General features: G+C 38.1%; 4 protein-coding genes and 1 non-coding gene across 5 annotated transcripts; 3 read left to right on the top strand and 2 right to left on the bottom strand.

The window, feature by feature from the left end:
- Positions 1–758: 758 nt before the first annotated feature.
- On the top strand, positions 759–2,846 carry LOC114171142 (guanine nucleotide-binding protein-like NSN1). The gene is made up of 4 exons (XM_028056353.1): positions 759–777; positions 874–1,118; positions 1,461–1,510; positions 2,828–2,846. The coding sequence occupies exons 1-4, from the start codon at positions 759–761 to the stop codon at positions 2,844–2,846; spliced, it is 333 nt and encodes a 110-aa protein (XP_027912154.1).
- Positions 2,847–28,476: 25,630 nt separating this feature from the next.
- LOC114171140 (guanine nucleotide-binding protein-like NSN1) lies at positions 28,477–30,685 on the top strand. Its single transcript, XM_028056352.1, has 4 exons — positions 28,477–28,495; positions 28,593–28,837; positions 29,178–29,227; positions 30,601–30,685. The coding sequence occupies exons 1-4, from the start codon at positions 28,477–28,479 to the stop codon at positions 30,683–30,685; spliced, it is 399 nt and encodes a 132-aa protein (XP_027912153.1).
- A 5,370-nt stretch (positions 30,686–36,055) lies between these two features.
- On the bottom strand, positions 36,056–36,162 carry LOC114171144. Its single transcript, XR_003601358.1, has one exon. It is a non-coding gene; the product is annotated as a small nucleolar RNA R71 (small nucleolar RNA).
- A 12,330-nt stretch (positions 36,163–48,492) lies between these two features.
- On the bottom strand, positions 48,493–48,924 carry LOC114171139. The gene has a single exon (XM_028056351.1). The coding sequence runs from the start codon at positions 48,922–48,924 to the stop codon at positions 48,493–48,495; it is 432 nt and encodes a 143-aa protein (XP_027912152.1).
- A 17,082-nt stretch (positions 48,925–66,006) lies between these two features.
- LOC114171138 lies at positions 66,007–69,280 on the top strand. Its single transcript, XM_028056350.1, has 3 exons — positions 66,007–66,066; positions 68,636–68,983; positions 69,056–69,280. Exons 1-3 carry the CDS (start codon positions 66,007–66,009, stop codon positions 69,278–69,280), a joined length of 633 nt encoding a protein of 210 aa, XP_027912151.1.
- Positions 69,281–72,089: the final 2,809 nt, after the last annotated feature.

Raw genomic sequence — 72,089 nt, 5'->3', positions numbered from 1 at the left:
GTTCAGTTCATATTATAGTGCAGTTCAGTTTAATTCAGTTTATTAGAAAAAAAAACAGTGCAGTTTAGTTCGCCTTAACTGAGGGAGCAATTTGAAATTTGTGATTTTTCAAGCAGTGTAGTCAGAGAGGTCGGATATATACAATTTTTAGGTTTAAATACGCTTTTGGATTGCGCACACTTTTTACGCTAGTTTAGATATCTTAGTTTTGGATATATATTACTTTATATTTTAATAAAATTAAATTGCAAAAGCTAAATATGTACTAAACTATAAGAATAAAAACTTTATACATTGAAACCTTACTACTAACTAGTATTTATCAAAAAACACGTGTTATTGAATCTCAAAATATTAACAAATTCAGCTTAAGTTAGCCTAAGAAAACCCCTCCTAAATTTTTTGTTACAATATAATTTTTTTATAATATATTTAGGTAATTATATTTTCTTATAAAAAAAATCTAGGCATATTAAAATTCATTATTTTAGTATATCAAATTAAAAGATGAGGATATAAAAAATTTGTTTTAGAATACTAAAACAAATTTTATTGAATATCAAATTTAATATGTTGATTATCTAATTTTACCTTCTAAAATTTGATAACAATATACAACAAACTCCTTCACCCTCTTCTCTATTTGCTCCTTCCAGAGCCTCTTCAAATCTTTTCCCTTCTTCTCTCTGTTTTCTACTACTTTTGACGTGGATTATCGTTCTCATCTCTTTTTCTCTTGTGAAGGTAGAGAACACAAAATGGTGATGAAGAACAAGAGTAAGAAAACCCAATCCCTGTTCTTTGATATCAGTAGTGTGCAATGATTTTAATTGTTTATTTTTTTATTATTGTTGTGAACTTTTTGGGTTGCAGAGATTAAGAGTAAGAGGGTTTCGTTGAAGAAGAAGTACAAGGTGATACGGAAGGTGAAAGAGCACAATAGAAAAAAAGGGAAGGAAGCGAAGAAGCTTAGGCTGAGTGGGAAAAATAAGGTTGAGAAGGATCCTGCTATTCCCAACAATTGGCCTTTTAAGGAACATGAACTCAAAGCCCTTGAAGCTCGAAGGACGAAGGCCATTGAGGAATTGGAGCAAAAGAAAGCCGAACGCAAGGAGAGGGTAATTGTTTTATCATTATTCAACTCCCATTTCATAAATTATTTCCATCGTTGGTTGATTATGTTTATTATGATTTGTTATGTTACATGATCAGCTAAATGAATGAATAAATAAAAAATGTCGGTAGAAGTTTTATGTAAACCTTGTTCCTGTAGAAAGTTCTTCATGGACAGGAAGAAAGATATATGATAGAAGATAATGAGGGCGCTTGACTGTTGGTAAATTAAAATGTGTTTGTATTATTGTATAAGTGAAGATTGACTGTTGCTATGAAGAAAAACAGTCCTTTTTGATTTCTGTTTTCCTTGGAGTTAGGAACTTACTATTCATTACTTGTTTGAGGCTCGTAAAAGGAAATTGGGCTTGCTAGAGGAGGAATATGACTCTAAGTTGCTAGAGGATTCTAATAAAAATACTAATGATTTTTATAATGCTGCAAAGACCAGAGGTGTGCATTTGTGTTGTCTTTCTAATAACTCTAAAATATCATATACATATTTTCCTACCTTTCTTTTTCTATTTCTTAGGAAATCTTTTTAAATCTCATGTATATAACCATATTCACCCACATAAGAAATCGTATATCTTTTCATTAAATCCATTTAACAAATAATCCTCATATATAACTCATTTATAGTGCAATAATTACTTTATATATCCTTCAAACTAATCTCTTATCTTTCATATTCTAAAACATCATTTAAATAAAATAAATCTTTTAAAATAATAAACCATTACGTTTCTTATAATAACTTTCTAAATAAATACTTTTTAAATAATTAATGGTCACTTAAAAATATTTAACATCTTTTAACAATATCTCATAATATTTAATGACATATATCTAATATCTTTTTAATTAAATAATTTTTAAACCATCACTACAAGAAATCAAGAAATCCAAAATTTGCGTGCGAATAAGAGCGGACTCAAAAAAGAGACGGCCTATCCCATTGAAAAGTGACTCTTTCATTTTTTGACACATTTACCTATGTTGCCAGTAGCGTGGGTCTGGCTCTCACTTCCAATTTAATATTTAAATGCTTGTTTTGTCATTAGCGTGACTTCAAACCATTTTTTTTAATAACTTATTTGAACTTAGGTTGGACCCTCTCTTATTAAATTTATAATCATTCTAAATACAAATTAATAATAATAGAATCTCAAGTCATTTTAAACAATAATTAATAACCAACCAAATTATATTTTCATTTATAATTAAGATATATATTTAGGAAGTGCAATTCCAAGTTATAAACTAAAATATACTAGCAACATAGGAACCAAAAATAGAGCAATTGATTCAAAATCAGTGCAATTCGGTTCAAAAATAGTGCAATTCAGTTCAAAATTAGTGCAATTCAGTTCAAAATCAGTGCAATTTGGTTCAAAAACAATGTAGTTAAGTTCAAAAGTAGTGCAGTTCAGTTAAAAAATAGTGTAGTTCTGTTCAAAAATAGTGCAGCTCAGCTCAAATGTAGTGCAGTTTGTAACATCCCTAGGGAATATTACTTAAAAATAAATAATAAAAGAAATAAATTCATTAATGGTCAACTCGATAAGAATCCCAACGCGGGAAAATTTCAATTTATAAAGATAGCGCGCCAAAACTCAGAACTGAATTCATAAAATGTTTACAAGTTTCCAAAGTCTGTGTTTAAAACATAAAATACATATGATTAAAAACTCTAGTTCTAATCCTATGCTAGCCCTCACTCCGCCATCTGAACATCCTCAGCACCACCTATATCAACATCTGCTCCCGTGTAACGAATCACACGATCATCGCCAAACACAAACAGAAAGGGTGAGCTGAGAAAATAAAATAACAAGTATATATACACAAGGTAGATCATTTACCCATCTATTTTGTTCTAGTTAATTCTTGGCCAAGACCCTAACCCCAAGACTTATCAGTCTTCAATTCATACCATTTGTTAGCCTTGGACTCGGGAATCTGATGCTCACAGGAACCTGCCCGCTCGTGGTCCTGCCTCTACGAACCTCCCCGCTCGTAGTCCTCCTCTACGAACCTCCCCGCTCGTAGTCCTACTCTATGGACCTGCCCGCCCGTAGTCCAACACATGTGATCCACCAGCCCCCGTACCTTCCCGCACGTGGCATCTCTCAACGTGAGCACGGAACATACGAACCTACCTCGCTCGTATCCCCACGTGAGAGTAACTTGATATGGACCTCCCCGCCAATATCATCACATGTCAAATACCATCCATGAACCTACCCGCTCATGGCACAGCATCTCCCGATCCAAGCAAAGCGTCATTGTCAGTTGAAACAACACACTCAAAAGCAAAGAGCAACAGCATTTCCGCCTGGCTCGGCCCACATGCCGCTAGGCGAAACTATTCCAGACCGCCTGGCGGTATTCACTCACCGCCAGGCGCCAGCGTCCTCCCAAACCCACTGTTTTCTCGTCACCGCCTGGCGGAGCTCGACGTGCCGCTAGGCGCACCTCAGCGTAGCGCACTCTCCTGTTAAACCCATCACTCACAAAGTTCACAGGAGAACCCCAATATCCAGCCCACACATAGGTGGATTTACAACTAACCATATGTAACCAAATACATGTGCTTTTACCTCTATCAATCCACTCACTTAAGGCCTCTTTAATTTAACAAGATCTTAGACATAGAATGACCACTTCATCCATCCTAGGAACTGCTAGCATTACAATTACCTTTCATCACACCCCTAAATGTACAGCATGCTCTCGTCAACTCCCCAGTTCCTTACTTCTCTTATACCCTAAATCATATGCTCCTTCCCTCTTCTTGTCTTCTTCCATCTCCCTTTCATCCTTGACTAACATTCCAATCCCTAACATTTCTTGATCCCCACCCTTACTCATATTTTTTTTTCCTATTCGATCATCAACCACCCTACATTTCCTTTATAATTCTCTCATGTTTTATTTTCCACCCAACACTCTCCAGATTTCTCACACCACTCTGATAGGACATTGTCGCCTGGCGGATAATCATCCACCGCCAGGCGGTGCATCAGATCATGGGTATCATACCCAGATTTCTGCACACGCTCTCAACACCCAAAATTCCAGAATCTGATTTCCGCTTTTGTCTCTAACAATGATCATCAGTTTTGCATAGTTTTATTACCCCCGTCCTTCCTCATATTACTCATCACATCTTGTTAGGTTTCAAACATCGCATTACATACCCAATTCAATAATCAGCGAATTCCCTCCCTTATCCCACGATTCCTACACCAATGACAGTTTAACGCGTGCCAATACCAGAAACATCGAGGTCTTTTACAACGTCGCAACTATAGCCATTAATTGCAATCAACACCAAAACAACATACAACGCAGTTCAATCAAACAGTATCAATATAGCGTACATCGCCTGGCGGCTCAATCCCACCGCCAGGAAGTTCATAACAGAAACAACACATTTAGGTCAAACTGATGTGCCGCCTGGCGGCACCTACATGCCCGCCAGGCGGTTTCTGGGCAGATTCCCAGAATTTTTCGTGAAACAGCGTCCGAGAAAAAGGAAAACTCATACATTTTTACAAAACGACACATAACCAATCAAATACGAATTAAAACACAACAAGCAACTCCCCTAACCTGGATTCTTGGCCCAAATTCGAATAGGTGTGCTTATCCCTTCACCAAACCTCCCTAGCCCTTGCTTTCCACTCCAACCTTTGCGTTTCCAGCCTCACTGCCTTACTTTATCAGTCCCAATTCTTGGAAAAGCCTTTGCTTATGAGTACCACGAACCCTCAATGCTATTTTCTTCTCTTTTAACCCTTCCTCTCGCTATCTCTCTCCTTTAATTGCTCCTTTAGTGGCTTACACGAATTTTAAATAAAAAGTGATACCAAGGCTAACCAAATACTCAACTAACTCTCTGATTTCCAGCCCTTAGGTTACCCCTCCCTTGGCTGCTAAGTTTCTAATCCTTCCACATTCATGCACAAGAAAAATTTGGCAAAAAGGAATTATTTAGTTCTCAACAAGGTTTGAACCCACTCTCATGCACATACCAAGCCAAGGCCAAACCACTCAACCATACGCGTTCAATATATAAGCACACAAAACACATAATTTAAATAACATCCAAGTGGCACACATAGGACTCGAACCCAAGTCCTCACACACAATAAAGTACTCTCAACCACTTGAGCTAGTACTTTTCCATGTCATAGCTCCTCACATTTATTGCTTTAAATGTTCTTGCTACCCGTCCTAATTAAATAATTAATTAAATAACTATTTAATTTTCCCGGGTCTTACATTACACCCACCTTTTAAGATTTTCGTCCTCGAAAATAAAACTTACCAGGAAATAAGTACGGATAGGATTGCTTTATGCGATCCTCCATTTCCCAGGTCATTTCCTGAGTAGTCTCATCCCACAACACCTTCACAGTTTTAATCTCCTTCCCCCGCAGCTGCTTCACCTGTGAATCCAGAATTCGCATTGGCCCAATGCTCACCGTCAAATCCTCCCGAATCTGAATATCATCTGACTCCAGTACGTGTGACGGATCTGCAACATATTTCCTCAACTGGGAAATGTGGAACACGTTATGCAGATTCATCAGGTGTGGTGGTAGGGCGATCTCATAAGCTGCAACTCCAATTCTCCTCAGAATGTGATAAGGCCCAACAAATCTCGGGGTTAGCTTCCTCGATTTGATGGCCCTCCCAATACCAGCTGTCGGCGTTACCCTGAGGAATACATGATCCCCAACCTCGAACTCTAGAGGTCGTCTCCTCCTATCTGCATAGGACTTCTGTCTGCTCTGTGTAGCCCTCATTCTCTCCTGGATTGCCCTAACCTTCTCAGAGGTTTGCTGTAAAAACTCGGGACCCAACACTAATGATTCTCCATCCTGGTTCCAACACAGTGGCGTCCTACACCGCCGCCCAGACAATGCCTCATATGGAGCCATACCGATGCTGGTGTGATAACTGTTGTTGTATGTGAACTCCATTAAGGGAAGCATCACACTCCAACTACCCATGTGATCCAATACACAAGCCCTCAATAGATCCTCCAAGGACTGAATGGTACGCTCCGACTGCCCATCAGTCTGAGGATGATATGCAGAACTCATCCTCAACTGAGTTCCCAACGTTGCCTGTAATGACTGCCAAAAACGAGAAGTGAATCTCGGATCTCTATCTGACACTATACTGGCCGGCACACCGTGCAACCTGACCACTTCCCTCACGTACAACTCAGCCAATCTGTCCATTGACCACTTTTGATTAATAGCAAGGAAGTGAGCACACTTTGTCAACCTGTCCACTATTACCCAGATTGAGTCGTGCCCCTTCACAGACTTCGGCAAGTGAGTGACGAAATCCATAGCTACACTGTCCCATTTCCATTGAGGAATATCCAATGACTCCAGTGTACCCCCTGGTCGCTGGTGTTCAATCTTGGCCTTCTGACATACCAAGCACGATGCCACAAAGTCTGCAATGTCAGTCTTCATCCCGTTCCACTAGAAAGACTGTTTCAAGTCGTGATACATCTTAGTCATACCTGGATGTATGCTAAGACGACTTTTATGGCCTTCCTCTAGAATTTGTTTCCTCAACCTCCAATCTCCAGGCACACAGACTCGGTCTCTGAACCTTAGGATACCATCTGTCCCGATCCTGTAGTTTTTCCCCTTCTCAGTCCCTATCCAACTCACAAATTGCTGCAACTCAGCATCATCCCTCTGTTGATCTCGAATAACTCCCAATACATCACTAGTCAATGTAAGCACCCCACATTTGATGCAATCATCACTCAGTTGCATACCCAGATTCATATCCCTGAGCTTCTCAATTAACTCCAACTCCTTCACCATCATAGCTGAGATGTGCATCCGTTTCCGACTCAAAGCGTCCGCCACCACATTAGCTTTACCCGGGTGGTAGAGTAATTCAAAATCGTAATCCTTGAGATACTCCATCCAACGACGCTGTCTCATATTTAGCTCCTTCTGATCGAACAGATATTTCAGGCTTTTATGATCGCTAAACACCTGAAATTGAGAGCCGTACAAATAGTGTCTCCATGTTTTAAGAGCAAACACCACAGCAGCCAACTCCAGATCATGGGTAGGGTAGTTTTTCTCATGCACCTTTAACTGTCTAGAGGCATAAGCTACCGGCCTCTTCTCCTGCATTAGTACACAACCCAAACCCTGGTAGGATGCATCGCAGTATACCTCAAACATCTTACTGGTATCTGGAATAATTAAAATCGGAGCGGTAGTCAACCTCCTTTTCATCTCTTCAAAGCATTCCTCACATTTATCAGTCCATGAGAAGGGTTGATCCTTCCTAGTGAGTTGAGTTAATGGACTCACCATTTTAGAAAACCCTTCCACAAACCTCCTGTAGTATCCAGCCAATCCCAAGAAGCTTCTGACTTCTGTCATAGTTTGAGGTCTCTCCCATTTCAACACTGTCTCAATCTTACTTGGGTCCACTGATATACCGTGTGAAGAAATTACGTGCCCCAGAAATTGCACCTTGTCCAACCAAAATTCACATTTGGACAGTTTATCGTACAGCTGATGTTCCCTCAATACCTCCAGCACAATTCTCAGATGACCAGCATGCTCCTCTTTAGTCCGCGAGTAGATGAGAATATCATCTATAAACACTACCACGAATCTGTCCAGATACGGTCTGAAGATGCGGTTCATGTAATCCATGAAGACAACTGGGGCGTTTGTCACTCCAAAGGGCATCACGGCATATTCGTAATGTCCATATCTCGATCTAAAGGCTGTCTTCTGGACGTCCTCTGGCTTGACTAAGATCTGATGATAGCCAGACCTCAAGTCAATCTTGGAGAATACTCCTGCCCCTCTGAGCTGATCAAGCAAATCATCGATTCCAGGCAGTGGGTACTTGTTCTTTATCGTCAACTTGTTCAACTGACGATAATCGACGCACAGCCGAGAACTACCGTCTTTCTTCTTCACTAATAACACCGGGGCTCCCCACGGTGAAGCGCTGGGTCGGATGAATTTCTTCTCTAGCAGGTCTTCTATCTGATTCTTCAACTCTGCTAATTCAGCCGGTGCCATTCTGTATGGCGCTGCCGACACTGGACCCGCTCTAGGGATTAGATCAATTGAGAAATCTATATCCCGGCTGGGTGGTAACTCAGGTATCTCGTCTGGAAATACGTCGGCATATTCATCCACTACCGGTATCTTACTGATCTGCTCTTCTGTACTCATCTTTTTCTCTTGGGCCACTATCACGAAACAAGTCGACCCCCTCTTCATCTCTTTCACTGCCTCACCAGACGTCACCAACTCTATCCCTTCTGTTTCTAGGAACACAATTTTGCGTCGTCCACAATCAAGCACCACATGGTTGATAGACAGCCAGTCCATTCCCAATATGACCTCCAATCCCTCCAAGGGCAAACAGACTAGATTCACCTTGAAGCGTCTGCCCTCTACCTCCATCAAGCATCCAACACAGGCTACATTTGTTGAAACCTGCCCAGATGCGGGTGTCGAGACTACCAACTCGCATCCAAGGTCACGAGTAGACAACCCCAATTTCTTCACGCAATCATGAGATATGAAGGAGTGCGAAGCTCTTGAATCGAATAGCACTAACACACTGTTACCAAAAAGCAAGCAATGATCCAGAATAAGATTACCTGCCCGGGTGGCCTCTGTGCTAGTCATGGCAAAAACCCGGCCTGCAGCTCTCGGCCTGTCAGAAGAGGATGGCTGAGGTCGTGATGCTGGTGTAGTCTTCCTATTAGGACATCTGTTGGCGAAATGTCCTGGCTGATCACAGGCATAGCACTTACGAGCGCCCATGCCACTACCTCCGCTGCGTGCGGGTCTAGTACAATCTCGCTGCAGATGCTCACCCCCACAATTATAGCACCTCGGTCTCCATGAAGACGCGACTGGTCTACTATAGGGCTTCTTCTGGACTCTGCCCTCAGCACCATTTTTCTGTGTGCGGTTGACCCGGCTGGGTCCCATCTCCAGCTGCTCTACGCTCTTGGCTTGCTCAACCAAGGTTGGAAACTCTCGCACCCTCAGTGGTACAATAAAACGCCTCAGTTCATGTTTGAGGCCCCCCTCAAACTTTCTACAGCGCCACTCCTCCGTCACTGTCTGGGAGTAGAATCTCGAGAGGTACTCAAACCTCTCCACATAGTCTTGCACTGATAGACTTCCTTGCTGTAGAGTGAGAAACTCTGCCTCGCACTCATGTTTAGCGCTATCAGGGAAATATTTCTCCAGGAACCTCGTCCTGAAGTTAGCCCAAGTCACATCTTCAGCTCTATTTATCATCTGTTGCTGCATACTCATCCACCAATACTCAACTTCAGTCACTAATAGGAAGGTGGCAAAATTTAGCTTTTGCGCCTCTGTGCACTCTATCACTCTGAATATTTTCTCACATTCACGGAGCCATGCGTCCGCCTCATCTGGGGTGGCTTTCCCAGTGAATTTAGCCGGCTTGTGACGCATAAAGTCCTCCATGGTCACTGGCCTAACAGGTGGGATCATCGCCCTCGGTGGTGTTGCCACAGGCTGCATAGCATCCACCATCCTATGGATTGCGTTAGCAATCTCATCAGCGCCAGCGGTATTTCTACGCCTTTTGTTTGCCATTGCCTGTGCACGCCACATATTCGGCTGTTAAAATCGAACAGCTAAAGATTAAATTATACTCTATCATATTTAACATCCAGCACACATCAATCAATTTCACACAACAAACGTCAGCTCACTCCCCAGTTTGCCCCAAAAGCATCAAAACGTTTGCTCTGATACCAAATGTAACATCCCTAGGGAATATTACTTAAAAATAAATAATAAAAGAAATAAATTCATTAATGGTCATCTCGATAAGAATCCCAACGCGGGAAAATTTCAATTTATAAAGATAGCGCGCCAAAACTCATAACTGAATTCATAAAATGTTTACAAGTTTCCAAAGTCTGTGTTTAAAACATAAAATACATATGATTAAAAACTCTAGCTCTAATCCCATGCTAGCCCTCACTCCGCCATCTGAACATCCTCAGCACCACCTGTATCAACATCTACTCCCGTGTAACGAATCACACGATCATTGCCAAACACAAACAGAAAGGGTGAGCTGAGAAAATAAAATAACAAGTATATATACACAAGGTAGATCATTTACCCATCTATTTTGTTCTAGTTAATTTTTGGCCAAGAACCTAACCCCAAGACTTATCAGTCTTCAATTCATACAATTTGTTAGCCTTGGACTCGGGAATCTGATGCTCACACGAACCTGCCCGCTCGTGGTCCTGCCTCTACGAACCTCCCCGCTCGTAGCCCTGCTCTACGAACCTCCCCGCTCGTAGTCCTACTCTACGGACCTGCCCGCCCGTAGTCCAACACATGTGATCCACCAGCCCCCGTACCTCCCCGCACGTGGCATCTCTCAACGTGAGCACGGAACATACGAACCTACCTCACTCGTATCCCCACGTGAGAGTAACTTGATATGGACCTCCCCGCCCATATCATCACATGTCAAACACCATCCATGAACCTACCCGCTCATGGCACAGCATCTCCCGATCCAAGCAAAGCGTCATTGTCAGTTGAAACAACACACTCAAAAGCAAAGAGCAACAGCATTTCCGCCTGGCTCAGCCCACATGCCGCTAGGCGAAACTGTTCCAGACCGCCTGGCGGTATTCACTCACCGCCAGGCGCCAGCGTCCTCCCAAACCCACTGTTTTCTCGTCACCGCCTGGCAGAGCATGACGTGCCGCTAGGCGCACCTCAGCGTAGCGCACTCTCCTGTTAAACCCATCACCTGACGGGTATCAGCGTACCGCCAGGCACCATACCAGAACAGTACTTTTCTGGTTTATAACACTCCGTTACTTCAATTCTACTATTTAACTCACTCACAAAGTTCACAGGAGAACCCCAATATCCAGCCCACACATAGGTGGATTTACAACTAACCATATGTAACCAAATACATGTGCTTTTACCTCTATCAATCCACTCAGTTAAGTCCTCTTTAATTTAACAAGATCTTAGACATAGAATGACCACTTCATCCATCCTAGGAACTGCTAGCATTACAATTACCTTTCATCACACCCCTAAATGTACAACATGCTCTCGTCAACTCCCTAGTTCCTTACTTCTCTTATACCCTAAATCATATGCTCCTTCCCTCTTCTTGTCTTCTTCCATCTCTCTTTCATCCTTGACTAACATTCCAATCCCTAACATTTCTTGATCCCCACCCTTACTCATATTTTTTTTTCCTATTCGATCATCAACCACCCTACATTTCCTTTATAATTCTCTCATGTTTTATTTTCCACCCAACACTCTCCAGATTTCTCACACCACTCTGATAGGACACTGTCGCCTCGCGGATAATCATCCACCGCCAGGCGGTGCATCAGATCATGGGTATCATACCCAGATTTCTGCACACGCTCTCAACACCCAAACTTCCAGAATCTGATTTCCGCTTTTGTCTCTAACAATGATCATCAGTTTTGCATAGTTTTATTACCCCCGTCCTTCCTCATATTACTCATCACATCTCGTTAGGTTTCAAACATCGCATTACATACCCAATTCAATAATCAGCGAATTCCCTCCCTTATCCCGCGATTCCTACACCAATGACAGTTTAACGCGTGCCAATACCAGAAACATCAAGGTCTTTTACAACGTCGCAACTATAGCCATTAATTGCAATCAACACCAAAACAACATACAACGCAGTTCAATCAAACAGTATCAATATAGCGTACATCGCCTGGCGGCTCAATCCCACCGCCAGGAAGTTCATAACAGAAACAACACATTTAGGTCAAACTGATGTGCCGCCTGGCGGCACCTGCATGCCCGCCAGGCGGTTTCTGGGCAGATTCCCAGAATTTTTCGTGAAACAGCGTCCGAGAAAAAGGAAAACTCATACATTTTTACAAAACGACACATAACCAATCAAATATGAATTAAAACACAGCAAGCAACTCCCCTAACCTGGATTCTTGGCCCAAATTCGAATAGGTGTGCTTATCCCTTCACCAAACCTCCCTAGCCCTTGCTTTCCACTCCAACCTTTGCGTTTCCAGCCTCACTGCCTTACTTTATCAGTCCCAATTCTCGGAAAAGCCTTTGCTTATGAGTACCACGAACCCTCAATGCTATTTTCTTCTCTTTTAACCCTTCCTCTCGCTATCTCTATCCTTTAATTGCTCCTTTAGTGGCTTACACGAATTTTAAATAAAAAGTGATACCAAGGCTAACCAAATACTCAACTAACTCTCTGATTTCCAGCCCTTAGGTTACCCCTCCCTTGGCTGCTAAGTTTCTAATCCTTCCACATTCATGCACAAGAAAAATTTGGCAAAAAGGAATTATTTAGTTCTCAACAAGGTTTGAACCCACTCTCATGCACATACCAAGCCAAGGCCAAACCACTCAACGAACACATGTTTCATGATGACTCCCACAATTTTAAGGATTTATCATCATCCATACGCACACATGTTTCATGATGACTCCCACAATTTTAAGGATTTATCATCATCCATACGCGTTCAATATATAAGCACACAAAACACATAATTTAAATAACATCCAAGTGGCACACATAGGACTCGAACCCAAGTCCTCACACACAATAAAGTACTCTCAACCACTTGAGCTAGTACTTTTCCATGTCACAGCTCCTCGCATTTATTGCTTTAAATGTTCTCGCTACCCGTCCTAATTAAATAATTAAATAAATAACTATTTAATTTTCCCAGGTCTTACACAGTTCATAAAACAATTCAGTTCATATTATAGTGCAGTTCAGTTTAATTCAGTTTACTAGAAAAAAAAATAGTGCAGTTTAGTTCGCCTTAACTAAGGGAGCAATTTGAAATTTGTGATTTTTCAAGCAGTGTAGTCAGAGAGGTTGGATATATACAATTTTTAGGTTTAAATACGCTTTTGGATTGCGCACACTTTTTACGCTAGTTTAGATATCTTAGTTTTGAATATATATTACTTTATATTTTAATAAAATTAAATTGTAGAAGCTAAATATGTACTAAACTATAAGAATAAAAACTTCATAAATTGAAACCTTACTACTAACTAGTATTTATCAAAAAACACGTGTTATTTAATCTCTAAATATTAACAAATTCAGCTTAAGTTAGCCTAAGAAAACCCCTCCTAAATTTTTTGTTACAATATAGTTTTTTTATAATATATTTAAGTAATTATATTTTCTTATAAAAAAAATCTAGGCATATTAAAATTCATTATTTTAGTATATCAAATTAAAAGATGAGGATATAAAAAATTTCTTTTAGAATACTAAAACAAATTTTATTGAATATCAAATTTAATATGTTGATTATCTAATTCTACCTTCTAAAATTTGATAACAATATACAACAAACTCCTTCACCCTCTTCTCTATTTGCTCGCTCCAGAGCCTCTTCAAATCTTTTCCCTTCTTCTCTCCGTTTTCTACTACTTTTGACGTGGATTATCGTTCTCATCTATTTTTCTCTTGTGAAGGTAGAGAACACAAAATGGTGATGAAGAGCAAGAGTAAGAAAACCCAATCCCTGTTCTTTGATATCAGTAGTGTGCAATGATTTTAATTGTTTATTTTTTTATTATTGTTGTGAACTTTTTGGGTTGCAAAGATTAAGAGTAAGAGGGTTTCGTTGAAGAAGAAGTACAAGGTGATACGGAAGGTGAAAGAGCACAATAGAAAAAAAAGGAAGGAAGCGAAGAAGCTTAGGCTGAATGGGAAAAATAAGGTTGAGAAGGATCCTGGTATTCCCAACAATTGGCCTTTTAAGGAACATGAACTCAAAGCCCTTGAAGCTCGAAGGACGAAGGCCATTGAGGAATTGGAGCAAAAGAAAGCCGAACGCAAGGAGAGGGTAATTATTTTATCATTATTCAACTCCCATTTCATGAATTATTTCCATCGTTGGTTGATTATGTTTATTATGATTTGTTATGTTACATGATCAGCTAAATGAATGAATAAATAAAAAATGTCGGTAGAAGTTTTATGTAAACCTTGTTCCTGTAGAAAGTTCTTCATGGACAGGAAGAAAGATATATGATAGAAGATAATGAGGGCGCTTGACTGTTGGTAAATTAAAATGTGTTTGTATTATTGTATCAGTAAAGATTGACTGTTGCTATGAAGAAAAACAGTCCTTTGTGATTTCTGTTTTCCTTGGAGTTAGGAACTTACTATTCATTACTTGTTTGAGGCTCGTAAAAGGAAATTGGGCTTGCTAGAGGAGGAATATGACTCTAAGTTGCTAGAGGATTCTAATAAAAATACTAATGATTTTTATAATGCTGCAAAGACCAGAGGTGTGCATTTGTGTTGTCTTTCTAATAACTCTAAAATATCATATACATATTTTCCTACCTTTCTTTTTCTATTTCTTAGGAAATCTTTTTAAATCTCATGTATATAACCATATTCACCCACATAAGAAATCGTATAACTTTTCATTAAATCCATTTAACAAATAATCCTCATATATAACTCATTTATAGTGCAATAATTACTTTATATATCCTTCAAACTAATCTCTTATCTTTAATATTCTAAAACATCATTTAAATAAAATAAATCTTTTAAAATAATAAACCATTACGTTTCTTATAATAACTTTCTAAATAAATACTTTTTAAATAATTAATGGTCACTTAAAAATATTTAACATCTTTTAACAATATCTCATAATATTTAATGACATATATCTAATATCTTTTTAATTAAATAATTTTTAAACCATCACTACAAGAAATCAAGTTATTAGAGTCCCAATATAACCCTTCCAAAATCCAAAAACGGACGCTATCCAAAATTTGCGTGCGAATAAGAGCGGACTCAAAAAAGAGACGGCCTATCCCATTGAAAAGTGACTCTTTCATTTTTTGACACATTTACCTATGTTGCCAGTAGCGTGGGTCTGGCTCTCACTTCCAATTTAATATTTAAATGCTTGTGTTGTCATTAGCGTGAGTTCAAACAATTTTTTTAATAACTTATTTGAACTTAGGTTGGACCCTCTCTTATTAAATTTATAATCATTCTAAATACCAATTAATAATAATAGAATCTCAAGTCATTTTAAACAATAATTAATATCCAACCAAATTATATTTTCATTTATAATTAAGATATATATTTAGGAAGTGCAATTCCAAGTTATAAACTAAAATATACTAGCAACATAGGAACCAAAAATAGAGCAATTGATTCAAAATCAGTGCAATTCGGTTCAAAAATAGTGCAATTCAGTTCAAAATTAGTGCAATTCAGTTCAAAATCAGTGCAATTTGGTTCAAAAACAATGTAGTTAAGTTCAAAAGTAGTGCAGTTCAGTTAAAAAATAGTGTAGTTCAGTTCAAAAATAGTGCAGCTCAGCTCAAATGTAGTGCAGTTCATAAAACAGTTCAGTTCATATTATAGTGCAGTTCAATTTAATTCAGTTTATTAGAAAAAAAAACAGTGCAGTTTAGTTCGCCTTAACTGAGGGAGCAATTTGAAATTTGTGATTTTTCAAGCAGTGTAGTCAAAGAGGTTGGATATATACAATTTTTAGGTTTAAATACGCTTTTGGATTGCGCACACTTTTTACGCTAGTTTAGATATCTTAGTTTTGAATATATATTACTTTATATTTTAATAAAATTAAATTGTAGAAGCTAAATATGTACTAAACTATAAGAATAAAAACTTTATAAATTGAAACCTTACTACTAACTAGTATTTATCAAAAAACACGTGTTATTTAATCTCTAAATATTAACAAATTCAGCTTAAGTTAGCCTAAGAAAACCCCTCCTAAATTTTTTGTTACAATATAGTTTTTTTATAATATATTTAAGTAATTATATTTTCTTATAAAAAAAATCTAGGCATATTAAAATTCATTATTTTAGTATATCAAATTAAAAGATGAGGATATAAAAAATTTGTTTTAGAATACTAAAACAAATTTTATTGAATATCAAATTTAATATGTTGATTATCTAATTTTACCTTCTAAAATTTGATAACAATATACAACAAACTCCTTCACCCTCTTCTCTATTTGCTCGCTCTAGAGCCTCTTCAAATATTTTCCCTTCTTCTCTCCGTTTTCTACTACTTTTGACGTGGATTATCGTTCTCATCTCTTTTTCTCTTGTGAAGGTAGAGAACACAAAATGGTGATGAAGAGCAAGAGTAAGAAAACCCAATCCTTGTTCTTTGATATCAATAGTGTGCAATGATTTTAATTGTTTATTTTTTTTATTATTGTTGTGAACTTTTTGGGTTGCAGAGATTAAGAGTAAGAGGGTTTCGTTGAAGAAGAAGTACAAGGTGATACGGAAGGTGAAAGAGCATAATAGAAAAAAAGGGAAGGAAGTGAAGAAGCTTAGGCTGAGTGGAAAAAATAAGGTTGAGAAGGATCCTGGTATTCCCAACAATTGGCCTCTAAAGGAACATGAACTCAAAGCCCTTGCAGCTCGAAGGACGAAGGCCATTGAGGAATTGGAGCAAAAGAAAGTCGAACGCAAGGAGAGGGTAATTGTTTTATCATTATTCAACTCCCATTTCATTAATTATTTCCATCGTTGGTTGATTATGTTTATTATGATTTGTTATGTTACATGATCAGCTAAATGAATGAATAAATAAAAAATGTCGGTAGAAGTTTTATGTAAACCTTGTTCCTGTAGAAAGTTCTTCATGGACAGGAAGAAAGATATATGATAGAAGATAATGAGGGCGCTTGACTGTTGGTAAATTAAAATGTGTTTGTATTATTGTATCGGCGAAGATTGACTGTTGCTATGAAGAAAAACAGTCCTTTGTGATTTCTGTTTTCCTTGGAGTTAGGAACTTACTATTCATTACTTGTTTGAGGCTCGTAAAAGGAAATCGGGCTTGCTAGAGGAGGAATATGACTCTAAGTTGCTAGAGGATTCTAATAAAAATACTATTGATTTTTATAATGCTGCAAAGACCAGAGGTGTGCATTTGTGTTGTCTTTCTAATAACTCCAAAATATCATATACATATTTTCCTACCTTTCTTTTTCTATTTCTTAGGAAATCTTTTTAAATCTCATGTATATTACCATATTCACCCACGTAAGAAATCGTATATCTTTTCAATAAATCCATTTAACAAATAATCATCATATGTAACTCATTTATAGTGCAATAATTACTTTATATATCCTTCAAAATAATCTCTTATCTTTCATATTCTAAAACATCATTTAAATAAAATAAATCTTTTAAAATAATAAACCATTACGTTTCTTATAATAACTTTCTAAATAAATACTTTTTAAATAATTAATGGTCACATAAAAATATTTAACATCTTTTAACAATATCTCATAATATTTAATGACATATATCTAATATCTTTTTAATTAAATAATTTTTAAACCATCACTACAAGAAATCAAGTGATTAGAGTCCCAATAAAACCCTTCCAAAATCCAAAAATGGACGCTATCCAAAATTTGCGTGCGAATAGGAGCGGACTCAAAAAAGAGACGGCCTATCCCATTGAAAAGTGACTCTTTCATTTTTTGACACATTTACCTATGTTGCCAATAGCGTGGGTCTGACCCTCACTCCCAATTTAATATTTAAATGTTTGTGTTATCAATAGCGTGAGTTCTAACCTTTTTTTTAATAATTTATTTGAACTTAGGTTTGGACCCTCTCTTATTAAATTTATAATCATTCTAAATACAAATTAATAATAATAGAATCTCGAGTCATTTTAAACGTATATTAATATCCAACCAAATTATATTTTCATTTATAATAAAATATATATTTAGGAAGTGCAATTCCAAGTTATAAACTGAAATATACTAGCAACATAGGAACCAAAAATGGAGCAATTGATTCAAAATCAGTGCAATTCGGTTCAAAAATAGTGCAATTCAGTTCAAAATTAGTGCATTTCAGTTCAAAATCAGTGCAATTTGGTTAGAAAATAGTGTAGTTAAGTTCAAAAGTAGTGCAGTTCAATTAAAAAATAGTGTAGTTCAGTTCAAAAATAGTGCAACTCAGCTCAAATGTAGTGCAATTCATAAAACAGTTCAGTTCATATTATAGTGCAGTTATGTTCAATTCAGTTTATTAGAAAAAAAACAGTGCAGTTTAGTTCGCCTTAACTGAGGGAGCAATTTGAAATTTGTGTTTTTTCAAGCAGTGTAGTCAGAGAGGTTGGATATATACAATTTTTAGGTTTAAATACGCTTTTGGATTGCCCACACTTTTTACACTAGTTTAGATATCTTAGTTTTGGATATATATTACTTTATATTTTAATAAAATTAAATTGTAGAAGCTAAATATGTACTAAAGTATATGAATAAAAACATTATACATTGAAACCTTACTACTAACTAGTATTGATCAAAAAACACGTGTTATTTAATCTCAAAATATTAACAAATTCAGCTTAAGTTAGCCTAAGAAAACCCCTCCTAAATTTTTTGTTACAATATAGTTTTTTTATAATATATTTAAGTAATTATATTTTCTTATAAAAAAATCTAGGCATATTAAAATTCATTATTTTAGTATATCAAATTAAAAGATGAGGATATAAAAAATTTGTTTTAGAATACTAAAACAAATTTTATTGAATATCAAATTTAATATGTTGATTATCTAATTTTACCTTCTAAATTTTGATAACAATATACATCAAACTCCTTCACCCTCTTCTCTATTTGCTCGCTCCAGAGCCTCTTCAAATATTTTCCCTTCTTCTCTCCGTTTTCTACTACTTTTGACGTGGATTATCGTTCTCATCTCTTTTTGTCTTGTGAAGGTAGAGAACACAAAATGGTGGTGAAGAGCAAGAGTAAGAAAACCCAATCCCTGTTCTTTGATATCAGTAGTGTGCAATGATTTTAATTGTTTATTTTTTTATTATTGTTGTGAACTTTTTGGGTTGCGGAGAGTAAGAGTAAGAGGGTTTCGTTGAAGAAGAAGTACAAGGTGATACGGAAGGTGAAAGCCCACAACAGAAAAAAAAGCAAAGGAAGCGAAGAAGCTTAGGCTGAGTGGGAACAATAAGGTTGAGAAGGATCTTGGTATTCCCAACAATTGGCCTTTTAAGGAACAGGAACTCAAAGCCGTTGAAGCTCGAAGGACGAAGGCCATTGAGGAATTCGAGCAAAAGACAGCCGAACGCAAGGAGAGGGTAATTGTTTTATGATTATTCAACTCTCATTTCATGAATTATTTCTATTTGTTGGTTAATTATGTTTATTATGATTTGTTATGTTACATGATCAGCTAAATGAATGAATATATCAAAAATGTCGGTAGAAGTTTTATGTAAACCTTGTTCCTGTAGAAAGTTCTTCGTGGACAGGAAGAAAGATATATGATAGAAGATAATGAGGGTGCTTGACTATTGGTATGTTAAAATGTTTTTGTATTATTGTATTAGTGAAGGTTGACTCTTGCTACGAAGAAAACAGTCCTTTGGGATTTTTGTTTTCCTTGCAGTTAGGAACTTACTATTCATTACTTGATTCAGGCTCGTAGAAGAAAATTGGGCTTGCTAGAGGAGGAATATGACTCTAATTTGCTAGACGATTCTAATAAAAATACTAATGATTTTGGTAATGCTGCAAAGACCAGAGGTGTGCACTTGTGTTGTCTTTCTAATAACTCTAAAATATCATATACATATTTTCCTACCTTTCTTTTTCTATTTGTTAGGAAATCTTTTTAAATCTCATGTATATAACCATATTCACCAACGTAAGAAATTGTATATCTTTTCAATAAATCCATTTAACAAATAATAATCATATATAAGTCATTTATAGCGCAATAATTACTTTATATATCCTTCAAAATAATCTCTTATCTTTCATATTCTAAAACATCATTTAAATAAAATAAATCTTTTAAAATAATAAACCATTACTTTTCTTATAATAACTTTCTAAAATAAATATTTTTTAAATAATTAATGGTCACATAAAAATATTTAACATCTTTTAACAATATCTCATAATATTTAATGACATATATCTAATGTCTTTTTAATTAAATAATTTTTAAAACATCACTACAAGAAATCAAGTTATTAGAGTCCCAATAAAACCCTTCCAAAATCCAAACACGGACACTATCCAAAATTTGCGTGCGAATAAGAGCGGACTCAAAAAAGAGACGACCTATCCCATTGAAAAGTGACTCTTTCATTTTTTGACACATTTACCTAAGTTGCCAGTAGCGTGGGTCTGGCCCTCACTTCCAATTTAATATTTAAATGCTTGTGTTGTCATTAGCGTGAGTTCAAACCTTTTTTTTAATAACTTATTTGAACTTAGGTTGGACCCTCTCTTATTAAATTTATAATCATTCTAAATACAAATTAATAATAATAGAACCTCAAGTCATTTTAAACATAAATTAATATCTAACCAAATTATATATATTTTCATTTATAATTAAGATATATATTTAGGAAATGTAATTCCAAGTTATAAACTAAAATATACTAGCAACATAGGAACCAAAAATAGAGCAATTGATTCAAAATCAGTGCAATTCGGTTCAAAAATAGTGCAATTCAGTTCAAAATTAGTGGAATTCAGTTCAAAATCAGTGCAATTTGGTTCAAAAACAATGTAGTTAAGTTCAAAAGTAGTGCAGTTCAGTTAAAAAATAGTGTAGTTCAGTTCGAAAATAGTGTAGCTCAGCTCAAATGTAGTGTAGTTCATAAAAGAGTTCAGTTCATATTATACTGCAGTTCAGTTCAATTCAATTAATTAGAAAAAAAAACAGTGCAGTTCAGTTCGCCTTAACTGAGGGAGCAATTTGAAATTTGTGTTTTTCAAGCAGCGTAGTCAGAGAGGTTGGATATATACAATTTTTAGGTTTAAATACGCTTTTGGATTGCCCACACTTTTTACACTAGTTTAGATATCTTAGTTTTGGATATATATTACTTTATATTTTAATAAAATTAAATTGTAGAAGCTAAATATGTACTAAAGTATAAGAATAAAAACTTTATACATTGAAACCTTACTACTAACTAGTATTTATCAAAAAACACGTGTTATTTAATCTCAAAATATTAACAAATTCAGCTTAAGTTAGCCTAAGAAAACCCCTCCTAAATTTTTTGTTACAATATAGTTTTTTTATAATATATTTAAGTAATTATATTTTCTTATAAAAAAATCTAGGCATATTAAAATTCATTATTTTAGTATATCAAATTACAAGACGAGGATATAAAAAAATTGTTTTAGAATACTAAAAGAAATCTTATTGAATATCAAATTTAATATGTTGATTATCTAATTTTACCTTCTAAAATTTGATAACAATATACAACAAACTCCATCACCTTCTTCTCTATTTGCTCACTCCAGAGCCTCTTCAAATCTTTTGCCTTCTTCTCTCTGTTTTCTACTACTTTTGACGTGGATTATCGTTCTCATCTCTTTTTCTCTTGTGAAGGTAGAGAACACAAAATGGTGATGAAGAGCAAGAGTAAGAAAACCCAATCCCTGTTCTTTGATATCAGTAGTGTTCAATGATTTTAATTGTTTATTTTTTTATTATTGTTGTGAACTTTTTGGGTTGCAGAGATTAAGAGTAAGAGGGTTTCGCTGTAGAAGAAGTACAAGGTGATACGGAAGGTGAAAGACCACAACAAAAAAAGATCGAAGGAATCGAAGATGCTTAGGCTGAGTGGGAAAAATAAGGTTGAGAAGGATCCTGGTATTCCCAATAATTGGCCTTTTAAGGAACAGGAACTCAAAGCCCTTGAAGCACGAAGGACGAAGGCCATTGAGTTATTGGAGCAAAAGAAAGCCAAACGCAAGGAGAGAGTAATTGTTTTATCATTAATCAACTCCCATTTCATGAATTATTTCCATCGTTGGTTGATTATGTTTATTATGATTTGTTATGTTACATGATCAGCTAAATGAATGAATAAATAAAAAATGTCGGTAGAAGTTTTATGTAAACCTTGTTCCTGTAGAAAGTTCTTCATGGACAGGAAGAAAGATATATGCTAGAAGATAATGAGGGTGCTTGACTATTGGTATATTAAAATGTTTTTGTATTATTGTATTAATGAAGATTGACTCTTGCTACGAAGAAAACAGTCCTTTGTGATTTTTGTTTTCCTTGCAGTTAGGAACTTACTATTCATTACTTGTTTCAGGCTCATAGAAGAAAATTGGGTTTGCTAGAGGGGGAATATGACTTTAAGTTGCTAGAGGATTCTAATAAAAATACTAATGATCTTGATAATGCTGCAAAGACCAGAGGTGTGCATTTGTGTTGTCTTTCTAATAACTCTAAAATATCATATACATATTTTCCTACCTTTCTTTTTGTATTTGTTAGGAAATCTTTTTAAATCTCATGTATATAACCATATTCACCCACGTAAGAAATCGTATATCTTTTCAATAAATCCATTTAACAAATAATAATCATATATAACTCATTTATTGTGCAATAATTACTTTATATATCCTTCAAAATAATCTCTTATCTTTCATATTCTAAAACATCATTTAAATAAAATAAATCTTTTAAAATAATAAACCATTACGTTTCTTATAATAACTTTCTAAATAAATACTTTTTAATTAATTAATGGTCACTTAAAAATATTTAACATCTTTTAACAATATCTCATAATATTTAATGACATATATCTAATATCTTTTTAATTAAATAATTTTTAAACCATCACTACAAGAAATCAAGTTATTAGAGTCCCAATAAAACCCTTCCAAAATCCAAAAGCGGACGCTATCCAAAATTTGCGTGCGAATAGGAGCGGACTCAAAAAAGAGACGGCCTATCCCATTGAAAAGTGACTCTTTCATTTTTTGACACATTTACCTATGTTGCCAATAGCGTGGGTCAGGCCCTCACTTCCGATTTAATATTTAAAAGTTTGTGTTGTCAATAGCGTGAGTTCTAACCTTTTGTTTTAATAACTTATTTGAACTTAGGTTGGACCCTCTCTTATTAAATTTATAATCATTCTAAATACAAATTATTAATAATAGAATCTGAAGTCATTTTAAACATAAATTAATATCCACCCAAATTATATTTTCATTTATAATTAAGATATATATTTAGGAAGTGCAATTCCAAGTTATAAACTAAAATATACTAGCAACATAGGAACCAAAAATAGAGCAATTGATTCAAAATCAGTGCAATTCGGTTCAAAAATAGTGCAATTTAGTTCAAAATTAGTGCAATTCAGTTCAAAATTAGTGCAATTTGGTTCAAAAACAATGTAGTTAAGTTCAAAAGTAGTGCAGTTCAGTTAAAAAATACTGTAGTTCAGTTCTAAAATAGTGCAACACAGTTCAAATGTAGTGCAGTTCATAAAACACTTCAATTTATAACAGTTCAGTTCATATTATAGTGCAATTCAGTTCAATTCAATTTATTAGAGAAAAAAAAAACAGTGCAGTTCAGTTCGCCTTAACTGAGGGAGCAATTTAAAATTTGTGTTTTTTCAAGCAGTGTAGTCAGAGAGGTTGGATATATACAATTTTTAGGTTTAAATACGCTTTTTGATTTCCCACACTTTTTAGGCTAGTTCAGATATCTTAGTTTTCGATATATATTACTTTATATTTTAATAAAATTAAACTGTAGAAGCTAAATATGTACTAAACTATAATAATAAAAACTTTATAAATTGAAACCTTACTACTAACTGGTATTATCAAAAAACACGTGTTATTTAATCTCAAAATGTTAACAATTTCAGCTTAATTTAGTCTAAGAAAACCCCTCCTAATATATTTAAGTAATTATATTTTCTTATAAAAAAAATCTAGGCATATTAAAATTCATTCTTTTAGTATATCAAATTACAAGATGAGGATATAAAAAAATTGTTTTAGAATACTAAAACAAATTTTATTGAATATCAAATTTAATATGTTGATTTTCTAATTTTACCTTCTAAAATTTGATAACAATATACAACAAACTCCTTCACCCTCTTCTCTATTTGCTCGCTCCAAAGCCTCTTCAAATCTTTTCCCTTCTTCTCATCAATACAAGAAATCAAGTGATTAGAGTCCCAATAAAACCCTTCCAAAATCCAAAAACAGACGCTATGCAAAATTTGCATACGAATAAGAGCGGACTCAAAAAAGGGACGGCCTATCCCATTGAAAAGTGACTCTTTCATTTTTTGACACATTTACCTATGTTGCCAGTAGCGTGGGTCTGGCCCTCACTTCCTATTTAATATTTAAATGTTTCTGTTGTCAATAGCGTGAGTTCTAACCTTTTTTTAAATAATTTATTTGAACTTAGGTTGGACCCTCTCTTATTAAATTTATTATCAAATCTACTGGTGGACGTTGATTACCAATTGCCTCAATTAGAATTAATCATTCTAAATACAAATTAATAATAATAGAATCTCAAGTCATTTTAAACATAAATTAATATCCAACCAAATTATATTTTCATTTATAATTAAGATATATATTTAGGAAGTGCAATTCCAAGTTATAAACTAAAATATACTAGCAACATAGGAACCAAAATAACAGCAACATTGCACTTCAAAAGTGTATAAAAACCTAACCAAAATCACAGAACAACATATAAGAACAAGTGCCATTACAAATCTCAAAATGACAGAAAAGCGCATGAAACCTAACCAAAAGTGTTAATAAATATTACATGAAAAAAGAGAAAAAAACAACATATTTTAAAAGTAGATTCTCTTGGACAGAACAACACAGGAAGATAGAATTATATTACCTACAAAAACAATAGAAATAATTAGAATAAATACAATGCACAAAGTGTTCTTTGTATAATAATAAGTCCTCATAATAAGTATATATTCTTTGTATAATTCATATCAAGGTTGGTGATTTCTTAACATACCTGAAGCGAATTCTTTTGAGATCAATTCTCCCATTAGTAAGAGACACAAAGGTAATATGAACCCCTAGTTCCACCCATCCACTCCTTGGTTTCATTCTCTTCCTTAACAACTACATCACATGATGGTGCTAACTCAGGCCTTATAGAGGTTATATCACCATAACCCCCCACCCCCAATAAATCTTTAATCGGATTTACCACTAAGGGAAATAGGAGCTTGGGAATTCCAAGCAGAGGTTGAAGTTGAGCTTGCTCCTCCAATATAAGGGGTATAAAACCCCTGTTGAAATGGTGTCAAAGTTAGGATATGGCCTTTGTTCTTTCTTGTAGGTATTGGAGCCTGTGCAAGGTCTGCTCTACTTGTAAGAACCTGAAAATATCAGTACCATATCCTTTAATTGTGAATGTAGAAAAGAAAAAAAAAGATTAACATCAATGCTTTAAACATTCTAATTCCCACTTGTCAAATTTACGTATGTTGATGGATGTTTATAGTGCTAAATGTGAACGAATCAGAAATGCAAGGAGCCATTTACAAAATTACAATGAAATAACTTCGTTACTTTCTTAAAGTACTAAGACTCAAAATGATAGAATCACTTAACAATAGGAACCAGAACAATGACAGGGTATAATTATATATCCTCAGAATTGGAAATAATCTAATTCTTTTGATGATAATGAAATGTAAACTACACAAACAAGAGAAGGAAAACTAACTACATAAACCATAAATTTAAAGGGCATACTTCTTTTTAAAAGGGTAGAGAAATCTAGGACCAATCTACAAAATCTAAAACTGCCAAGCCAGAAAAAGGAAGGATATAGTAAATGTTTAGATTGGGTTCAGTGAACGACGACGACATACCTCTCAGAACAATTGTATCAGGCTCTCGCTGACCTCAAAACGTGAAATGCTCCTATGAGTCCTTCTTCATTCTGTTAAAATCATCGAAACCAGAAACAAAAATGACAAGTTTGGGTCAGAGAGCGAGAGAGATGGAAGGGGAAAGTAATAAAAGCACATGACTTGCTTAACTTTAGAGATGTTGCTTACCACACCTCCGCTTTGGGAGTCACCGGTGACAAAGGAAGCTAAAATTAGGGCTTTACATTGGGAGTCATCGTTATGGCAAAGGAAATTGAAATCAGGGTTGGAAAGAAAGGGGAAATGGGAAACAGAAAAAGGGTTGGAGAAAAAAAGGGAAAAAAAAGAAGCGGAGCAGAGCGAAACCTGCCTTTTTGAATGAGCAGAGTTACTAGCTGCCAACCTTCAATGTCCCGGGCACATTAGGGATTTTTATTGGTAGCACATCAGGGGCCAACACCAAATTTTAGAGGTTGATTCATGAAGCTATTTAGCTTCAGTCGAATTCTGGCACTGAACGAAATGGGTTAGGGTTAGCAATTGGACGGTGTGAAATGGCTAAGACAATGAAACCTCCTTGTAACCTCAAGTTTTACAAATATACTATTTTTTTTAATCAATATTTTCAGTTTCCTTAAATATCAAATATTAAAATATATAATGGAGTCCCTAAAACCGACGCTTTAGATGTAGAAAGTTAAATGTCGCATCATATATTAGCTGTTTCCCACTCACGTAACATTTTTATTCAATAAAATAAAACTCATATAACAAGTGTCGGTTAAGCCAACTAAAAAGCTTTTTAACCGACTCTAATGATGTTCACCTCAAATCCGACGCAACTCAACGGAAGCTAAATTGTGTGATTCTTGTAGTGCATTTTGTTTTTTACTTTAAATATTTATTTAATCTCGTTTATTTATTTTTCTAATTATTATAATTTTTTGGATTTCATATTCTCTTAACAAATAAATTTTTCATCCTAAAAAATAAATTTAAGACTGAATTTTATACAAAATATTTTAAAATTGTACAAAATTAAATTATTATTTTAAAACATGAATTTGATCGTATAAAATCATATTATTAGTATTTATATATAAATATTTATACAATTGTATAATTAGTTATTAAATTAAATAATTCATTATTGTAATATATATATATATATATATATAATTTATACACAATTTTATTTATTAATTTAATCACTATTAGTAATCATATTATTAATAATAATATTATGAATGAAAAAATAAAAATAACCAAAACTTCCTAAAATTTCCAAATAATATTATAATATTATTTGATAGTTATGTTTGACGGAGTTCACTCTCAGTCATTTCAGTATATATAGTTATCATCCCTAACATTAAATATATGCTATAAAACATAATAGAAACATATTCGTATATATTTATATATTTATTATGATGGATCATGCTTCTACTAATATATACCGAAATAGAAGATACATAAATCTGAAACTTTTGCGATTCACAGCTTAGAATATATATATCAACATTTCGAAAAATAAAAACAGTCCACAACATTTATTACCCATTAAATCTATTAAATCCTAAAAATAATAACAAATCAACAATATTAAATAAACAAAAAAAAATATTATTCTGATACCAATCGAAATGTTTCAGTTAAATCATGTATTAATTTTATCACCTTCAAATATTTGAAGAACTCATTCATATAACTACAATATAATACTATTAATATTGTGTCAACACTTGACTCATAGAACCCTAAAGCTATCACAAATGTATAACCTAAACAAAGAAGAACTTAAAGGAAGAGAGGGAGCAATTTGAAATTTGTGTTTTTTCAAGTAATGTAGTCAAAGAGGTTGGATATATACAATTTTTAGGTTTAAATACGCTTTTGGATTGCCCACACTTTTTAGGCTAGTTTAGATATCTTAGTTTTGGATATATATTACTTTATATTTTAATAAAATTAAATTGTAGAAGCTAAATATGTACTAAATTATACAAATAAATACTTTATAAATTGAAACCTTACTACTAACTAGTATAAATCAAAAAACACGTGTTATTTAAGATCAAAATATTAACAAATTCAGCTTAAGTTAGCCTAAGAAAACCCCTCTTAAATTTTTTTTGTTACATTATAGTTTTTTTATAATATATTTAAGTAATTATATTTTCTTATAAAAAAAATTTGGAATATTAAAATTCATTATTTTAGTATATCAAATTAAAAGATGAGGATATAAAAAATTTGTTTCAGAATACTAAAACAAATTTTATTGAATATCAAATTTAATATGTTGATTATCTAATTTTACCTTCTAAAATTTGATAACAATATACAACAAACTCCTTCACCCTCTTCTCTATTTGCTCGCTCCAGGGCCTCTTCAAATCTTTTCCCTTCTTCTCTCCGTTTTCTACTACTTTTGACGTGGATTATCGTTCTCATCTCTTTTTCTCTTGTGAAGGTAGAGAACATAAAATGGTGATGAAGAGCAAGAGTAAGAAAACCCAGTCCCTGTTCTTTGATATTAGTAGTGTGCAATGATTTTAATTGTTTATTTTTTTTATTATTGTTGTGAATTTTTGGGGTTGTAGAGAGTAAGAGTAAGAGGGTTTCGTTGAAGAATAAGTACAAGGTGAGACGGAAGGTGAAAGAGCACAACAGAAAAAAAGCGAAGGAAGCGAAGAAGCTTAGGCAGAGTGGGAAAAATAAGGTTGAGAAGGATCCTGGTATTCCCAACAATTGGCCTTTTAAGGAACAGGAACTCAAAGCCCTTGAGGCTCGAAGAACGAAGGCCATTGAGGAATTGGAGCAAAAGAAAGTCGAACGCAAGGAGAGGGTACTTGTTTTATCATTATTCAACTCCCATTTCATGAATTATTTCTATCGTTGGTTGATTATGTTTATTATGATTTGTTATGTTACATGATCAGCTAAATGAATGAATAAATAAAAAATGTCGATAGAAGTTTTATGTAAACCTTGTTCCTGTAGAAAGCTCTTCATGGACAAAAAGAAACATATATGATAGAAGATAATGAGGGTGCTTGACTGTTGGTATATTAAAATGTTTTTGTATTATTGTATCAGTGAAGATTGACTGTTGCTACGAAGAAAAATAGTCCTTTGTGATTTCTGTTTTCCTTGCAGTTAGGAACTTACTATTCATTACTTTTCAGGCTCGTAAAACGAAATTGGGCTTGCTAGAGGAGGAAGATGACTCTAAGTTGCTAGAGGATTCTAATAAAAATACTAATGATATTGGTAATGTTGTTGTCGTAACCTAAATTGCGACGGGATGACCAACTAAAAAGGAAAGGATTTGGAAAAAGAGATTAGAAGTCGCCACCATAGTTTATTCTGGAAAACTATGGAAAACCATGAGAATAAAATAAAGTGTACGAAAACCAAATTAGGGTCCGAGAGTCGGTTGCGCATAGGGAAGGTATTAGCACCCTACTGCGCCCATCCAAAGGCGGTATCTTTAATTAAATTTGCAAAAGATATGTGTTTATCTAAATATTTATTTTTCCCATAAATAAGAAAATATTGAACAAAATCATTTTTTGAGTGAAAGGGACCCCCGACAAGGGTTAAAACTATTTGAAAATGATTTGGAAAACCTTTTTATTTTTGGAAAGTGAACCCGACAAGGACTTGCCCTGCTCCTACGTATCTCCATTCACAATGGAGAATCAAGGATCACGTAGTTCTTGATAAAATTTGATTAAAATATTTAATTCTTAAAGTTGTCTTTTGACATTTTTGAAAATAAGTGTCATGCGACGCGTAGGGCTAGGTTGACACCAAAATATTTCTATGATTTTTATATTTAGAAAAGGAGTGTCGTGCGACGCGAGCGGTCGAGTAGACACCAAAATCATTTTAATAATTTTGTATTTGAAAAAGGAGTGTCGTGCGCAAGCGATCGATTAGACACCAAAATCATTTTAATAATTTTGTATTTTAAAAAGGAGTGTCGTGCGACGCGGGCAATCGATTAAACACCAAAATTATTTTTTTATAATTGTTGTATTTTAAAAAGAAGTGTCATGCGACGCGAGCGATCGATTAGACACTAAAACTATTTTTATAATTCTTGTTTTTGAAAAGAAGTATCGTGCGACGCGAACGGTCGATTAGGCACTAAAAGAAAAAATAAATAAAATAATTTTAAATTTTATTTATTCTTATTTTTATTAATTTTGAAAATTATTTTAATTTTTATTTCAATTTAAAATATTTTTTATTATTTTTGAAAATGATATGATTGAGATGTGATATTTAATAAAATAAAAAGGTAAAATTGGAAATAGAAAATGAAAGTGCATAAGTAAATATGTGGGTGCAATGAGAAAAACTCCACACATAGGAATGAGGTGCACATAGAAGAAATACATGGTGCATAAAGTAAACACATCCTAGCCTAAAAAAGGAAATTAAAGAGTGGGGTGTGTGCTTAGTGAAAACGCGGGTACATAAGGTGAAATAAAACTAAATGTACCGGGTGTGGGGTTATTTCATTTTGGAGTGCATGAAGTAAAGACAATAAAAACAAATGGTCCAATTATAAAACATATTTGCATAGGTGTGTGAATTAAGTTATGGGGGTGCACGAAGAATTAAAGAATCTGGCCAATACCCTAAACCTAAATCAAATTATTCTTCCAGAAAGCACATCACCTAAAACTCTTCTTCCCCAACTTCATCTTCTACCTCACGCTGCACCAACCATAGAGGCTACTCACTGCCAAGTCGCCGGCGACGCGGCCAACAACGGTGCCGGCCTCCATCATCGTTCTTCCAGTGACGGCAGCTCCGCCTCTCTCAAATGCGCGGAGCACCACAGCATGGCCTCCATGTTTGCGTCTCTCCTCCGCCTGGTCAACATCGTGCTACTCCAATGTTATCAAGCCATTGTCGTAGACATCCACCATCAGAACGTGCCGCCAAAGATCATCAACTCCACAACACCACACATTACCGTGACCCCTTTTCTCTCTATTCAAAACCTTTCCTTTCCGGTCCAATTTCAGTTTTGATTGTGGTTTATTAACTTCAAAGTTGGAGATGAAAATAATATTACCAAAATAAACGAAACTGAGCAAAAATTGTGTAACCTGCTATGCGCAAATCTTTTTTGTTCCCTTGTGTTGTTCTTTAATTATCGTTGTCGCTGAATTGTCTGATATACACCTTTGAATCTTTTTTCTGGGTTATGGCTGTCAATTGAATTGAAATGGAGATGAGTAAATTAATGTTGAAATGAGGATGAACTTTTTTAAACGAAAATTGTGAGAAGATCATATTACAGGGAATCTTCTCCTTTTCTCCCCTCAAAATGGCATTTCCTCCCTCTATATTAACGTGTTCTTTAAAAACTGATGGAAGTTACTGCTACCAAAACATCAACTGTTCCCTCCCATTAATCAAAACCGTTTTCCCCTTTTTTTTAATTTTTAAATTTCAATTAATTAAATAAAGAAAACGTAAAATAAAATGAATTTATTTTAATTCAATCTTTAATTTGAAAACAAAATCTCTTTTTTTATTATTATCTAAAAATAAAATAAAAAATAACAAAATAATAAAATAAAATAAAAATGTAAAGAAAAACTTTTTAATCAATTTTATTATTTTTTAAGACAATTTATTACCACTTATTTTTTTTGGATATTTTGGAAATAATTATTTAATAACCTGGACGAATTTAGGTGGTGATAGCTGCAAAGACCAGAGGTGTGCATTTTTGTTGTCTTTCTAATAACTCTAAAATATCATATACATATTTTCCTACCTTTCTTTTTCTATTTCTTAGGAAATCTTTTTAAATATCATGTATATAACCATATTCCGATATTCACCCACGTAACAATATATCTTTTCAATAAATCCATTTAACAAATAATCATCATTTATAACTCATTTATAGTGCAATAATTACTTTATATATCCTTCAAAATAATCTCTTATCTTTCATATTCTAAAACATCATTTAAATAAAATAAATCTTTTAAAATAATAAACCATTACATTTCTTATAATAACTTTCTAAATAAATATTTTTTAAATAATTAATTGTCACTTAAAAATATTTAACATCTTTTAACAATATCTCATAATATTTAGCGACATATATCTAATATATTTTTAATTAAATATATTTTAAACCATTTTGTCTTTTACTTTAAATATTTATTTAATCTCATTATTTATTTTTATAATTATTATAATATTTTGGATCTCCAATTCTCTTAACAAATAAATTTTTCGTACTAAAAAATTAAATTTCTAGAATGCATTTTATACAAAATACAAAATATTTTAAAACTGTACAAAATTAAATTAATATTTTAAAACATGAATTTGATCATATAAAATCATATTATTAGTATCTATATATAAATATTTATACAATTGTATAATAAGTTATTAAATTAAATAATTAGTTATTGTAATATATATATATATATATATATATATATATATATATAATTTATACATAATTTTATTTATTAATTTAATCACCATTAGTAATCATATTATTAATAATAATATTATGAATGAAAAAATAAAAATAATCGAAACCTCCTAAAATTTCCAAATAATATTATAATATTATTTGATAGTTACATGATGGATTTCACTCCCAGTCATTTTAGTATATATAGTTATCATCCCTAACATTAAATATATGCTATAAAACATAACAAAAACATATTCGTATATATTTATATTTTTATTATGTACATTTAATGGATCATGCTTCTACTAATATACGCCGAAATAGAAGATACATAAATCTGAAACTTTTCCTATTCACACCTTAGAATATATATATATATATATATATATATATATATATATATATATATATATATATCAACATTTTGAAAAATAAAAACAGTCGACAGCATTTAATACCCATTAAATATATATATATATATATATATATATATATATATATATATATATATATATCAACATTTCGAAAAATAAAAACAGTCGACAGCATTTAATACCCATTAAATCTATTCAATTCCAAAAATAATAACAAATCAGCAACATTAAATAAATAAATAAAAATACTATTCTGATACCAATCGAAATTTTTTGGTTAAATCATGTATTAGTTTTATCTCCTTCAAATATTTGAAGAACTCATTCATATAACTACAGTATAATAATATTAATACTGTGTTAACACTTGACTCATAAAACCCTAAAACTATCACAAATGTTACAATTCCATGTCAACCTCTGAAAAATAACACCTCATTTGTATCACATGTTGAACCCATACCACTAGTCATTACCACCCTATCAGTATAGGGCCTTGATGGGTAATTATTATCTTCCATTCCACTAGCCTTTGTGTACCCATTAGACAATTGATTAGTGCTTAATTGTTCATCTTTAGAGTGTTTTTCATCTGTTGGGCTTTATTGGGCCACTGTTCCGAATTTGGACTTATTTCACATTATTTGGCCTAATTTTTGTTTTTAATTATTTTTAGGTATTTGGGTGAAGCAATTTTGGAGCTTGGACGTCAATATTCAGTTGAAGAGAGTCGCCACATCATTTCCACATCATTTTCATGTCATTTCCACGTCAGCAAAGTCAATGGGTCAACATTTGAGGCCCAGAGTAGCATTTTTGTAATTCTGTAGCTCATAATGGCAGTTTCGTAATTCTGAGTGGCAGGGGTCTGCATGGGGAAGACCAGCCGCTCCATCATCTTCAACCTCTCTTCAAAACCTCCATTTTCGTTCTCCAAGCTTCCATGGACGTGTCCCTTGTGGTTTTTCACGTTTTTAGCTCATTTTTACCATTTTTATGCATATTTGACAGCACCCATTAAGGGTTTTACGTTTTGAATTCATTTTCTTGCTTGGGCAGTTCATTTTGTGGGTTTTATACACTTGGAACAACACCCATTAATGGGGTTTTCGCATTTATATATGATAGCACCGTTTTGCATTCCATTGAAGCTTTGAAATCTCTCTTTTTGCTCTTAATTTGCGTTTTTCAGATTTCATAAGTTAGGGGTTTTTGATTCTGTTTTTGTGATTCCAGAATTATGGTGTATAATTGCTCATTTTCATGTCTAGCTAATTTCGTGTATTGACTCCTTGATAAAAAAATGCAATGAAGCTTTGAGGTTGTGCTTACTTGTGAAATCTGCCATATCTCTTTGTTCTAATTCGGGAATGCATTGTGATGAATATGTTTGTGCTTAATTTATAGAGTAATTGCATGTGTTTTGGTTAAGTTATGTTCATGCTTAATTTATGTAACTTGGTTGTCACGAATTTAAGGATGTGTGCTTTGCTTAATTGCATAATGAAGCTAGATTGTAATTTTCGCTTAGTAGATTATTATCTAGTAGATTGAGAGAAGGCAAAGGTGTTAATTTGGTGGCCTATGATAAGTGAATTTGTGTTTGAATCAAGGATGTCAATACAATTTTAATCACTCTTTGCATTCAATTTAATATGTTGATTAGAATTCTGAATTTGTCTGCCAACACCCCCTTTGTGCTGTATTGTTGTGTTCGTCTGGAAATTGAAGTTTTGAATGAAAATATTGGTCGTTGGGAGACGACTTGGTTCACTTTCACATACTGCATTTAATATGTTTTAATTTGGTGGGGTACGACCTCTATCAAATTTGGCGCTGTTGTCGGGGACCAATCGTTTCGTTCAAAGTAAAATTTTCAATGTGTTTGTGTTCTGTGTTTTGGTGTGTGTAATTCAAGTGTGGTTGAGTTGGTATATGTTCATTGTGATGTTAATGTTGTGTTAAGTTCAGTGCCTATTTCCATTCTTGTGTGTTTCTGTGTAGTGTAGTGAATAGTGTCGCGACGCGCATGAATAGTGTCATTTGTAGTAGTGAATAGTGTATGAATAGTGTCCGAATCTGGCATTTAACTTTTGGATTTTTGTTCTGGTAGCTACAGTGCTTGTTTTGTCTTGAAAATTCCCCCCCCCCACTTCTTAGACATTGAACTTGATAGGAAAAATAGCTGGAGCAGTTGGTATGGTCTGAGTTAAGAGATTCAAAAAAAATTTGGACTAATTTTTAGTGAAACTTCAGAGAACCATAACTTTTGCTCTGGTTATCAGAATCACTACTATTTTATATGCATTTGGGGTGGAATTTGATTTCCACCTTGTTGGAACCGGCTTTACCATTTATCAAACTCAGATTCTCCAGAAAATGCCATTTTCTACATTTCAGCAATCTTTGTTTTGTGATTTTTCTTCATTTTTTCCACTTTTGAAAAATTATTAAAAATACTTTTGCTTTGAGTTTTGATCCGATTTTTTTTGTGCTTCTGTTTGACCACTCAAAGGAATATCCTACCAATTTTCAAGTCATTTGGAGGTCGTTTGGGTATACTTGTAGTTATACCCTATGTTATGCCAATATCACTAGAATTCATGTTTTTTGGTGCATGACTAGGGAAAACACAAGTGAATTACAACCATTTGACCCTGAGATTGATAGGAAATTCTACAGAGGAAGTAGGCATCTTAGGAATCCATCTTTGCATGCTGAATATTCAATGACTTTTCCTGACTCTTATGATTCTCATCACATTCCTGACACTCCTCATTCTTTGCATTTTGAGCATACTATTTATTCTAAGCATTTTGATTTTCATACTGATAATATGGCTCAACCTCCTCCACCTCATGAGAGAACCATGAGTGAGCTCACTGCACCAGAGTTCACTTATGATAGTTTATGCATTCAATACCCTGCGGAGGAGGTTCCATATGTGCTGAAAACTGGTTTAATACACTTGTTGCCAAAGTTTCATGGTCTTGCAGGTGAGGACCCGTGCAAACACTTGAAGTAGTTTCATGTCGTCTGTTCCACCATGAAGCCTGCAGATGTCCAAGAAGACCATGTATACTTGAAGGCTTTCCCTCATTCTTTGGAGGGTAATGTGAAAGACTGGTTGTACTACTTAGCACCCAGGTCCATCACAAGCTGGGATGACCTGAAGAGATTATTCCTTGCCAAGTTCTTCCCTGCTTCAAGGACAACAGCCATAAGGAAGGAGATTTCTGGCATCAAGCAGCAATCTGGGGAGACCCTTTATGAGTACTGGGAGAGGTTCAAGAATCTCTGTTCAAGCTGCCCACACCATCAGATCTCTGAACATCTCCTTCTGTAGTATTTTTATAAAGGTCTGCACCACATGGATCGAAATATGATTGATGCCGTAAGTGGTGGTGCCCTTGGTAACATAACCCCAGCTGCAGCTAGGCAACTAATAGAGAACATGGCTTCAAATTCTTAACAATTTGGCACAAGGAGTGATGCCATAGTTGTTAGAGGTGTTCATGATGTAGGAGCAGCCGAGTACACGAAGAAGTTGGAAAGTAAGATTGATGCTCTTACCACACTGGTCAACCAACTTGCTTCCAATCAGAGAGCTCCAGCTGCAAGAGTTTGTGGCCTTTGTACATCTGTTGATCATTTTACAAACATCTTGCCTAGCATTGCAACAATAGGTTGCTGCTGGTTCTTCTACACCAGTGGATACCCCTCAGGCCTATGCAGCAAAAATTTTCAACAACAATAGGCCCCAACATCAACAACAGAACCATGATTTGTCAACAAACAGATATAATCCAGGATGGAGGAATCACCCTAATTTGAGATGGGGAAACCAGGGTAACCAACAGCCCCAACAATTTCAAAATGTGTAACCACCTCCACAACAAAGAGTTGCACCTGCACCACAACCTGCTCATGTTCCACTTGTACCCACACCAGCTCCTACTACAACACCTGCACCTTCTTCTTCTACTTCATTGGAGGAGTTAGTCAGGATGATGACCCTTCAAAATATGCAATTCCAGCAGAAGACTAGGGCCTCAATCCAGAGTTTGACAAATCAAATGGGGCAGATGGCCACTCAGCTAAACTAGGCACAAGCTTAGAATTCTGACAAGCTTCCATCACAAACGGTGGAAAATCCGAGGAATGTGAGTGCCATTACGTTGAGATCTTGGAAGAACATTGAAATTCCCACTTCTAAGCCTACACCTTCAAAGGAAGTCGACCCTGCCACACTTCAGAGAAAGTGTGATGCTCATGCAACTGGTCCTTCCACATCTGGTGTGACTTCTACGCCTTCCACCTCTACTGCTGCACCTTCCGTACCTCTTCCTTTCCCTCCAAGAGCCATTCCAAGCAAAAAGATGGAAGAGGTTGACAAGGAGATCTTAGAAACATTCAAGAAGGTGGAGGTGAACATACCTCTGTTGGATGCCATTAAACAGATTCCCAGATATCCAAATTTCTTGAAGGAGCTATGCACGCATAAGAGGAGGCTAAAGGGAAACGAAAAGATCAGCATGGGCAGAAATGTGTCAGCATTGATAGGTAAATCTATTCCTCAGATTCTTGAGAAGTGCAAGGACCCAGGTACATTTTGTGTACCCTGCATCATAGGTAACAATAAATTTGAAAATGCAATGCTTGATCTTGGTGCTTCAATAAATGTAATGCCTCTGTCTATTTTTAAATCTCTTTCTCTTGGACCCCTGCAACCTACGGGTGTGGTGATTCAGTTGGCAAATAGAAGTGTTGCCCACCCCGCAGGTTTGGTTGATGATGTTTTGGTTCGTGTTGGTGAATTGATTTTCCCTGCTGATTTTCACATTCTTGATATGGAAGAGGGATTTTCACATGGTTTTGCACCAATCATTTTAGGCAGACCATTTTTTAAAACTGCACGAACCAAAATTGATGTGCATGCAGGTACTTTGTCCATGGAGTTTGATGATATTGTTGTGCGATTTAACATCCCGGATGCCATGAAATATCCTTCTGAGGGTCATTCTGTTTTTCACGTGGATATTATTGATGATGCTGTTGATGGATTGATTTCTGATTTCCACTCTCTGCATGCATTAAAACATTCATCTGTGTCTGAGTTATCTGAATTTGCATGCATTGATGTTCTTGATTCTAATTCTGATGATGCTGAATATGATGTGGATAATGTTGAATCTACTGAGTTTGACTCTCTAGATGTTGTACCTATTGACTTTGATGTTATACAATCAGGTTGCACTAACCATGTTGCAGGAAGTACATATGCATCTGATTGTTATGCTCAGGTACAGGCTGTGGAACCCATTTCTCCCTCCCCTCTGGTTCCTGATATTCAGCAAGCATCCAGTACTCCAGAGTTGAAACCACTGCCAAACAACCTCAAGTATGTCTACTTAGAGGAGGAGGACAAACTGCCTGTCATCATTTCCACCTCCCTCACTGCTGAACAAGAGTAGAGGTTGTTGCACGTTCTTAAAAAGCATAAGAAGGCAATTGGATGGACATTGGCTGACATCCCTGGTATTAGCCCATCAACATGCATGCACAGGATACTGTTGGAAGATGGAGCAAAGCCAGTGAGACAGCCACAGAAGCGGCTCAACCTTCTCATCTCGGATGTTGTAAAGAAGGAGGTGATCAAGGTTCTACAAGCTGGGATCATCTACCCCATTTCTGACAGTCAGTGGGTCAGCCCCATCCATGTTGTTCCAAAGAAGACAAGCCTCACTATAGTCAAGAATGAAAAAGAGGAGATGATTCCAATAAGAGTGCAAAACAGTTGGAGAGTTTGCATTGACTACAGAAGGCTAAATCAAGAAACCAGAAAAGACCACTTCCCCCTGCCTTTTATTGATCAGATGCTTGAGCGCTTGGCAGGTAAGTCCCACTATTGCTTTCTTGATGGGTTTTCTGGTTATTTTCAAATTCACATTGCACCTGAGGACCAAGAGAAAACCACATTCACCTGCCCCTTTGGCTTTTGCCTATAGGAGGATGCCGTTTGGCCTATGCAATGCCCTTGGCATATTCCAGCGGTGTATGCTTAGCATTTTTAGTGATTTTCTTGAAAAATGCATAGAGGTGTTTATGGACGACTTTACTGTATATGGGTCCTCATTTGATGCATGTTTGGATAGTTTGGACAGAGTTTTAAACAGGTGCATCCAATCTAACCTTGTTCTCAATTTTGAGAAATGTCATTTCCTGGTAGAACAAGGCATAGTATTGGGGCACATAATTTCAAAAAAGGGCATTGAAGTTGACCCTGCCAAGATCTCAATTATTTCACAATTGCCTTACCCATCTTCTGTGCGAGAGGTTCGTTCTTTTCTTTGCCATGTAGGGTTTTACAGGCGCTTCTTTGTGTTGAACTGCAAAAAAAAATATATAAATACAACAAAAAAAAATATTGTGGATCAAGTCAAAAGGAAACAAATATATATTGGAAAAAAAAGTAGAAAAAGAAGGATCCAAAAAAACAAAAGGGGGGGGGAGTTCAACACAACTTTTATTGCAATTTTATTTGTGGTTTATTGATATTTGCTTCCAATCAGTCTTTCTCTTAGAGTCTCCGTGTTGTCTCATTTAAATCTCTTTGGTAGTCCTATTATTTTCTAATTTTAATTTTCTTGTTTTGTGTCTTTACAATTCCTTGAAGTTTTGTCTAGTGTTTTGAATGTTATTTGTCCTCTTAAGTCAAGATTTAGATCTCGCAACTTTCTTCACATTGTTTGTTCACTCTTTCCTTAAGCTACTAGAGTTCTTCGCCAAACACTAAAGGGAATTTGAGTGGTAAAAGGCAAGAGAGTACATTCAAGAAAAAGCCTATATGTGTGATACACGAGTGGAAAATTGAGTGAAACACTTAGCGGAGTGGTGAGGTCCTAAATATATTTTATTATACTAACATTTTCTTGCAGGAATTAGCAAATATTGAGTAATGAAAAATGTTTCCATAGAGGCATCCTTCTAGAACTGGTTTAATATATGGTTTAAATTATCCTACTCCTAACCAAGATCATTTGGTTCAAGGACGTGAACGTACCAAGAGACTGGCATGTAGAGATACACCTAGTGTTTATGAGGTATTGGTAGCATACGTTAATTCCTTGGAGTCCAGAATTATAAAGCTAATGGGCAAGATTGCTAGTATTAAACGGAAGCACAATACTGATAGAAAATCATTGTCAAAGACAAGTACACTAAGATGTTCCAAATGTGAAGGCTATGGGCATGAAACTCATCAATGTCCTAATGGGGATGCAAGTCCCATGACTCATGAAGACCTCAAGAACTACATTTCATACTTGAGAGAGGAGGAAGAAAGGACAATGCAAAAATTAGATGTATTGAAAAGAAGGCAAGAGCGAAAGCTAAAAAGAGTCCATGAGAAGGAAACACTTATAGAAAATGAAGCAAAGGAAAAGATAGAAAGAGATGAGAAAGAAAAGAGAGGAAAAGTAGGGAAAGAAAAGAGCGAGAGAGAGGAGAAAGAAGAAGGAGAGAGAAAAGAGAACAAAGAGCGAGAAAAAGTAAAGAAAGAAGAGAGTAGGAAAAGAGAGAAGGAAGAAAAGAGAAGGAAGAAAAGAGAGAAAAAGAAGAGAGCGAGAGAGAGGAGAAAGAAGAAGGAGAGAGAAAAGAGAAAGAAGAGCGAGAAAAAGTAAAGAAAGAAGAGAGTAGAAAAAGAGAGAAGGAAGAAAAGAGAGAAAAAGAAATAAGAGAGCATTATGAATTGTCAATGAAAAAATGTACTAACTTTCCTCTTATTGTTTTATTGCCTATGGACGATTTATTCATCAAAGAGCAATGACATCAACAATGGAAAGACGAAAGGATACTTAGGGAAGAGCTATTCATCAAGCAACAAGGAGATCAACAATGGGAAGACGAAATGATGATAAAAAAAGACACAAGCTTAGAAATATACGCTCATGAGTTAGCTTGTTTACCCATTTCTAACAAACCTACGGGTGACCAAAGTCATACCTATAATTGGGTTGTTTGTTTGAGCAATATTCCTTTTCTTTTCTTTGAGCATTTTATCTTTAATTTAAAATTGTTTGATGATTGGTGTAGGTGGGTATTTGACCCTGGAGGTACAACTCTAAATCTTTTATAATAAGAGATTGACCTCTTTCAGGATCCAAATTTCATTTTAGTAGAATTTCTATTATTTTATTTTCGATTTGTGTCTTTGATTTATGTTTGTGTTTGTGCATAGGAACTTCTAGAATTCGGGCCGAATTCTCTCCAAACAGGAGAGAATGATAAAGAATCTTCAAGTGAGACAAATTTGAGGACAAATTCTCTTTAAGAAGGAGAGAATGATAGAGCACTATCCCAACATTCCATACAAGAAGAACTTAAAGATGAGCATTTACAATTCAAAGGACCTATGACAAGGGCAAGGAGTAAGAGATTGAAAATCACATTTATTCAAGACTCTTGATACTACAAGCAACTACAAGTGCAAATTCAAAGGATATGAAGATCATGGCTTTGAGCACTCTTGAAGGATAATTATTAGGAAATTAATTTATATTTTTAAACTTTTTTGTTTTCTTTTAGAAAATAAGTTATGTTTTTGGGCTTTGGGCTTTCTTTTATAAATTAGTTTATGTTTTGGTTTGGGCCTTCTTGTAGGGTTCTTAGGTTTTCTTAAACTCATGTACCTATATATAGAGGTATCAAAAACTATTGTAGACACTTTTAGTCATATATTGAATTTGATTTTCATTAAAGAGAGGGTTTTCTTTGTTCTTGGCTTAGGCCTCTGGTTTTTATCAAAGATTAACATCTTTGTGGCGAATCTTCACTTGACTTATGAATCTGCTAGATTGTGGCGTCCTCCATCTCTGTCTTATTCTGCGTTCTTCTCTGATTTATTCGTGTCGTGCCTCTTGAGGATTCAAATTCAGAAACGATCATACTCTTTCTTGGATAGGATCGTATCAAATTAAAGCTTTGAATGAAAATATTGGTCGTTTGGAGACGACTTGGTTCACTTTCACATACTGCATTTAATATGATTTAATTTGGTGGGGTACGACCTCTATCAGGCCTCATCCTATATCAATACCATGTCCCATTAATTCCAAATCACTCATTAATTTCACATGCCAGGCTTCCACGATATCCATCATTCCATTCATGAATTATGTCACACATACATGGCAATCCATTATATATATATATATATATATATATATATATATATATATATATATATATATATATATATATATATATATATATATATCAACATATCAAGCATACCCAAACAATTACAAATCATCCAAGGACAAACAAGCAACCAAACCACGCACTGTCTCGCCCAATCCCTTGCTCAAGCTGAAGGGTCTCGCTCAGGTGAGACAGTCTCGCTCAGGCGAGCCCCCTTTGCCTAGGCGAGGGCTCGAAAAGGAAACAGGAACCAACGCGGGATCTCGCTTAGGCGAGACCCCTCTCGCTTGGACGAATGGTTTGCTCGCTCAAAATAATGAGTTGGTCGCCTGGGCGAGCCTCCGCCAGACTCGCTTAGGCGAGTCCGACTCGCCTCGGCGAGATTATCAGTTCTCGCCCTGGTCTCACCTGCAGCAGATGTATCTTTCAACCCCAGCCAATCACACAAAGCACTTCACGTCCCAAGAACAATGATTAACCCATACAAACAATTCGCAAGCTAAAGAATAGGCATAAAAACATAACTTAAACTCGAACTCTAACTTCCCGTACCTGGAAACGTTAACTAAGGCTTTGATACTCGAACAATGAGGGACGATAGCTCATGGGATAGTTTCGCGAGCTTAAAAACAGTGGGACAAGTTCCAAAAATGAGCTCATTAGAAAGCTCTAACTGAGAACATACGAAAGAATAAAAATGAACATAGAGCTTGAGTTGGGAGGGACTTACACGGAAGGGAAGAATGAGGCTGAGCTTGCTAAGCTATGATGACTCCAAACCCTAGCAGAGGATGACGGCAGCTACTCTAAGAGATGTGTGGGATCTGTTTTACGAAGAGTATTTATAAGTTAGAATTTTGGGGTATCTTAGGTTAGAAATTGAATTGGGTCAACCCCATTTAGGCCCAAAAGATTGGGCAGCCTCTACAATAAGATGGGCAGAAATAATTGGGCCTTACACCAGAGGTTTGCATTTATGTTGTCTTTCTAATAACTCTAAAATATCATATACATATTTTCCTACCTTTCTTTTTCTGTTTCTTAGGAAAACTTCTTAATCTCATGTATATAACCATATTCACCCACGTAACAATATATTTTTTCAATAAATCCATTTAACAAATAATCATCATTTATAACTCATTTATAGTGCAATAATTACTTTATATATCCTTCAAAATAATCTCTTATTTTTCATATTCTAAAACATCATTTAAATAAAATAAATCTTTTAAAATAATAAACCATTACATTTCTTATAATAACTTTCTAAATAAATATTTTTTAAATAATTAATGGTCACTTAAAAATATTTAACATCTTGTAACAATATCTCATAATATTTAACGACATATATCTAATATATTTTTAATTAAAAAAATTTTAAACCATTTTGTCTTTTACTTTAAATATTTATTTAATCTCATTTATTTACTTTTATAATTATTATAATTTTTTGGATCTCATATTCTCTTAACAAATAAATTTTTCGTTCTAAAAAATGAAATTTCTATAATGCATTTTATACAAAATACAAAATATTTTAAAACTGTACAAAATTAAATTAATATTTTAAAACATGAATTTGATCGTATAAAATCATATTATTAGTATCTATATATAAATATTTATACAATTGTATAATTAGTTAATAAATTAAATAATTAGTTATTGTAATATATATATATATATATATATATATATATATATATATATATATAATTTATACATAATTTTATTTATTAATTTAATCACCATTAGTAATCATATTATTAAAAAATAAAAATAATCGAAACTTCCTAAAATTTCCAAATAATATTATAATATTATTTGATAGTTACATTTGACGGATTTCACTCCCAGTCATTTCAGTATACATAGTTATCATCCCTAACATTAAATATATGCTATAAACCATAATAGAAACATATTCGTATATATTTATATATTTATTATGTACATATAATGGATCATGCTTCTACTAATATACGCCGAAATAGAAGATACATAAATCTGAAACTTTTCCGATTCACAGCTTAGAATATATATATATATATATATATATATATATATATCATCATTTCGAAAAATAAAAATAGTCCACAGCATTTAATACCCATTAAATCTATTCAATTCTAAAAATAATAACAAATCAGCAACATTAAATAAACAAAAAAATATTATTCTGATACCAATCGAAATTTTTTGCTTAAATCATGTATTAGTTTTATCTCCTTCAAATATTTGAAGAAATCATTCATTTAACTACAGTATAATAATATTAATACTGTGTCAACACTTGACTCATAGAACCCTAAAACTATCACAAATGTTACAATTCCATGTCAACCTCTGAAAAATAACACCTCATTCGTATCACATGTTGAACCCATACCACCGGTCATTACCACCTCATGAGTATAGGGCCTCATCTCATATCAATACCATGTCCCATTAATTCCAACTCACTCATTAATTATGTCACACATACATGGCAATCCATTATATATATATATATATATATATATATATATATATATATATATATATATATATATATGTATATATATCTCAACATATCAAGCATACTCAAACAATTACAAATCATCCAAGGATAACCAAGCAACCAAACCACGCACTGTCTAGCCCAATCCCTCGCTCAGGCTGAAGGGTCTCGCTCAGGCGAGCCCCCTTCGCCTAGGCGAAGGCTCGAAAAGGAAACAGGAACCAACGCGGGATCTCGCTTAGGCGAGACCCCTCTCACCTGGGCGAGTGGTTCGCTCGCTCAAAATAATGAGCTAGTCGCCTGGGCGACCTTCCGCAAAAAAGGATTTGGGCGAGACTTCGCCAGACTCGCTTAGGCGAGTCCGACTCGCCTGGGCGAGATTATAAGTTCTCGCCCTGGTCTCACCTGCAGCAGATGTATCTTTCAACCCCAGCCAATCACACAAAGCAATTCACGTCCTAAGAACAATGATTAACCCATACAAAAAATTCGCAAGCTCAACAACAGGCATAAAAACATAACTTAAACTCGAACCCTAACTTCCCGTACCTGGAAACGTTAGCTAAGTCTTGGATACTCGAAGAGTGAGGGACAATACCTAACGTGACAGTTTCGCGAGCTTAAAAATAGTGGGACAAGTTCCAAAAACGAGCTCATTAGAAAGCTCTAACTGAGAACATACGGAAGAATCAAAATGAGCATAGAGCTTGAGTTGGGAGGGACTTAAGCGGAACGGAAGAATGAGGCTGAGCTTGCTAAGCTATGACGACTCCAAACCCTAGCAAAGGATGACGACAACTGCTCTAAGAGATGTGTGGGATCTGTTTTACGAAGAATAGTTACAAGTTAGGGTTTTAGGGTATCTTAGGTCAGAAATTGAATTGGGCCAATCCCATTTAGGACCAAAAGATTGGGCAGCCTCTACAATAAGATAGGCAGAAATAATTGGGCCTTCTATTCCCCCCAACAACAAAATTTTTCGACCTCAAAAATGAAAGCTTACCAGGGCAAAAGATGTAGGTGTGATTTCCTCATATCCTCCTCGAACTTCCAAGTCAAGTCCTCGTTCTATGATCCCAGATGACTATAACCAGGTGGACTTCCTTTCCTCGGTGCTCCTCAACTTTGCTATCCTCTAGAGCGACGAGTGGTACTTCCATTGTGAGGTCTTTCCTGATCTGTATATCCTCGGCTTCCAACACATGCGCTGGGTCAAACACGTACTTCCTCAACTGCGAGACATGAAACACTGGATGAAGGTTCGCCAACTGCGGGGGTAAGGCTATCTCGTAAGCCACCGGCCCAATCCTCCTCGTGATCTGATAGGGGCCAAGGAACTTGGGCGAAAGCTTCCTTGAGCGGAGAGCCTTCCCACGGCCATGGTTCAGGTCACCCTCAGGAATACATGATCACCAGCTGCGAACTCCAGAGGTCTCCTCTTACGGTTTGCATAGGCCTTCTGCCTACTCTGAGAAGCCTGCATCCTGTTCCTCACCGTTCTCACTTTCTCAGTGGTCTGCTCTAACAATTCTGGTCCAACCAACACCGCTTCCCCATCCTGATACCAACAGAGACGAGTCCTACACCTCCTACCATAAAGAGCCTCGTATGGCGCCATGTCGATGCTCGCATGGAAACTGTTGTTGTAGGTGAACTCTATCAAAAGGTAATACCTCATCCCAAGCACCCAGATGATCCAATATGCAAGTCCTCAATAAATCCTCTAATGACTGAATCATCCTCTTAGACTGGCCGTCGGTTTGAGGGTGATAAGCTGAGCTCATAGTCAACTTGGTCCCCAAAGCCTCTTGTAAGGTTTGCTAGAACCGGGATGTAAACCGTGGGTCTCTGTCAAAAACTATGCTCGAAGGTACTCCATGCAACCTCACGACCTCCTTAATGTACAGCTGGGCTAAATTGGCCATAGACATCCTCAAGTTCATCGCCAAAAAGTGGGCCCTCTTGGTCAACCGGTCCACTATCACCTAAATGGTGTCATGTCCTCTAAAAGTCCGTGGCAAATGGGTTACAAAATCCATGATGATGTTGTCCCATTTCCGCACTGGTATTTCTAAGGGCTGTAGGTTCCCACCGGGCCTCTAGTGCTCCACCTTCGCCTTCTGACAAGTTAAACATGCTGATACGAACTGAGCCACATCCCTCTTCATCCCTTGCCACCAGAAAGTCTCCTTAAGATCTTGGTACATCTTAGTCATGCCAGGATGCAAACTAAGACGACTCTTATGTCCTTCCTCAAGAATTAACTTCTTTACCTCAACATCATTGGGTACACAGATCCTGTCCTGGAACCTCAAGATATCATCATTAACCAAAGTGAAATCTCTAGTCTCATCTGACCCAAGTTGTTCTCTGACTCTGTTCAGACTGGCATCTAATAACTGCCTCTCTCTCACTAAGCTCAAAAAGTCACTAGATGTAGTAAGGGTACTACACCTAATGGACTCGAACCCCAACTCCACCTGTAGCCTCATGTCGCTGAACTTCTCCAGCAACTCTACCTCTTTTATCATGAGATGTGCCGTATGTACAGTCTTCCTACTCAAAGCATCTGCCACCACATTTACCATCCCCGGATGATATAGGAGCTCGAAGTTATAATCTTTCAGGAACTCCATCCACTTCCTCTACCTCATGTTCAGCTCCTTCTGGTCAAACAAGCACTTTAAACTTTTGTGGTCGCTGAACACATGAAACTTAGCACCATAAAGATAATGCCTCCAAATCTTCAAGGCAAAGACTATCGCCGCCAACTCCAAGTCATGAGTGGGGTAGTTCCTCTCATGCACCTTGAGTTGTGTCGAGGCATATGCCACAACCTTCTTCTCCTCTGTCAAAACGCAACCAAGTTCGAAGTGCGAGGCGTCACAGTAGACCTCGAACGGCTTCTCGACATCCAGGATCACTAGTATCGGAGCGCTAGTCAATCTTCTCTTCAATTCCTGGAAACTTTCCTCGCACTTATTTGTCCAAATGAAGGGTTGGTCCTTCCGAGTAAGTAGTGTCAGGGGTGCCACTATTTTGGAGAATCCCTCTATGAACCTCCTATAGTAGCCCGCTAACCCCACAAAGCTCCTGATCTCTGTGGCCGACTTAGGATTTTCCCACTTTACCACTGCCTCAACCTTCCCTGGGTCCACTGTAATCCCCTTGGCGGATATCACATGCCCCAAAAACTGAACCTCATCCATCTAGAATTCGCACTTGGACAACTTGGCATACAACTGTTTATCTCTCAGAACACCAAGCACCAACCTCAGGTGTTCTGCATGCTCCTCCTGAGTCTTAGAATAGATAAGGATGTCGTCTATGAAGACTACGACAAACTTATCTAACAAGGGTCTGAAAATTCGGTTGATGTAGTCCATGAACACTGTTAGAGCATTGGTCACACCAAAAGGCATAACCACGTACTCATAGTGTCCGTACCGGAATCGGAAAGCCGTCTTCTGCACATCATCAGCCTTTACCAAAATCTGATGGTATCCCGACCGCAGGTCTATCTTCGAGAATACTGACGACCCATGCAGCTGATCCATCAAGTCATCAATTCTCGGGAGCGGATACTTATTCTTGATCGTCATCTTGTTCAGTTGCCTGTAGTCCACACACAGGCGTCAACTCCCATCCTTCTTCTTTACCAGCAACACTGGTGCTCCCCATGGTGAAGTACTGGGTCGGATAAACTGCTTCGCCATTAGTTCCTCTATCTGTTTCTTAAGTTCCACCAACTCTGCCGGAGCCATGCGGTATGGAGCCATCGATACCGGACCTATCCCCGGTACTAGGTCAATAGAGAACTCCACCTTCTTACTAGGAGGTAACCCAGGTACTTCATCCGGAAACACGTCCTCAAACTCATGCACCACAGGTATAATTGATGGTCCTTCTCTCTCCTCCACTTCCACACGGGCGAAGATTATGAAGCATTACGCGCCACTCTGAATCTCCCTCACCACCCCTTGAGGAGACACCAACTCGAGCTCCTCTGAATCGGGAAACAACAACCTCTTCTCCCGACAGTCTATAAGAATGCAGTTGGCAGAGAGTGAATCCATCCCTAGGATCACTTCCAACTCTTGGAGAGGTAGACATATCAGATTCACCCTATATTTGCGTCTTTCCACCACCACAGGACACCTAGCACACAAGGACGACGTCCTGACCAAACCCGATGTCGGAGTAGATACCACAAGTTCACACTGCAACTTACACACCGACAGACCCAACTTTTTCACACAAGCATCTGACACAAAGGAGTGTGTCACTCCAGAATCATATAACACGCAGCATCTCATCCTAGAAATCACACAATAACCCATTACGAGGTTACCTGAACCTGCCGCCTCTGCTTCGGTCATGGCGTAGACTCTGCCCGTCGCCTCAGTCCTGTTGCCTTTATCTCTCCACTGGTGCTGGTGAGGAGTCTAAACTGGAAGGCGTGCAGCTGCCCTAGCAAGAGTGGGACAATCCTTCCCAAAGTGGCCCTCCTTGCCAAAGTTGTTGCATCTGTGGTAACCCTCCATGCGTGGGCAAGCGCTCCTCAGGTGTGGGCCCCCACATATGTAACACTGCACTCGACCCTACTAGGGAGGAAGACCCCTAGACCCCTGAGGCTGATGGGGACGTCTGTCATATGGTCTCCTCCGCTCGTCGTGTCTAGGCTTGGACCTAGATGGTCCACTAATCCTCTGAGGCTGCTGGGGCCGTTGACCCTCTACCTCATTCTTCATCTTCTCCATCACCCTGGCCTTCTCCACCAGAGCGGCAAAATCCTTAATGGATAAGGGTGTTACTATCAAGTGAATATCTCTCCTGAGGCCGTTCTCGAATTTTCGGCATCTCCACTCCTTATCGAGCGGCAAGGTATAAAAGCGGCTTAGGTGCTTGAACTTCTCAGCATAGTCAATCACCGTCTTCCCTCCCTAGGTTAGTGTGAGGAATTCCACCTCCTTGGCATATTGAATGATGTCTGGGAAATATTCTGAGAGGAATTTCCCCCTAAAGGCCTCCAACGTCAACGAATCACCTCTCTCCTCCATTATGGATTTGGTACTGGTCCACCAGTGCTCAGCCTCCCCAGTGAGCATGTATCCTGTGAAAGCTAACATGTTCTCCGCTGGGCATGTTTTTGCATCAAAGATCCTCTCCAGATCCTTCAGCCACTGGTCTGTTGTGTCAGGGCTCGTCTTCTCGTTGAACTTCAAAGGATGGTGTTTCAGGAAGTCTTCCAGACTCCACTCCCTGATTGGTGGTCGTGGCTTCAGGCCAAACACAGGGGCAGTCGCCCTGTTCCTTCCAACTGGCGAAGGGTCTCCATATGCTGCCTATGTGCATCCTCGGCAGCCACACGTGCCTGTTGTTGCTCAAGCGATGCCGCCTGTCGCTGCATCGCTGCCTCATGATGCTGCATCATCGTTGTGCTTTGCTGCGTCATGGCAGCCACCATCGCCTCTATTGCCCTGGCGATATCGGGCAAGTCAACCTGGGACGATTACGAAGTCCTACGAGGAGGTGCCATAGTTCACTGGCACACAGAAAATCACTTGGTTAGGCTCGAATAATGCAAGAATTTAACTAAGAACACTCAGAAGGCACAGAGAAAGCTAAGCGGACTTCCAAGTCCACAGACCTAAGGAATGACCGCTCTGATACCATAAATGTAACGTCCCATTTAATTATTCAGCGAAATTAAAAGACACGTCACACAAAATAGTAATGTAGAGTAGTCCTGGGGTCTTTAACACAACCCCTACAAACTGGGCACACCACAATGCCAACGGAAACCAGATAAAAGTCTAACAAAATGAGAGTAGAATAGTAAGGCATAGAGCAATACATGGGTCGTAGCCCTAAAGAAAACCCATGAAGAAAAGAAACATAAAGTCCAGCCCAGATGGCTAAGCAGCGAAATCGCCATTTCCTTGTTGACCGCGGAAACCTCGCCCATCTGCTCCCATCAATTAAATTGATGATCATCGCAAGAAAGAAGAGCCACATACAAGACAACCATAGAACAAACAGGGTAAGCTAGAGCCAACAACATTTTCATCATACAGTCAAATATACTTTCACCATCCAATATCCATACAACAACCAAACATGTTATGACTTTTCAATCGATACACTACGACTCGACTCGACTCACCCAGATACGTATAACTTGGTCGGATTCAGCGGATGCTTGCACTTGTGTTCGATACCTCTGCTCACCCCCGAGCTGCTCACCCCCGAGCTATGTGTTACAAGTGTTACGATGGATCAATTTTCCCTCACCACAAGGTTAGCCCTTAGTGAATTTCAGGCCTCCTGCTACTCTCACCACAGGAGTCAGTCTGCTCTAGGTGAGACTAACTGACTCCTTAGAGTGTCAGGATGCAACCTTACCTTGAATCCTTACTTAGTTATACAGATGGGGCACCACCATGGACACCCACTAACAGGGGCCATGGAATTACGTCCCGACCACTGAAGCGCAACCCCGGAGGCCTCACCTAGAGACTCCAAGGAATTACACACTGACACAGACCCAACAATCATAAATCAACAATAAGAGAATACCAATCATGCTTACAATTCAATGTCAACCTTTGAAAAATAACACCTCATTCGTATCACATGTTGAACCCATACCACTGGCCATTACCACCCCATGAGTATATGGCCTCATCTCATATCAATACCATGTCCCATTAATTCCAACTCACTCATTAATTTCACATGCCAAGCTTTCACGATATCCATCATTCCATTCATGAATTATGTCACACATACATGGCAATCCATTATATATATATATATATATATATCTCAACATATCAAGCATACCCAAACAATTACAAATCATCCAAGGATAACCAAGCAACCAAACCACGCACTGTCTCGCCCAATCCCTCGCTCAAGCTGAAGGGTCTCGCTCAGGAGAGAAAGTCTCTCTCAGGCGAGCCCCTTTCGCCTAGGCGGGGGCTCGAAAAGGAAACAGGAACCAACGCGGCATCTTGCTTAGGCGAGACCCCTCTCGCCTGGGCGACTGGTTCGCTCACTCAAAATAATGAGTTGGTTGCCTGGGCGACCTTTCGCGAAAAAGGATTTGGGCGAGCCTCCACCAGACTCGCTTTGGCGAGTCCGACCAATCACACAAAGCATTTCACGTCCCAAGAAAAATGATTAACCCATACAAACAATTCGCAAACTCAAGAACAGGCATAAAAGCACAACTTAATCTCGAACCCTAACTTCCCGTACCTGGAAACGTTAGCTAAGGCTTTGATACTCGAACAGTGAGGAACAATAGCTCCGGGACAGTTTCGCGAGCTGAAAAATAGTGGGACAAGTTCCAAAAATGAGAACATAGAGCTTGAGTTGGGAGGGACTTACACGGAACGGAAGAATGAGGCTGAGCTTGCTAAGCTGTGACGACTCCAAACCCTAGCAGAGGATGACGATAGCTGCTCTAAGAGATGTGTGGGATCTGTTTTACGAAGAGTAGTTACAAGTTAGGGTTTTGGGGTATCTTAGGTCAGAAATTGAATTGGGCCAACCCCATTTAGGCCCATAAGATTGGGCAGCCTCTACAATAAGAATGGCAGAAATAATTGGGCCTTACACCAAAGGTGTGCATTTATGTTGTCTTTCTAATAACTCTAAAATATCATATACATTTTTTCCTACCTTTCTTTTTCTATTTCTTAGGAAATCTTTTTAAATCTCTTGTATATAAGCATATTAACCCACGTAACAATATATCTTTTCAATAAATCCATTTAACTAATAATAATCATTTGTGTTCCTGCAGAAGACAAATAAGATAAGTTAGGCACAAGCGTCACCTTACCATGTAGTCCGCTATCTCCTCAGTTGGCCTCTTCCTGGTCGATACATGTTAGCTTGGACCCAGGAGGGGTTACCTGCAGAAGAGTCTCTGAAGCTCAAGTAAGTCAAAGTTCTCCGAAAGTCAAATCAGTGATTAATGAATGCGTACCTTTAACTGATGGGGTCCACGTGTATTTATAGAGCATTAATGACGTTTGACCATTTCATGGGCTGGGCCTTAACTTGGGCTCTAGGTGGGGCTTGTGAGTGGGCTAGGGCCCAAACCCAGGCCCCTAAGGTTTATTGGATGTGGGCGTTTCTATTATGTTGAGTTCATTAGAGTGGTCGGCCTAGGTTCTAGACTTAGCGGATATGTTGGAGTAGTCGATCTAGGCCGGCTATTTGTCTTGATGGCTTACGTTGGTGTAGGTTAGGCTAAGCCGGCCTAGGCTGGATACTTGACTGCCTTGATATGCACATTGTTTACTTATTTGGTCTAGTTTGGCTAGGTGTGGTACACTAGTCCCCCAACCTTGTCCGATATGAGTTGTCAATCAAGGGTGATATGTGTTAATATGCTAGCGAAACCGGCTAGGTGTGATACACCAGTCCCCCAGCCTTTAAGTGTGGTGAACAGTGTTAAGGCTAAGAAGTTGTAACCGTCGGAAGGTAGGTGAAGGGGTGTCAGTTGGTCAAATCGAAAAAGTTTTGGCGCCGTCGTTTTGAATTGTCATATCCTTCGTAATGATGGTGTCGATTGGTCTGGGGTATTATTTTGGCGGAAAGATTTTCGTCGTTTGAGATCGTGGACTATAAATGTGGATTTGAAAACAGATGGGAGGTTACTTGTTTCATTTGCGAGAATTCTGAATCCAAAGATTGTGCACGTAATACTGTGCGACTAGTCCCCACTTTCGACCGACATCTTTTCATAAAAAACAAAACTAGGTATGTCTAGTAGTGATAGCATGTCTACGTTTAGTAGTAGCGAGAGTACTGAGTCGGAGAGGAGTAACGATAGGCGGCTTGGTGACGAGGGTACGAGTTCTATGATTGGTACCAGCGGGATGTCAGTGGAGGTTGTGAGGGAGGTTCGGGAGGATCCTCCCTAAGAGTTAGAGGAGAGCAACTGGCCAGCGAAAGGCGGCTACGGGTGGGTGGCTGGTGATGTTCGTGATCAATCGTCTCTGTTTAGGTGGTCCCGCTTACTGAACTCTTGGTTGAACTGCACACCTGTTATCTCCAAGGGTGTCAATAGGGGCATTGTTTCTTTGGAGAGGGTCAACGCTATCGACCGGGTATGCCACGGGTAGGAAGGGGCTACCGAAAAGTTCTTCTACATGTACATGTGCCACTTCTCTCAACTTCATGTACGATTGACGCTAGACGACTTTACCATGGGCGTGTTGCGGGCGTTGAATGTGGCACCCACACAGCTGCATCCGAACAGTTGGGCTTATTTGCAGGCCTTTCGTATCCTGTGCCAGTCTTTATACTTGGAGCCCACTCCTTACGCTTTTTTGTATTTCTATGATACTAGACCTCGGCGGCTGGTTACTTGGCTATCCTTGATAAGTCGCCCTAGCATCAACAGACTGGATGCCTTCTCCCAGTCTTTCAAGCATTTCAAGGACGAATACTTCAAATTCGTCGTCAAGGAAGGGGGTAAATCTCACTTTTTGAATGCGGATGGGAGTACCAAGTTTCCCTTTAGCTGGACCAACAATCCTTCTCGATATAAAGACTTGGGAGTGGAGGAGTTGTCGGCTGGTGATAAGGAGGTGGTGGGGATGTTGTTGAAGTTTGTCGATAAGTTGCCCACTAAGGGCCTAGTTAGGGTTTATAATTCGGTGCATCCGATAATAGATATTGAAGGTATCTGTTTATTACTTAAGTTGTGTTAATAATGCTAAGTTGTTTTGATCCGAGTCGTGATATGTTGTTGCAGGACATATGACGCAATCTGGCAAGAAGAATCTGGCGCTCTTTCAATCATTGAGGAAGGAAATGGCCGCTAAGGCCAAGGCGGCTGGGAAAGCCGATGTTCCCAACCTGTAGGAATCGGTGGTGGAGGTGCACGTACATGGCGGAACGAAAAGGAAGGCTGAGCTTCCGCCTCGACCCGGGAAGGGCAAAGATGTGAAGAAGATAAGGGCGACTCTTCTTGGAACGGCTAGCGGGGCGGGGTCGGCTAATGAGGAGAAGGGGCCTGAAGCCGGGTTGATCGAGTTGCTGGAGATATCCGTTAGGAAGGATATCTCGATCAGCCTCCCGAATACCGTTGTTAATTCTATCGATAATATGGACGCGGATCATATTGTGAGAACAATGGTCGAGTTTGGGAGCAAGGCCTTAGTCTTGAGCCCGCATGTAGGGTCTCTTTACAGGAGGGAAGTAAAGGAGGTGGGGGAGTTGCAGGGTAAGGTGGATAAGCTGGAGGAGGAGACGACGACTTTAGAAAAGGAGAAAAAAGGCTGGGAAGCGGAAAGGAAAAGGCTGGCAACATGGAAGGTGCGTTGCTTGGATTCTAAGGATAAACAGAACAAGCGTATAGGGGAATTGGAGGAAGACTATGAGGACTTGAGGGACAAGTATGATGGGGTTGTTGGGGAACTTGATGATCTGAAGAATAGCGTCATCCAGGAGCATATCAATGGTTTTGAGAAGGGGTTGCGGCAGGCGGCCTTCTTCCATCCAGATGTGGACGTCTCAGATTCAAGGTTCGATATGGATAAGGACATAGTTGATGGTAAGTTGGTGAGGGAGGATGAGGGGATGCTGAGGAGGTGGAGGAGAAGGCGGCAGAGGAGGAAAGGAAAGCGGATAAGGCTGCAGAGGTGGCCCATGATTTAGCAGAGTAGGACATTGATTTCTTAAATTTGTAAAAGTATTATTGAGCCTATGTTTGTATTATCTGGTACAATATGTTGCGTTGGTACATTTATTTGCGCTAATGCTTAATGCGATTAGTTTCTGTATGTTATTGTGTATATCGAATTTTGATGATTTGTGGTGTATGTTATGTACGACGTAAGCGATTGTATGTTAAGGGTGTTCGACCCAGGCCGCTTACTTGGGGTAAGGGTGGGGATTTTAAACGAATTAATCATGAGTAAAGGGTGTTCGACCCAGGCCGCTTACTTGGGGTAAGGGTGGGGATTTTAAACGAATTAATCGTGAGCAAAGGGTGTTCGACCCAGACCGCTTACTTGGGGTAAGGGTGGGGAACTTGAACGAATTAATCATGAGTAAAGGGTGTTCGACCCAGGCCGCTTACTTGGGGTAAGGGTGGGGAACTTGAACGAATTAATCATGAGCAAAGGGTGTTCGACCCAGGCCGCTTACTTGGGGTAAGGGTGGGGAACTTGAACGAATTAATTATGAGCAAAGGGTGTTCGACCCAGGCCGCTTACTTGGGGTAAGGGTGGGGAACTTGAACGAATTAATCATGAGCAAAGGGTGTTCGACCTAGGCCGTTTACTTGGGGTAAGGGTGGGGAACTTGAACGAATTAATCAAGAATAAAAACATAGAGTCATAAGGTAGGGAACCCTTGTAAGACCCATAGAATTTAATTAATTAAATAAATAATTAATTAATAAATACGGGAGGGGAAATAATTATGACATTAAATTATGGTTGGTATGATGTGGAAGAGTGCTAGCTCATGTGGTTGAGAGCACTTTGATTGTGCAAGAGGACTTGGGTTCGAGTCCTATGTATGCTAACTTTTGATGTTATGGTTTTATTATTTAAATCTATGAACACATGTTCTTGTATATTATGATAATTGAATTGTGATTCCTAGAAAGAAAATATGAATTGGTTAAATGGTTTGATATAGACTTGGTGATTACATGGTTGTGGGTTCAAACCTTGGAGAACCAAACTAAAAACATTATTTTTGGCATTTTGGCTTTGAATTGAATATGAAAAGTTGGGAAGAACCCTAGATAGTTGAGAGGCAGCCTTGGGTGGCTGAAAAACAGATCATAAAGGTCAATTAAATGGTAATTAACAGTACCATTAGGTAAATTTCGTTTTGGGTAATTAAACCCTACTAAAAGCCAAGTTTAAAAGGGTAAAAAGTGGCCATAGGGAAGGTTTTGGCAAGCTGGAATAACAACCTGAATTAGAGCACGAAAATCAGAGAGATTGGTGAGGTTTGAGTGAGGTTCTGGTGAGGTTTGAGTGACCACATCAAGAAGGGGGAAGACGTAGTGATCATTGGAGTATCTCAAACAATTCAATTTAAGCGAAGGAATTCCAGGTTAGGGGAGCTGGACTCCGCGATTTTGTTTTAAAGGAATAATAACATGTGATGTATGATAATTAAATGTCTATCTGTTGTTGTATGCTCGAATTTCTGCGTTTCTGGAAATTTTCCAGAAACCGCCTGGCGGGTGATGAATCACCGCCAGGCGGCTCATCTGTTTATTCGAGTTTAAGGGCTTCTGGGAGGGGAACCACCTAGTGGCACATTCCCGGCTGCCAGGCGACGTTTGGAGTTACACTGGATTTCTGGGTTGCGGATGAAGCACCTGGCGGTGCTGGATGAACCGCCAGGCAGCGAGGGGCCATTTTTCCTGTGTTGGGGTTTTCTGGAATTCTGGGTTAAATCTGATCGGTGGGAAAGTTGTTGGTGATTAACAATAGATGAATTCGATATTACATGATGTCCAATTTACGCATTAGTAGGTAGAAATGAATGAAACAGTGATTTAATGTGACGGAGATGGAAGCGGAGTACGCTTGGGATGAAATTGTCGTGATCCTTGCGGGGTACGGTGGTAGTGAGATGGGGGGACTGAAATTATTGGAGTTGTGTTGCCAAAATAGGAGGAATTGCATTAAGATAGATGATAGGTGGTGGTCGGGAAGGTTAGTAGTGGCGAAAGAGAGCAGGATGGCCCTCAGATCTGGTAACTGATCTCCCGCCAGGCGGCAGCGTTACTACAGTGGCAGATTGGAGGTCTGGTTGGACTGGTTCGGGCTAGAGGAGTGGAAATTCGTGCAGTGGGGGTAATAATATTGGGTGTGAACAAATTTGACTACGAGATGAATTAGAAAATTATGAGAGTGTAGACTTAAGTATGACTAATAAGATGGGGTCAATTATGGGGTGGACAATGAGAAGAGAATGTTGACAGATAGGTCTTAGGGCTGAAAAATACCTGTAGTGAGGTGAGTGCTTTTTGGTCAGATGGGGTACCAAAAATAGAGAGGGACGTTCTGTGAGCTTAATGGAAAGACTAATCACGCTATGGTCAGACTAGGGGATAATGTGTATAGGGATGATTTGTGGTTGATGGGGGATCTTCTAAATAACCTTAATTAGTGTAACTCATAGGCAAGATAGGACGAGAAGACTCGAATGAATATAACTAGTCTTGGGGTTAACATATTCATCAAAAACGAGTGATTCAGATAGTACAAATGCAAGTATGGAGAATAATATAGGAGTGGAGTGTAGATAAACCAGCACGTGACGATGTTCTGAGATGGCGCCTGGCGGCGGGGTTCAACCCGCCAGGCGGTAGCAACGGTACGATGGGTCTGAATATCAGGAGGCGCCTGGCGGTGCGGTGGTGCCTGGCGGCGGGGGCTGACCTGCTAGGCGGTAGCTGATAAGTCTGTATAATTTGAGGCGCTGTGCGCCTGGCGGTACGTGACACTCGCCAGGCGGTCTGGGAGCTGGCAGCGCCTGGCGGTACGTGTCCCCCGCTAGGCGATTTATACTACTGCAGCTTTGAGTTTTATTTATGAATTTGTGATCTACAGTGCGTCTAGTGATGCTTTAAGGGTAAGATTGCTGGTGTTCCTTGAGTTGTGGCTCGGAACGTATCCCTTGAGTTGTGGCTCGGGATAGGGGTTAAGCACGTGGTATTCCTTGAGTTGTGGCTCGGAATAGCATCTCTTGAGTTGTGGCTCGGGATGGCGGATGGACACGAGGAACTCTTGAGTTGTGGTTCGGGTTGGCGAGTGTTGCCGGTGTGAGTGTGCTGGTTGTGGCCACTACGGATGGGTCCAGATGGATTACCCTCCTCAGTTGTTGGCTGACGAGTTTGGTAGTCTTGGGACGATACGGACTTTGTTCGTATATGGGAACTCTACCTGGCGTTGCGGTGTATGATCTGTAGCATGTTTTCCCGCACGTGCTCTATCGGTTGTCGCCGATAGGTATGGCAGCAAGTCACCTTGAAGTAATCCTCAAACATTGTAGAACACGAATAACCTGATTGGGGGTCAGATGGTAGGAATTAAAGAATAGGGCATTGTCAGATGTTTATTTTATGTACGACCCCTTGTGTTTATATGCTTATGTTTCTGTAACTTTATATATGTGATTTAATTGTTAAGCTCACCCTATCTGCGTGTGTATGGTGATGATCGTGTACGCGGTACACGGGAGCAGACGTTGGTGATGCAGGTGGCTCTGGTGCAGCCTTGTCGTGGAGAGGGGATTGACTTGGGGAAACTCTTACGTTTATCTACTTGTTTTTGAAAACATTTGTAAACCCTGATGGGTGACTTGATAATATTGTGGTTTTGGTTTTGTAATGGACGTTGTAAACTTTATCTGCTCATTTAATAAAGTTTTAAATTTTCCCGCGTTTTGGGAAAATGAGGTATTATTAAACGCATTATTTTATTTATTTCATTTATTTATTTATAAATCAGTAATATCCTGACGGGATGTTACAACCCTTCTTTTTATTTATTGAATAGGGGTGCCTCGTTAAAACCTTGGCCAAAACCCTCCTTAGGGAAAAAAGACCAAGTGAGGAAAAAGAGTACACCCAGGGTTACAAGTATCGGTTTGATTACAATACACATTTAGCTGAAGTAGAACTTGAGGTGGGATACATTCCATGTGTTGGGAATCTCTTTCCCAGATAATTGCTCTAGGCGATAAGCTCCTCCTCCTGCATCTTCTCGTATGCGGTACGGGTCGTCCCAATTGGCGGAGAACTTGTCATCCTTCTTTCTAGCATTGTTGGCCATTCTCCATACTAGGTCCCCGATGACAAATGATCGTGGGTGTAGATTTGCATTATATTTCCTGGCAGCTCGTTGTTTGACAGCTAGATTGCGTATTTGGGATTTTTCTCTGATTTCGGGTAGGAGGTCGAGATGTAAGGCTATGTTTTGGTGGTTGTGGGTTGGGTCGTATAGTTCTCGGCGCAGGGATGGTTCGCCAATTTCTACTGGTATCATGGCATCTGCGCCGTAGACTAAGCTGAATGGGGATTCGTTTGTTGATGATTGAGGGGTGCATCTGTAAGCCCATAGTACTTCTATTAACTCTTCAGGCCATCGGTCTTTGGCGGTATCCAACCTCTTGCGTAGCTCTACGAGGATAACTTTATTTGCTGCCTCTGCATGCCCATTAGTTTGCGGATGTTCTACAGAGCTTGTGATATGTTTGATGCCTAGGCCGGTGTAGAATTTGGCTAACTCCTTGTCAATAAATTGTCGGCCATTGTCTGTTATAATGGTATGTGGTACACCATATCTGCGTATAATGCCCTTCCACACGAACTGCTAGACTTGCTGGGCCATGATGGTGGTTAGCGGCTTGGCCTCGATCCATTTGGTAAAATAATCCACGGCTACGATTAGGAATTTTACTTGCCCCTTGCCGGGTGAGAAGGGGCCGAGGATGTCCATTCCCCACTTAGCGAATGGCCATGGGGACAGTATGTGGTGTAGTTGTTCCTGTTTCTGATGAATAAGGTTGCCGTGCTTCTGACATGGCTTGCACTTCCTGACATGATCCTGGCAGTCTGCTTCTATAGTGGGCCAGAAGTATCCGGCTCTGAGAACTCTTGTAGCCATGGTGTGTGCGCCTGAATGATAACCGCAAATTCCTTCATGTAATTCTTTGATGATATATTGGGCTTGCTCTGCCGTGACACATTTAAGTAGGGGTTGCCGTATCCGCGTTTGTAGAGGTCATCGCCTACCATAGTGTACCTGGCGGCTTTAGCCAGCAAAGTTTTGTCCGCGTCGAGGGGGGGTTGCCGGTTTTGAGGTATTGAATGTAGGGGGTGGTCCAGTTTTGGGTTTGGGAGGGGGTGATGTTGTTTGCTGGGGTGTGGATTAATATTTGGCAAGTGTGTGTGATGGAAGGTGTGGAGAGTGTTTGCTGTAGTAGGGATCGATTACGGTTTCTGAGTTTGGTGCTGGCCAATTTGGAAAGGATGTCGGCCTTGACGTTGTCGGTTCTCGGGATGTGTTCGACACGGACTTGTTCGAAAGCGGATTGAATGACCGCACGGACCAGATGGTAGTACTGTAGGAGGATGGGGTCTTTGATTTGGAATTCATCATTTAGATGACCTACGGTGAGTTTGGAGTCGGTTTTGCATGTTAACTTCTTCACGCCGACTTCACGGGCTAGGGAAAGGCCGGCGAGGATGGCTTCATACTCGGCTTGGTTATTTGATGTTTTGAAAGCAAAGTGACGGGATTTCTCGATGAGGATGTCGTTGGGGCCTTCTAAGACGACGCCAGCGCCGACACCCCTTGGGTTTGAGGAGCCATCTACATGAAGCGTCCACTGGTCCTCAATGGGTGTTTGTTGTAGGTCGTTGACGAAGTCTAAAAGACACTAGGCTTTGATGGGGCCGTGGGGTTCATAGCGGATGTTGAATTCTGACAGTTCCACAGCCCATGATGACATGCGTCCGGCTAGATCCGGCTTTTGTAATATTTTTTGGATTGGGTAGTCGGTCTTGACGGTTAGGGTATGGTTTTGGAAATATGGGCGGAGGCGGCGTGTTGCGTGGACCAAGGATAGGGCTAGTTTTTCTACCATCTGATACCTGGTTTCAGGATCTTGAAGCGTTCTGCTCAACAAATACACAGGATGTTGTGTGTCTTCTACTTCTTGAACAAGCGCTGCGCTGACGGTATAGTCAGTGGCCGTGATGTATACCAGCAGGGGTTGGCTGGTGTCTGGTTTGTGGAGGATAGGCGGTGAGGTTAGGGTTGTTTTGAGTTTCTGGAAGATCTGTTCACAATCATCAGTCCACGTGAACCGGGCGGATTTCTTTAGAAGCTAGATTATGGGTTGAGTTTGTTCAGCTAGTTTGGGTAGGAAGCGAGAGATGGCTGTGAGGCGGGCAATGAGGCGTTGGACTTCTTTGACGGTAGTGGGGCTGTGCATTTTGATGATAGCCTTGCATTTTTCAGGGTTAGCTTCTATGCCGCATTGGGTTAGCATGAAACCAAGGAATTTACCCCGGTCGACGCCAAATACGCATTTGTCGGGATTTAGGCGGAGGTTATATTGGCATACGTAGCGGGCTTCTTTGTATATGGACAGTTTGTGGGATGCCACCTAGGGGTCTACTCCAGGGAGGTCGGCGGCCGACCAGGCGAAAAGATCTGTGTTGTTGATGAGGATGGGTGTGATTGTGGCACGTTCGTCAGAGTTTAAACCGGTGCCTAAGTTAATGGAGTGGCCATTGGGGAGCTCTAGAGGAGTGGTGTCCTCGACTGGTTCGAGGCGGACATCCCAGCCTATTCTGGGGTCAAGGTCCTCGCCGGATAGGGCTATGCGGGAACCAGGGGGTCGTTCGGTATGGTTGGTTTGTTGGATTGGGAGTTGTGGTCGTAAGCTTGCCATGTAGCACTCGCGTGCCAAGCGCTGGTCACAGAGTATGGTCAGGATGTCGCCGGATGGGGCAGGGAACTTCATGGCCAAGTGAGGGGTAGAGACAACTGCGCCAAGTGTATTAAGGGAAGAACGGCCCAGGAGTATGTTGTAAGATTTTGGCGCATCGACTATAAGGAAGCGGATTGGGATTGTTTTGGTTTGGGTTCCATCCCGAAAGACGGTGTGGAGGTCTATGTAGCCCCGGGTGGATACATGTTCGCCTGAAAAGCCGTATATGGGCTCATCATATGGGATCATGGCGGTGTCAGGAAGTTGTAATTTTTGGTAGGTGGCCAAGTAGAGGATGTCAACTGAGCTGCCTTGATCCACAAGGACTTTATTAACAGCATAATTTTCGATTTCAACGGCGATGACCATGGGGTCATCCTGTTGGTGGTCGAGGCCGTGGAAGTCGTCATTTGTGAATATGATGGGGGGCATACGGCGTCTGTGGTGGGAATTGGTGATATGGTTGATGGATTGTATATGGCGGAGGTGTCTCTTTCTGGCAGACGAGGTAGAGCCTCCACTTGCGAAGCCACCAGAGATGGTGTTAATGGTGCCTCGTAAGGGGGGGTCGGTAGGGGTGATGTCGGTGCGGGCGGGCTCTGGCTGTTGATTGTTGGGTTGGGTAGGATGGTTATTGTGATGGGTGTCGTTTGGTTGACGTCTGTGGTCAGGTCGCGGGGGGTGGCGGGATTGAGAGGAGGAGGAATGGTCATCCCGACGGATGAAGCGGCGAAAGTGGCCAGCACAGACCAGTTCTTCTATTTTATTCTAGAGTGCTTTGCATTCTTCCGTAGTGTGACCATGGTTGCGGTGGTACCGGCAATATTTGGTCATGTCGGCGTTGGGAGGTGTGGTTGTCTTGCGTAGTGAGGGAATGAGATCGGCTCGGAGGGCTTCGTCTAGAATACGGGAGCGGGCTACTATGAGGGGGGCGTATCTGGTGAAGCGAGGTTGGCGGGGTTCACGTGGGCGGGTATCGGGGCGTGGGTGAGGTTGTGGGGTGGGGTTGGAGGTGTTGGCGGCGTAGTCGTTGCAGAATTTGGTGTGAAGGGTTTGCATTTCCTCCATGCGGACGTAGTCGGCTGCACGTAGCTTGAGTTCGTGCATGGAGGCAGGTGGGTGGAAGTAGACGTTGTTGGCGAAGGGGTCGGGTTGTAGGGTAAGAGTCATACATTGGAGAATCATCTCCTGGTTGAGGTGCAGTGTACGAAGGGCGGCTTTACTAAAGCGGTCGATGAACGCTCTGAGTGGTTCATTGGGTTCCTGTCGGATACCTAGTAGGGATATGGTGGTGGTTTGATGTGGGCGGCTTCCAGCGAAATGGGTGGAAAACATGTGGGAGAGGATGTCGAAACTGTCGATTGAGTAGGGCGGGAGAGTGGTGAATCATTCGAGGGCAGGGCCTTTGAGGGTGGTGGGGAAAGCTTTGCAAAAGACCGCGTCTTGGGATGTGTACAGGGCGACATGGGTGATGTAGACCTTCAGGTGTTCATCAGGGTCGGTTTCGCCGGTATAGCGATCTAAGGTGAATGGTTCCCACTGGGCCGGAAGAGGGGTGTTGGCGATAAAATCCGTGAATGGGTGGCGACGTTTGGACTGGTGAGGGAGGGGCATGTGAGGTGGGGGTGGGTGGTTGATCATAGCAGGAAAGGTGGAGGTGATGTTGTGAGGAGGAATGTGGGTTGTGGGAAGATATTGTGGGTTGTAGGGTGGGATATGTGTGGTATGGAGGGCGGTGGGTATGTTGTAGGGGATATGGGTGGTAGGGAGGGTGTGGGCGGGAGTTAGGGGTGCGGTGAGCCCCGATTGACCGGATGGAAAGTGATGGGGATGGGTAGAGGTAACGGGTGTCTGTTGGGTGGTGGTGAAGGTGTGGGGGGTGGGATTGTATTCACTTTCTTCCTCTGTAGGCTGGAAATCCGGAGACTTCACAGCTTCAGAGGTTTCTTTGGCTTTTCCCTTCAAGTTGGGATCCATCTCGATCCTTCAGCACTGCGCTTCTTCAGGTCTGCAAGTTCTTGTTGCATCTTTGCTTGGCCGTCTAGGATGGCAGACAAGTCCGGGGCGATGCTGGGAGGTCCAGAGGGACCAACATCCGCTTGCTTGTTCGCTCCAGCTCTACTACGGGTAGAAACCATCTTCAGAGAAAAACGGGTACTAAAGGTGTTCGTCTCGTGCCCCACGGTGGGCGCCAATTGTTCCTGCAGAAGACAAATAAGATAAGTTAGGCACAAGCGTCACCTTACCATGTAGTCCGCTATCTCCTCAGTTGGCCTCTTCCCGGTCGATACATGTTAGCTTGGACCCAGGAAGGGTTACCTGCAGAAGAGTCTCCGAAGCTCAAGTAAGTCAAAGTTCTCTGAAAGTCAAATCAGTGATTAATGAATGCGTACCTTTAAATGATGGGGTCCACGTGTATTTATAGAGCATTAATGACGTTTGACCATTTCATGGGTTGGGCCTTGACTTGGGCTCTAGGTGGGGCTTGTGAGTGGGCTAGAGCCCAAACCCAAGCCCCTAAGGTTTATTGGACGTGGGCGTTTCCATTATGTTGAGTTCATTAGAGTGGTCGGCCTAGGTTCTAGACTTAACGGATATGTTGGAGTAGTCGATCTAGGTCGGCTATTTGTGTTGATGGCTTACGTTGGTGTAGGTTAGGCTAAGCCGGCCTAGGCTGGATACTTGGCTGCCTTGATATGCACATTGTTTACTTATTTGGTCTAGTTTGGCTAGGTGTGGTACAATTTGTAACTCATTTATAGTGCAATAATTACTTTATATATCCTTCAAAATAATCTCTTATCTTTCATATTCTAAAACATCATTTAAATAAAATAAATCTTTTAAAATAATAAACCATTACGTTTCTTATAATAACTTTCTAAATAAATACTTTTTAAATAATTAATGGTCACTTAAAAATATTTAACATCTTTTAACAATATCTCATAATATTTAACGACATATATCTAATATATTTTTAATTAAATAAATTTTATACCTTTTTGTCTTTTACTTTAAATATTTATTTAATCTCATTTATTTATTTTTATAATTATTATAATTTTTTTGATCTCTTATTCTCTTAACAAATAAATTTTTCGTCCTAAAAAAATGAAATTTCTAGAATGCATTTTATGCAAAATTAAAAATATTTTAAAACTGTACAAAATTAAATTAATATTTTAAAACATGAATTTGATCGTATAAAATCATATTATTAGTATCTACATATAAATATTTATACAATTGTATTATTAGTTATTAAATTAAATAATTAGTTATTGTAATATATATATATATATTTATAGATAATTTATACATAATTTTGTTTATTAATTTAATCCCCATTAGTAATCATATTATTAATAATAATATTATGAATGAAAAAATAAAAATAACCGAAACTTCCTAAAATTTCCAAATAATATTATAATATTATTTGATAGTTACATTTGACGGATTTCACTCCCAATAATTTCAATATATGTAGTTATCATCCCTAACATTAAATATATGCTATAAAACATAACAGAAACATATTCGTATATTTATATATTTATTATATATATATATATATATATATATATATATATATATATATATATATATATATATATATATATATATATATATATATATCAATAAGTCACTGTGAAGAAAGGGGGAAGGGTTGAACAGGCTTCGAGAAACAGAGAGCGAAGATGACGATGTAATTGGCGGCTATCTCTTTGACGGAATGGCAGCCGCGGCGGTCTTGGTGGCTTGAAGAAGACGCAAGCAGAGGAGACGGTGCGACAGTGTTTCGCACGGCTATAAGTGGTACACTGGCGAGCAGTGTCTGTGCCGACGTTTACAAACCTCCGAGAGTGGTTGTCGTCACCGTTGGCGGCTTTGCTGCAAGCATGGTTGCGTTTTGAACGTGATTGGTGGACGCACATGATGTTGTGGTGGCATAGATGGCTGCCGGTGCCATCGTGGGTGGTGCCGCCGTGAGCAATGTCGCCGGCGGCTTGGCAGTGAGTAGTAGTAATGGTGTTTGCATGGTGGCCTTGTGTGGAAGGTAGAAGATGAAGTTGGGGAAGAAGAGTTTAAGTGATGTGCATTCTGGATTTGATTTAGGTTTTGGCAGATTCATTTAATTCTTCGTGCACCCCCATGACTTAATTCTCACACTTATGCAGATTTGTTTCATAATTGGACCATTTGTTTTTGTTTTATTTACTTCATGCACTCCCAAATGTAATAACCCCACACCCCGTACATTTAGTTTTATTTTATCTTATGTACCCGCGTGTTCACTAAGCACACACCCTACTCCTTTAATTTCTTTTTTTAGGCTAGGATGAGTTTACTTTATGCACCATGCATTTTCTCTATGTGCACCTCATTCCTATGTATGTAGTTTTTCTCATTGCACCCACATATTTACTTATGCACTTTTATTTTCTATTTCCAATTTTACCTTTTTCTAATTAAATATCACATTTCAATCACATCATTTTCAAAAATAATAAAAATAGTTTCAATTGAAATAAAAATTAAAATAGTTTTCAAAAATGATTAATAAAAGTTAATAATTATTTTCTTTATTTATTTATTTATTTATTTTAGTGTCTAATCAACCGTTCGCGTTGCACGACACTTCCTTTCAAAATAAAAAATTATAAAATTGTTTTGTTGTCTAATCGACCGTTTGTGTCGCACGACAGTCTTTTTCAAAATATAAAAATCATAAAATAGTTTTTGTGTCTAATCGACCGCTCGCGTCGCACGACACTCCTTTTCAAAATATAAAAATTATTAAAATTGCTTTGGTGTCTAATCGACCGCTAGCGTCGCACGACACTCCCTTTCATAAATACAAAATATAAAAATTGTTTTTGGTGTTAACCTGACCGCACGTGTCGCATGACACTTATTTTCAAAAATGTCAAAAGACAACTTTAAAAATTAAATATTCTAATCAAGTTTTATCAAGAACTACGTGATCCTTGATTCTCCATTGTGAATGGAGATACGTAGGAGCAGGGCAAATCCTTGTCAGGTTCCCTTTCCAAAAATTTAAAGGTTTTTCAAATAGTTTTATAAAGAACTACGTAGCCCTAATTTCTCATTTTTAATGAGAATACGTAGGACCAAGGTTTTAACCCTTGTCAAGTTCCTTTCTCTCCAAAAATAATTTTGTTCAATATTTTGTATTTTTGGAAAAAATAAATATATAAAATAAACACATCTCTTTCACAAATTTAATTAAAGGTACCGCCTTTGGGCGGGCGCTGTAAGGTGCTAATACCTTCCCTACGCGTAACCGACTCCCGGACCCTAAATTTGGTTTTCGCAGACTTTATTTTATTTTTATGGTTTTCCATAGTTTTCCAGAATAAACTATGGTGGCGATGTCTAATTTCTTTTTCGAAATTAATTTATTTTTAGTTCTTCGTCCCATCGCGATTTAGGTTGCGACAGATGGCGACTTCACTGGGGACCGTAGAGAGTCAAGCCTATTTAATTGAATCTGCGAAAATGGTGTGTTTAATTTAAATGTTTGTTTTTCCCTTTCTCTTTTTGTATGTAATCATGTTTACCTTTAAGTTGTGTATGGCATAATTAATGTCAATGTTGAACTCTAGGTAGAAAACATGTTTTGTATCTACCTAGATCTTTTATGTTTGTTTTGAAGGTGTGGGTTTAGTTGTGCAGTTTTCTCCCTTCACACACTCACTTTATATTTTTGTACATAACATGAGTGGGGCCCTATACCCGGGTCTATGCAGCTTAGAATTAGAGGGGATTGTGTAGCAGTGTCACAGTGGATGTACTTCCCAAGTGGTCATTGTGAGAACCCCAGCTAGAGTTTGTTTGCTTCATTTGGTACTCTCATATCGTGTTGTTTACCAACTGTTGTGGGAAATACCGTGAAGTGGACCATAGCTGTAGTGACCTTGATCCTTAGGCATTAGGGAACCATCCTGATGAGCGCATATATTTCACCTTAGAACTTTAAGCGTCATACTTATGTTAAGGCACAAAAGGGAGACAATTACGTCCTTTACCCTTCACCTCCTATTGTACATATTATACATCTTTCTACGTATGAATAAGTGCTAATCAAGGCACAATCATGCATCTCATTATTCAATGGTGTGCCATGCATATCATTTTTTTCATCATGCATCACATCTCATGAGAATAAGATAAACATGCATTTCATTGTGTCATTCGATTGCATATCATGCATGGAGTTTTGAAATAAGTGCATCACATTTTCATACCCATATCATATGAATACATGCCTCCTGAGGCACCAATAAATCTCATGTAGGTTTTCAGTTAGTCGCATATCGTGCATGGTGTTCCTTAATTACATCAACATATAAAGTAAATAAAATGTCTCTTGGGGCACATAGTTTTTTAAACACCTAGCATGCATCCTCATGTCATTTTGCATAAATACATTCATATTTTGATATTGCCTGCATATGCATAATGGGTCTCATGCATCACATGGATTTGGTTTTTACATTTGTTAGTTCATGCTAATAAAATAAAGAAATTGTGATACCTTAAAGGACTTGTTGATAAAAGATCAAGGAGAATTTGGGAGAAACTCATGAAGCAACAAAGATAGATATTCAACAATTGAAGGAGCAAATACACGAGATTTTGGAAGCCATAGAGGCACTAGAAAAATCTAGAAAGACTTCCACTCAACAACATCAACAAAGGGTTCAGGAAACCCAAGTTTCTCCTCCATACGGTCTTCCTCTGAATTACACGCCACCCATTGGATTTGACTCAGGGAAAAAAGCTGCAAGCTACATGGTTGCAACTCATGATACGAAGGAGAACGAACCTGGGACATCCACCTTCACAGGCACCCAAGGAATTGGTCAACTAGATGTAGTACATGTGTCAATGAAAAAGCAACCCGAGGTGAAACCTTCACCCCATGTCACTACACCTCTAAATGTTTAAGATTCCACAAACAAATTGGAAATGTTATAGGAAAGGCTGAGAGCTATAGAGGGTGTACAGAAGTTTGAGTTTGGCAATGCTGCAGAGTTGTGTTTAGTTCCAGATGTGGTGATACCTCCGAAGTTCAAATTGCTAGAGTTTGAAAAGTATCAAGGGAACACTTGTCCAAAGAATCATATAACCATGTACTGCAGAAAAATGACTGCCTACGTTCATGATGAGAAACTATTGATTCACTTCTTTCAGGAAATCTAAACTAGCATGGCTCTTAATTGGTACATGCATTTGGAACCAACCCAAATTTGTTCCTGGAAAGATCTGGTGGCTGCATTCGTGAAGCAATATGAATATAATGATGATAATGTGCTTGATAGATTTCAACTGCAGAACATGGAGAAAAATGAGTCAGAGACATTCAAAGAGTATGCTTTAAGATGGAGAGAGATTGCTGCTCAAGTAGAGCCACCTTTGCATGACAAAGAGATGGTGGCTATATTTATAAATACTTTACAGTCACCCTTTTATAAACATATGATGAGTAGTGTTTCCTAGAACTTGGCAGACTTGATTATAATGGGAGAAAGGATTGAGCTCGGCATAAAGAACGGAAAAATTGCACTTGACCCAAATTTTGTAGCAAATTTGAATGAGTATGATTCTAGGTGTGAGATAAGCACAGAGCGAAGAGCTAATCTACATCCCATTGTCTATCCTCAAATGTCTCAGTCCGAGAAATTCAATCAGAACATTGGGCGAAAAAATTACAATCGAGGCAAGAAAGCTGTCAATTTCACTCATATCCCTATGACCTACACAGAGCTATTACCAAATCTCCAAAGCGATAATCTCATAAATATTTGTTCGACAGACCTGTACGACTTCTATACCCAAAGAAATATGATTTAAACACAAGATGTGATTACCATGGAGGAGCACTGGGTCATTCAATAGAAGCATGCATGGTTTTGAAGCACAAGGTACAATCCTTGATTGATTCAGGATTGTTGACATTTGAAGAAAGATAACTTAATGTTGAAGAAAATCCTCTACCAGGACATGAAAACACCTCAGCATGAAGAACACCATGGCTTTGTAAACATTGAAAATATTATGCTTTTCATATTGTGTTAGACTGTTGAATTACCTTTCATATTGTTATGAATATTTTGATCAGTTGCATCATGTTATCCTTCATGAATTTCAAAGCATATGAGATATTAAAGATTTCCTCCAGAACAAGTCCTAAAAGGTTGTCGCAAAAAAAATGATAAATAACGAAAAGCACAAAAAAAAGGCAAAAGAAGTATGTTATGAGTCACTTGTTTTTCTTGCTAATCATTGAATTCAAGTTTTTCAAATACAAAAAAAAGCAAAAAAAAAAAAGAGAGAGAAAAGAATAATAAAAATGAGGGTAGTCATATCTTTTGAGGTCAAAATGCTTAATGAAGAATAACAACTTGACCTTTTCTTTTGAAAACACTTGTACATGCATGGCTTGAAAGCTTCAACCCTTCACCCTCCTAAAATAAAAGGGTTTGCCCTAAACACCGTTAGTTATACTCGTATAATAAACATGATTTTTCACACTGCGGCAGATTTGCCAATGTTTATCTTTGCTAGCACTTGTTGGATGATCCCTAAATCTATCGAAACAATTTTCAAAAGAAAGAAAAGAGTTTGGTAGATTGAAAACCCAAGAGGGCAATCTAGGAGAAAAAAAAACAAAAGAAAGAAAGGAAAAGAAAAGTGACTCTTGTTAAGGTCATCGAGCTTTTATCTTAAAGTTAATCTTTTGAAAATAAAGCAATCAAAATTTGAAATGATGTGTGGCCATTTTTCTTCATCCGAAAAAGTAAAATATCCTTTGTTACCTTGTTGAGCAAAAAAAGTTTCTTTTAAATTGTTCCCAAACAAAGGTTATCATCATACTAGAAGTCAGCTTAAAGTCAACTTGAAACACACAAAAAAAGCACTCAGTGATCAAATGAAGAAAATTCATTGAAAGTAAACCAAAAAAAAAAAAACAATCACAAAGTGATTGCAAGTGAAAAGAAATTGAAATAAAATATGAAAAAAGCAAAGTGTTCAAAAAGTCTTGAGAAATAGCTGATGCAATACCTAGATGGTAGCTTTTGTTTAAAAAAAATTACACAAAAAAAAATCTTTGGGCCTTTATATCCTTTCTTTCAAAGCCTTTTAGCCCATAGCCACATTACAAGCAAGTAAAAGTCCACACAGATCGAATATTGATTGTTCTAATTTTATAAGCTTAATTTTGCGATAAAAGCCACATGGCTAACAATGCGGTTGCTAAAAAATGAATGAGTGAAAAAGAAAAATTGTGTCTCCGGAGGAAGGAACTCTCTACTAACTGGCAAAGCAAGTGAAAGAAAATCAAACCAACTAGGGCAATTCTCTTAGCCAATGTTTTTCATATCCATTACCTTTTCTGAACAAAACCCATATCCTAAAACTGGGGCAACTTTGTGGGTCTCACATGATATTTTTTTCCACCTTGACATTCATGGATCAATTTCCCTATACCTTTTTCCCAAACACCATAACTGGGGCAACTTTTGGGTCTTTTTGTGTTTTTCACATTGACATTCACAAATTACATCTCCTTTTAGGAGTGTGTGAGGAACGACATGCCCACATGGCTATCCCAGTCTCCTCCAAACACTTTCCAAAAATTTCTAGCCTTTCACTCACTTATGATTTCAAGCACGCGTGCACTGATGTTGTGAAAGAGAAAGTTAAGTATATTCATTTTAAACATTAGACCTCAAGGTGTGTGACATTCCTCACTTTCAAGAAAAATTGAAAATAACAATGAGTTTGATGATTGCAAATAGAACAATTGACTCGAACGTGTAAAAAAAAAAGGACAAAGCATTACAAGGTTTTCATCATGCATTCATGCATATCAAGGTTCTAATCCTTACGATTGTGTTTTAATAAATGTGCATTCTACAGTGCATAACCATTTGTATGTCATATCATCATAACATGTGTCAACATATCATCATAACCTGAGTCAGCATAATTATGCAGCATATCTCTT

The sequence above is a fragment of the Vigna unguiculata genome, unplaced genomic scaffold, assembly GCF_004118075.2.
Source record: "Vigna unguiculata cultivar IT97K-499-35 unplaced genomic scaffold, ASM411807v1 contig_120, whole genome shotgun sequence".
NCBI classification, from domain to species: domain Eukaryota; kingdom Viridiplantae; phylum Streptophyta; class Magnoliopsida; order Fabales; family Fabaceae; genus Vigna; species Vigna unguiculata.
The sequence above is the reverse complement of the archived record's forward strand: the minus strand, read 5'-3'. Positions and strand labels throughout refer to the sequence as shown.

Excerpts from the sequence above, each read along its gene's own strand:
- LOC114171142 (XM_028056353.1), top strand. Across the intron at positions 1,119-1,460 it reads AAGCCGAACGCAAGGAGAGG|GCTCGTAAAAGGAAATTGGG; the intron begins GTAATTGTTTTA and ends TACTTGTTTGAG.
- LOC114171140 (XM_028056352.1), top strand. Across the intron at positions 28,838-29,177 it reads AAGTCGAACGCAAGGAGAGG|GCTCGTAAAACGAAATTGGG; the intron begins GTACTTGTTTTA and ends ATTACTTTTCAG. Across the intron at positions 29,228-30,600 it reads GAGGAAGATGACTCTAAGTT|TTATGGGGGTGCACGAAGAA; the intron begins GCTAGAGGATTC and ends GTGTGAATTAAG.
- LOC114171139 (XM_028056351.1), bottom strand. The coding sequence starts at position 48,924 with ATGACCGAAGCAGAGGCGGCAGGTTCAGGTAACCTCGTAATGGGTTAT.
- LOC114171138 (XM_028056350.1), top strand. The coding sequence starts at position 66,007 with ATGGCTGCCGGTGCCATCGTGGGTGGTGCCGCCGTGAGCAATGTCGCC. Across the intron at positions 66,067-68,635 it reads ATGTCGCCGGCGGCTTGGCA|ATCAAGGAGAATTTGGGAGA; the intron begins GTGAGTAGTAGT and ends TGTTGATAAAAG. Across the intron at positions 68,984-69,055 it reads CAATGAAAAAGCAACCCGAG|GAAAGGCTGAGAGCTATAGA; the intron begins GTGAAACCTTCA and ends GAAATGTTATAG.